General features: G+C 40.8%; 7 protein-coding genes across 23 annotated transcripts; 6 read left to right on the forward strand and 1 right to left on the reverse strand.

Moving 5' to 3' along the window:
• Positions 1-720: 720 nt before the first annotated feature.
• On the reverse strand, positions 721-7,326 carry LOC131134598 (high mobility group nucleosome-binding domain-containing protein 3-like). Its single transcript, XM_058080066.1, has 6 exons — positions 7,194-7,326; positions 6,375-6,410; positions 4,435-4,461; positions 4,305-4,343; positions 1,489-1,608; positions 721-1,407 (listed from the first exon to the last, which is right to left on the reverse strand). Exons 1-6 carry the CDS (start codon positions 7,206-7,208, stop codon positions 1,351-1,353), a joined length of 294 nt encoding a protein of 97 aa, XP_057936049.1. The 5' UTR covers positions 7,209-7,326; the 3' UTR covers positions 721-1,350.
• A 201-nt stretch (positions 7,327-7,527) lies between these two features.
• Positions 7,528-8,950, forward strand: get1 (guided entry of tail-anchored proteins factor 1). The gene is made up of 5 exons (XM_058080064.1): positions 7,528-7,858; positions 7,953-8,118; positions 8,215-8,282; positions 8,367-8,481; positions 8,675-8,950. Exons 1-5 carry the CDS (start codon positions 7,769-7,771, stop codon positions 8,746-8,748), a joined length of 513 nt encoding a protein of 170 aa, XP_057936047.1. The 5' UTR covers positions 7,528-7,768; the 3' UTR covers positions 8,749-8,950.
• An 800-nt stretch (positions 8,951-9,750) lies between these two features.
• LOC131134594 (uncharacterized) lies at positions 9,751-14,368 on the forward strand. Of its 2 annotated transcripts, none has more exons than XM_058080046.1 (9): positions 9,751-9,995; positions 10,316-10,496; positions 10,559-10,767; positions 11,082-11,327; positions 12,122-12,259; positions 12,334-12,403; positions 12,475-12,590; positions 12,738-12,810; positions 13,845-14,368. In XM_058080046.1, exons 1-9 carry the CDS (start codon positions 9,972-9,974, stop codon positions 14,294-14,296), a joined length of 1,509 nt encoding a protein of 502 aa, XP_057936029.1. In that variant the 5' UTR covers positions 9,751-9,971; the 3' UTR covers positions 14,297-14,368. The 2 variants fall into 2 exon arrangements, with proteins under 2 accessions (XP_057936029.1, XP_057936030.1); XM_058080047.1 differs by having other exon boundaries at positions 10,319-10,496; positions 13,845-14,367.
• Positions 14,369-15,766: 1,398 nt separating this feature from the next.
• Positions 15,767-21,433, forward strand: LOC131134882 (glutamic acid-rich protein-like). Its single transcript, XM_058080555.1, has 8 exons — positions 15,767-15,953; positions 16,018-16,226; positions 16,920-17,165; positions 17,684-17,821; positions 17,899-17,965; positions 18,027-18,154; positions 18,286-18,355; positions 19,763-21,433. Exons 1-8 carry the CDS (start codon positions 15,767-15,769, stop codon positions 20,944-20,946), a joined length of 2,229 nt encoding a protein of 742 aa, XP_057936538.1. The 3' UTR covers positions 20,947-21,433.
• A 1,593-nt stretch (positions 21,434-23,026) lies between these two features.
• On the forward strand, positions 23,027-28,797 carry LOC131134592 (arp2/3 complex-activating protein rickA-like). Its single transcript, XM_058080045.1, has 7 exons — positions 23,027-23,371; positions 24,486-24,697; positions 24,783-25,028; positions 26,768-26,905; positions 26,990-27,056; positions 27,146-27,367; positions 27,446-28,797. Exons 1-7 carry the CDS (start codon positions 23,182-23,184, stop codon positions 27,883-27,885), a joined length of 1,515 nt encoding a protein of 504 aa, XP_057936028.1. The 5' UTR covers positions 23,027-23,181; the 3' UTR covers positions 27,886-28,797.
• An 857-nt stretch (positions 28,798-29,654) lies between these two features.
• sh3bgr (SH3 domain binding glutamate-rich protein) lies at positions 29,655-39,872 on the forward strand. 15 transcript variants are annotated; one of them, XM_058080048.1, is made up of 12 exons: positions 29,655-29,782; positions 30,842-31,027; positions 31,117-31,197; positions 32,382-32,474; positions 33,150-33,284; positions 33,602-33,628; positions 34,616-34,639; positions 34,968-34,994; positions 36,785-36,814; positions 37,557-37,589; positions 37,706-37,757; positions 39,353-39,872. In XM_058080048.1, the coding sequence occupies exons 1-11, from the start codon at positions 29,738-29,740 to the stop codon at positions 37,721-37,723; spliced, it is 699 nt and encodes a 232-aa protein (XP_057936031.1). In that variant the 5' UTR covers positions 29,655-29,737; the 3' UTR covers positions 37,724-37,757; positions 39,353-39,872. The 15 variants fall into 15 exon arrangements, with proteins under 15 accessions (XP_057936031.1, XP_057936034.1, XP_057936033.1 ...); XM_058080051.1 differs by lacking the exon at positions 34,968-34,994; XM_058080050.1 differs by lacking the exon at positions 34,616-34,639.
• A 1,761-nt stretch (positions 39,873-41,633) lies between these two features.
• Positions 41,634-59,673, forward strand: igsf5b (immunoglobulin superfamily, member 5b). Of its 2 annotated transcripts, XM_058080876.1 has the most exons (10): positions 41,634-41,773; positions 42,196-42,289; positions 43,646-43,966; positions 46,889-47,016; positions 47,553-47,718; positions 49,347-49,478; positions 52,487-52,511; positions 54,050-54,138; positions 54,349-54,413; positions 55,912-59,670. In XM_058080876.1, exons 2-10 carry the CDS (start codon positions 42,241-42,243, stop codon positions 56,020-56,022), a joined length of 1,086 nt encoding a protein of 361 aa, XP_057936859.1. In that variant the 5' UTR covers positions 41,634-41,773; positions 42,196-42,240; the 3' UTR covers positions 56,023-59,670. The 2 variants fall into 2 exon arrangements, with proteins under 2 accessions (XP_057936859.1, XP_057936860.1); XM_058080877.1 differs by lacking the exon at positions 54,349-54,413 and having other exon boundaries at positions 55,912-59,673.
• Positions 59,674-70,184: the final 10,511 nt, after the last annotated feature.

Consider the following 70,184-nt stretch of genomic DNA (forward strand, 5'->3'; position numbering starts at 1 on the left):
TGTAACCAAGACCATGAAGTTGATTCATTTGCGCCATCTGGTGGGCTTAATTTGATATAGCACCCACAAAACCTACCCTATGTTGGATGCCCATAAAGGCTGATTATGCTACATTTAGCTCGTTCCTCCCCTTAGACAATTCTAACTTTGTGTCAACAAAAACGCGGACTTTCACCTTCAGCAAAACCACCAAAAGAACAGAAACAATGAAGCAAATATAGACACAATAAAAAGTGACTGATGTTTCAAAAAGAGCAGTTCCAGGTCTACAATGATCTGGACATCACACGTCACCATTGTTCACTACTACGAAGGAAGCTAATAAGAGTTGTGGTGGCTCACTTCCAAAAAAAACACTACTCAGAATTGCTGCAAAGATATATAAAAAAAGAGACACCAGGACCAAGGAATGCATTCGTTTGATTTACATGCACCAACGTGCAGTCACAGGGGATACTACACCAAAAGTGGGGTTCACTCAACTCGAAATGTTCTTAAACATGCGGCAACAGAACTCAGAGATGTTTTGACCAGTGATAACCCCACCTTCCTCATTCATTTTCAACTTCGAAACTTAAGATCCCTGTGTTGGGGGTCAGCAGTATAGAAAATTGGACGGCTGGTGTATCTCTACTGCAAAACATTTCGGGGGGATGCAGGTGGGGGTTTTGCTTCCATTTTCCACACGTATACCTCATCATTCCTTTAAAACATGAACCCTTATTAATGTAAAAGAATGTCTTTATTAACCGTGAAAAACAAAACAAGGAATAACAATGAGGGGGGGGGGGGGGGATGTCCCAAAGTGTATATCCACAAATGTGTAGTACATGATTATTGTCCACCACAGTGGCCATTTTGGGTTTGAGAATGATAAATGTACCATCACCAGATGCAAAAAGACTGCACCATTATATTTTCAAAAGTTTAAACAGCAGTCATAGTAAAGAAATTCTAGTATTAAATCAAGAGGAAACACAATACTCATCTTTGAATGATTCGGTTTAACAAGCATAGCGATAGTAAGGGGGTATGATTTTAAAAACTGTAGAGTTTATAAAAAAAAATCCCTTGAAGTTCCAAGCTAATTCAGAGTTTTACATCAGGTTTCTGATGAGGATTGAAAACCACAGCCTAAAAGCAACAGAAGTCTGCAAGGGAGGAACACAATGGGTGGAATAAAGCCCAACACAAAGGCCAGCGTATTCCCTTCATGGCAGCCATGAAATTAAATGGCATTTGAAGACAGAATTAAAATGCATTTCTGCATTTGTGTCCCTAAAAACGCTTCAGAAAATAGCAGTTGAAAATATGATGTGCACTTGGCATTCAAGAAGAATGGAGGCTGCACTACTCGGCTGCTTTCTCCTCTTCATCTTTCTCCTCCTTTCCATTTTCGGCACTGGCCTGCAAAAGGAGCAAGATGAACCATCTTGGTACTTTGCTTTTGGACGTTTCAGACGTTTCATCTGTTGAAAGATGACATACCTCTTCAGCTTGGGCCTCTCCGTCTTCAGCAGGGGCATCTTTTTTTTCATCCTGAGGTTCCTCTTTTGTCTCCTCTGATTTGTCCTTTGCCGGCCCCCTCACCTTTTTGGTCTTAACCACCTAAAAAAAAAAAAAAAGAAAGAAAACCCAAGAGGTATGTAACCCAGACACTATACCCTATTTATTCTGTTAGCCACAATTTGGGTAAATGGAATGGCAAACAGATCTTTTTAATAACACCACGTGTTGTGGTAAGCACAACACCAGCAAGAGCACCATGGGGGCTGGAAAGCTTATTTTTAACGGTGCTTTCATTTGGTTAAAACAAACTCTGGTGTGTTTGCTCTTTTAGTACCGTCCGGTTGGTCCAGTGTGAATGTGATAATTCTGGTTTGGAATACAGTCGTCCCTTGCCACTTAGCAATTCTTATTTTGCGGCATCACTCTCACAGTTTTCCCTAAAATATATTCATAAATTGTGCTGCCTTGTTCTTGAATATGAATATTATTTTGTCAAAAGAATGGCTTCTTGAAGCTTTAAATTAAACAAAATAGCTAAAGTGGTCTGAAAAACTTTGGGCATCCCAGATCATTTTCCTTTATAAATGACAGCCATTTCAGTTAAATATACCCTATAGCAGACGGATACACTGATAGATGAAGGTGGAAATTAAGTTTACAGCATTTACAGAAAGTGTGCAATAATTATTTTAAATAAAAGTAGGCAGGTACCTACATTTGGGCACCCCAACAGAAAAACAACATCAATATTTAGTAGATCCTCCTTTTGCAAAAATAAACACTTCCTAAAGCTTCCAATGAGGGTCTGGATTCTGGTTGAAGGTATTTTTAACCATTCCTATTCCCAAAACATCTCCACTTGAGTCAGGTTTGATGGTTTCTGATCATGGACAGCCCACTTTAAATCACACCACAGATTTTCAATAATATTTAGGTGTGGGGACTGAGATGGCCATTCCAGAACGTTGTACTTGTTCCTGTGCATGAATGCCTTAGTAGAATTGGAGCATTGTTTAGGGTCATTGTCTTGTTGGAAGTATCCAGCCAACTTCAACTTTGTCACTGATTCTTGAAGACTGTTGGCAAGAATCTGCACATACTGACTGGAATCCATGCCACCTTCAACTTGAAGAAGATGGCCCCACAGCATGATGGAACCACAACCAAATGTTACCGTGGGTAGCAAGTGTTTGTTCATCCGCAATGCATCCCGCCTCTTGTCCATATAACTGAATTTTAGCTTAATCAGTCCACAGCACCTTATTCCAAAATGAAGCTGGTTTGTCCAAATGTGTTTTTGCATATCTCAAAGGATTGTTTGTGGCATGTGCAAAGAAAAGGCTTCTTCCGCATGACTCTCCCATACAGCATCCCCTTGTACAAAGTGCACTGAATAGTTGAACGATGCACAGTGACATCATCTGGACCAAGATCATGCTGGGCATTGGAGCTGGTCTGTGGGTTGACTGACTATCCTCACAGTCCTTCACCTCTGCTTATCTGAGATTTTTCTTGGCCTGACACTCCTTTTCCACTTTTCTGACCTATAAATGTATTTAGAATATTGTATCCTCGTGTTAAACAATAAAGTTTATGTAAGTGTTTTGTAAATTTGAAGATATTTGGAAGTGAGCCCTGAAAGAAGAGTGGGATGGCTCAAAACGCTCTGTGGTAAAACTGCCCCCTTCGTGATGTCACAGAGGGGCAAACTTCCTTAAATGGTTCATAGTAAGGAAGCACTTTGGGCGTGGCAGGAAGCACAAATCAAAAGGAAATACAGGTGGAATAGATCTAAGATCTAAATAGTTTTCTCTGTGGGTTATTGTGTGTAGCTGCTCTACAGGAGACCACAACTCAATACAAATAGTTGGAAAATGTGCATAATAATAGGTCCCTTTAAATATATATACACACACACAACTAAAATTGCTGATCCAAACAACCAGTGATTTATACAGGAAAGTCTTGAAAATGATCAAGGGTGTCCAAACTTTTTCATACCACTTTAAATGAACTAAAATAGACATGAGGCTTTCAAAGATGGCGTGAATGTTCTATAGTATTCTACACTGGTCATGAGGTGTCAATGTTCAGTGAGATATGCAAACATCAGACTTGATCAACAAAATAAATAATATAATAAATATTCAATAATAATTATTATTATAATAATTCCTAATAAAAATCCCTAATATCACAGGTTACTGTTACGGCTGTACTTGACACCAAGCAAAAAATGCAACTCTGAACGCCCCCGGTCTACCCGCCACTCAACTCCCAAAGAGAACATATTTATGGCTTATTTACTCTTATTATGTCTACTACATTGGGTAATATGAGTGTGAAGGTGACTATAGGGGTGTTATTCCATGCCCATAGGGCTCTAATGTTTAAAAAATAATAATTTAGAGTGTTACTCCCCTATTATGAAAACATTCCATTTATAAATAAGGAATCCTACTTTGCACAAATTCACTTATGATCTGGTCTAAAATTATCTGCAATAAACAAGGGATTACTGCATTTGAGCTACATTGTGTAATATGGCGAGTCCTTACTGCACCATATATCTTTTCTAAGGTTTTGGTCTGGACCAAAGTACTGAACTACAGCTACAAATTCAACCTAAAGCATAATCAGAAGAATAATCTAAAAGTAGAATATTATTTTGAATACTCTCTCTGGAGTGCATGTATTCAAATAAAGGCTTACCAATTATACTGTATGTGTGTTACCTCTAATAAACACTTGCAGCCACTATGAGTCCATACAAATTTTGTACTTTGTGCACTTACCTTCTTTGTTGGTTCTGGTTTTGGCTGTTGCGACTCTTTCTGTGACACACAAAACAAGTTGTATTATTATGGGACACATTAAAACCAACAAAGATATCAAAGAGAAATATCAAGAATGGGTGAAACTTACATCCGACAACCGTCGAGACTTCCTCAGCTGTAGGAGAACATTGCTGGTTAATGAGAGAATTTAATATGTACAGTAATCCCACGTTCACCACTATAAATTGGTTCCAGACCCAACCGCAATAAGTTAATTACCACTAAGTAGAAATTGAATATTTTAGCAGTTATGGCATAGAAAACCTGTTTATGATCTTCTAAATAAGTTTTTCTTTAAACATTATTAGAGCCATCCATAGATGAAACAACACACCTACAGGTCACCTTCATAGTCGTACAGTCTACAAAATAAGCCATTTAAGACAGTTTACTTTGTAGGAGAGGAGAATCGGTGACGGAAAGGGTGACATCAGGGGTTCGGAGTTTGTTGCGAACAGTAACCCATGTTATTGTGACTATTCCGATAATTTAAACTTTTAATAAAAGCTTGTTGTTGCGGTGACAGAGTCTGGTGCCTGTCTCACTGAACATTACATGTAGACTACTACATTCTCAAGTTGCACAGCGTCTTTTTTTCCTCTCTCCAAGTAATAGGCCATAGTCAACCACCAAACAGCGATCATTTAATCATTTTTTAAAAACTACGATTGAGTGACTGACCCAAGTTTTGAACTGCAATGAGGGACGACTGTACAAACAACTCCAACTTAATTTGTGGGTCAACGTGTTCCAAGCAAATGCATTTTGTTCGTGCAACAAAAATAGCAACCTTTTTTGGAACCCTTGGAATACATGCTGAGAACTGGTCAACATCAAAATATTGCTGAAGTGAACCCTACCTTTGGCCTTACAGGTAGGGCTCATACAGGTGCACCCTTTGAAGTTAGAATATTTGAAAAGTTCAATTCGAAAAGTAGAAAACATGAAGTGCAAAAAATTCTGGAGCTTTCATTTGGTCTTTTATACCTCTATTCCACCATAGCTAAATTTGGTGTTAATGCCATGAATTAAGTCTACAGCAGCTTCACTTAGTCCAGTGGAGTCAGGTCATTAGGTCACAGGGGTGGCCAAACAGGAAATAGAAGGGAGCTCGGTGTGAGCACAGTTTATGCTAGAGCTTTTATTTTGAAGATTCCTAATCTATAGTCAGTTTTTAAAAAATTGTTGTGTACACTATTCAGGTAAAAAAAATAACATGTTAGACTACAGTATTTACTCATGAACATTACCATAAAGCAGTAACCAAACATGTAGCAACACAGGTCTGGTACAGAGATAACATACTGCAAAATAAAATACTTCACTCCAATACGTGATCGTGTGTGCATTTGTGTAATTGGTATGGTAAAAATCTGCCATTTGCCCATGAATCTGAACTAAAACAACTAAAGTAACTGAAATGTGGAACTAATAAAGGCATATCTTATCTTTTACCTAATGTAAAGTCTGCGCTGACCCTCATATTTACAACGAAAATCGAGTCATGTGGAAATGGAGTGTATTTACTTGAGGTCATGCCTCCCCCGCGTCATTATGCAAACGGTTCAGCACTCAGTCTAGCAAAGTGAGAACACCTCCAGTTCTGCACCTCTGTGGTACCTTGACAGTGGAAAGCTAAAGCACTGAAAACTGAGTCCGAACCCGCCACTGTGGAAGGGGGGGGATTTGAATTTAACTCCTAAAATAAAATATTTTTTGCATCACTAATTTATTGAAATGCACCTGTAGAACCACTTAAGAATTACACTAATCGTGACGTCAAATGGAGTGCACTACTTGGCTGCAACCAGCAGAGGCGCTGTTGAGTCAGTCACAACTACAGGTGTCCCAATAGTCTGGACACAGGCAAATATGCATTTTTTTCAAGAAATTGCCATTAATTTGGAATGTTAACAAATAACATTCAGTATGAACATTGCCTTTGTGTCCAGAGACAATGAGACACCCTGTAGTTTGTTTTAAATGGAAACAGGAGTCAAGAACATTCAGAAATTCTTCAATACTAACCACTGGGGTTTCATCTGCAGCAGCTTCTGTTGTAACCTATGAGGGACACAGAATAGGCAAAAAAAAATCCTTAAGACCAGAACAACAAACACTCCTAACCCTGAAGACATAACGATATTATGCAATAAGTGGGGGAGGGGTGCATTCTTGAGTGTGTTTGTTTAGCGCGATTGGTAGTTTTAAAAGAGGAAGAGTACGCGCCACCTCCAACATGCACCTCCTTCCACACACCCACACAGAGCAAGCAGATCAAAACCGTGCAGATGAAATTGTTAAAACAAAACGCGACGTGACTGCACAGGCTTTGTTCGTGGAAGAAAAAACAGGAGACGGTGGAGTGTCTTTTTATAGGCTGACATGGCGCTCCGACAGAAAAGGACAACAACGACGAAGCGCATTTGCATTTTTTCGCTCTAAATGTGTGGGAAAAGAAAATAATTTCATACAAAATATAAATCAACGTGGCACTCGTGGGTGCATTCAAGTGCAAGCAAGAAGGCCGAATGAGTAAATGAGACGTTCACTGACACTCTCACAAGACGGTTCCTCCATACGACAACCTGTGTCTCGACTGACGCGAGGTTACACCCCTTTGTCTCCTGAAAGACAAGACTATTTGTTTTGTTATTTTTTTTCTTAAGTCAACACTAAAATACTAACCAAAAACACACAACGTCGCACAAAATAAAAAGGCGCCACCAACATGTTCCTGTCTCGTCGACAAGGCGGAAGTATACATTAGACTAATCCGTTAAAATATGCCATGCAGACGAAAATAGACGATGTAAGTACTCCATGCCGCATTGGCAAGCAACATACCTTCTTTTTCCCCATTGTTGTTAGCTGGTAGAGAGCCTTTGACACTTAAATTTAAGTCAGCACACGCCACACCTTTCAGGCATTTACCTCCAAAACACTCTGCCTGCAACTTCAAATAAACGTCGGAGCAATACTAGATCGAGCTGAAACCCGATTGGCTCTTCCATTCCACGTGATTTGAGCCTAATCCTATGAAAATGGCAAGAAGAACGAAGTCCCACCTTCGTCTCAAAGTGATTGGCTTACAGGAGGAGGCAACATCTTTTTGAACCATAGCAACTTACCTGTGTGGACAAGCGCATATGCCAGTCACCATTTTGAATGCTTTCATCATGTCATTTTCGAACCCCGCTTTTCTCCAGATTGTGTGATTGATATTCACCATTTAAGATGAACAAGTGCAAAACAGCCACAAACCTTTCAAAACAGACTAAAGACTGTTTTCACCTATTGTTACTTATTAAAAGGGTCGTCAATTTATAACTAGTATGTCCAGTAGATGGCGGTATGTCTATTCGTTCTGAGTCAGATGAGGAAGAACCAACGAAGAAGAATATAACAGCGCCTCTGTAAGCATGGCGGCTTGCTATGCTTGGTTTCTCGTGCTTGGCTCTGTTTTTCTCTGCAATCTGATGAAAACACTCTTGCCGAGCATTTCCTCGTTTGTAAGTATATATGTCGCACATTATCTGACATCACACTGGGCTTGTCGGGGTTGCCTCGCCACCCGAGTTACTATGTTTGTTCCGTCTTTTAAAGCTCTGCAAGATGGTGCAAAAAGATGCCGAGCAGGAGAACGAAATGAGGGCTGAAATCCACGCGATGAAGAAGGAGCAATCGTCAATCAGCATGATGGATGAGTTTGCTCGATATGCCCGATTGGAGCGAAAAATCAACAAGATGACGAATAATCTGAAAACACACGGTACGAGGAAAGTAGCTGGGAATGACATTAGTTATCAAAACCAGCACGGCATGCAACGGGAACTGTTAATGGAATGATATTTCCTCATGTTAACAGTTAAATCCAGGACTGCACAGCAAGCAAAAATGAAATGGGTTGTCAACATTGTCTTCTACATACTGCAGGTAGGTCAGGAAGAACAAATGCACCTTCTTCTCTATGAATGCATGCAGAAAGTGTTTTTTTTTTTTTTTGTCAAATGTTTACAGGCTGCTTTGATGATCTCTTTAATATGGAAGTATTACTCTGACCCGGTGACTGTGGTTCCGAGTAAATGGATTGCCCCTGTGGAGCGTCTTGTTGCATTCCCAACTGGAGTCATAGGTAATTATTCATATTCGGAACTAGGGCTGCACAAAAATCCATCAATACCTTGATTGACACTAAAATCCCACCTAATTTGTAAATAATGACTTGTGTATTTATGAACAAACACTGCCATTATCCCTGAGAGTCGCCATCACAAATGTAAGCAACAAAATTGTAATTCAAATTTTTTGCTCCTATGTTCTTCCAGGTGGAGTCGGGATCACATGCTGGTTGGTAGTGTGCAACAAAGTGGTCACGCTTGGTCTGTACGCCTTCAGTTAAAAATGAAAAAAAACACGTTCACAACATGTTTTTGATCCACATTCCAGCGCATTTGGTTCTGGCTGTCTGGTTTTGTGCTACATTTCTTTCGTGGTGTGGAGGTGTTTAGGATAATTTAATTATATTTGTATTTATTTTTAAATTAATAAGAGTTGGGAATGTCTGAAATGTTTTTTTTTTAATAAAACATTTGGGAAAAACAGGTTGGCTTTGTTACAGATTAATTCCGGTTAATATTAAACATAACAGCTATTGTATATTTTAGCATATTATTGTCTACAAGTTTAAAATAACCAAACTTTATTTTGGCAGAGTGCTGTACAACAGTGCAAGAAAAACAGCGAAAGAATAAAATTATTTAGGTATGCACAATAAAGTTCACCATACTCCTATGTGTCAAATGCAGTTTGCAAACAACATTTGAATAGAAAAAGAGAGCGCACAGAAAGCTTTCTAGATCTTCCATAATCTGTACCTACTCCAGCTGTATTTCCTTGGCTTTCCAAAACTCCCGTTTTGATTTATTCAACTAAAGGCACACTTCCGGGCACTCTGCTGTGATTGGTCACACGCTGTGCTAATGAGGTGACATCTTCGCAACAGTGCAACACCTTGCATTTGGGAACGCCCACATAAGGATGTCAGTGTGACATCACACAGAGCCGGTGTTAGGAAAAAAACTCTGAAACCGAGCTTTAAGAGCCGTCCCAAACTTCTTTCAGGACTCACTTCCTAATGTGCAAAACTCATTATCTGAAACTTTGGCCTCGTTTAACACGATAATACAACACACAAACAACATTGCGGTCAAAAAAGTGGAACTACTAGAAGTGGAAAAGATTTTTAAACAATTACTCAGGAAATACCATTTTGTGTTTAATGTGTACACTAACTTGCACTTTTACTTGTGAACGCTCAAGTTTTTTCAAATACAAACTGATCAGATTCTAACGCTGGAAGTACTACAAGTCCCAGAATGCTCTGTAGTAGCTATCGGATTGGATAGCTGGCTGCCTCCCTGCCACCTGTTCGCGTTCACTTTCAGTGGTAGTTTGATGCCACAAACCATCGGTGCATTTTTTTTCCTTTTCAAACGTCCAGTTACATTGAGCACTTTATATTTTTAAATTATATTGTATACTCGCTATCTTACATGACTGAGTACGGCGGCATTTGCGTTGCTAACTTTGGTTAGCAGAAATTGTGAATTTGCGACCAACAATATGGAACGTGGACTAGCTTGTGAGGTAAGGAGCATCTTAAAACGGTATTATATGAAAGTGCTGTGATTATTGGTTTTCTTAAACATTGGGTATAGCTACTAGAGATGGCAGCCACGTGACACAGACATAAACCAACATCTCAGCATCGTCAACGGCGTAGCCACATGATATCAAACCACATGTTCCAACAACAGTGACATTTCGTTTCACTCTTTGTTGTGCACCAATGACACCATAAAGGCTCAAGTCTTGTTGGGAGGCTGGAATGGTATTAGAAGTTTAAGTCTGCCTGCTTTGGTGGCTGGTATGTTGCTTTGTTTTGTTTTGTTTTGCTGTACTGCGAGGAGGCGATGAGTGTAAACCAGCCGGACTCTGCAGTGAAGAGTGCGAGTGACGCCGATACTTCAAGGTGCAACAAAGAAGCATGTCAACCGTGCGCCCTCCCTAGAATCTTCCCTGGATCAGGCAGGTTCCATGCACACAAGACTTTGGAGGACAAAAGGCTGACTCCAAATAAAAGTGAAGGTACTTTGGCTTGATCATGCATGCTGTTTTGCATTCAAATTAAACACACAGTATCTTTTCAGACTCTAGGTTGAAACTGCCTCCAATCCGTGAGGTGAAGACCTGTCAACTGGCTGCTAGGCACAGCCTCAATGATCTCAAAAACAAAAACGGGGACCTGCAGCTGCAGCTGATTGTGGTCAAGACGGAGACCAGACTGCTGAAGAATGTTTTGCACCGCCACTCGGCTGCCCTGCAGCAATATCAACACTTGGAGGGCAGCATTTGTGAGGTGGGTGACATACGGTGGCCGATGGGGAATAATCCAAAACTACCAATGCAGCAGGAAAATTCCTTCGGATGAGAAACAAATATGAAAGAAAAATACAGCCAATGCCAAAAATCCACAAACCCGCAGAACTGCATGAGATAAGTGCTGCAAGTTCACAGGTTCCATTTTTCTTCCACAATGAGACACTTTTTGAGTCACTTTCACCCAATAACTACACAATTCTACAGTATGACATTTAATTTGAACACACTGATGGCTTTTAATAAAACATCAACCCCAAAACATGACATCACATCAGATCATGTCCTCCTCAGATACAAGATAATCACCTAAGTGAGGTCAAGGCCGTGCGGAAGATTCTGGGAGAGACGCGCACCAGCTGCGATGTTCTGGGAAAGAAGCTGCAGTTCGCTGAGAAAGAGCTGTTCGACTCTCGGGAAAAGATCCAGCAGCTTGAATCGCAGATCTTGCAGAACCCTTCTTTGCTGGAGAAGGAAGCACTAAGCCACCAGTTGGAAGAAGCCACCGAAGAGCTGAAGGAGAAGGACAAGAGGATATGGGTATGTGTAGGAGCACTGGGTAGAGCACCAGGCATCCACCAGCATTTGCATGCATGTTTTTAGATTCACTATCCACTGAAGTCGTGTCAGTATAGAGCCATTATTCTCAAAATAGCCGGCAACAACAGTGAGTAGCAAGATGATTATGAAATGCCTACGGTTCATTGAGGAAAAGATGAGTTCCGACATGATCCTGAGCATTACCAAAGTAATGATCCAAGTTTTCCAACATAAGGAGCCCACACACACCTCCAAGATGACAATAGCTGAAGGCATCTGTGATAGTGGACAGGTATCCTCCTGACCCAAACACAATTGAATGGGGCATCTTCAAGCAGATGGAAAAAAGGAAGGAAGTATGGTGGAGGAGCACAAGGTGTTTAACGTCCAACAGCTCAACCACTGATGTCAGTCATTACATGTCCACGAGGATTAAGGCAGTGCTTGATAACAATGTTTCTCACACGAATGGATGTGAGCGCTAAGGTGCACTCATCTGTAAATGTTTGGAATTCATGTTTCCTGCAATGATCCAGACCGCCCAGTTCCAGTCGCACTCATGCAGTTGCACCATGCTTGACTCGATTAGCCACAATTACAATATCTTGCTACTCACTAGTGTTGCCAGCTATTTAGACAATGATGGCTGTGTGTTGGCTCACCTTCAGTGGATGGTAAATCTATACCGCTATACAAGCTCGCTTTCTATAGTATATTCCCTTGAGAATACACACTGTCAGAAAATGATGGGTGTCCTCTTGTGACATGCTGTATTTCTGTCCCATTTAATGTAGTATTTGGAGAGGAGTAACAAGTTACTGCAGTGCACGCTCCACCGCCATGTAGCAGCAGAGCAGAGAAAGATATGCAGGAGCAATGAGCTTTTTTACTGTCTGCAAGCACAAGTGTATGATTTATCCCAAAAAATTGAAGTAAGTTTGTACTTGAATGTAATAATACCATAATTGAAATGATTGGTGTAAATAAACTCATTTTATTTAATCAGGAGCGAAAGAGGGAGGTGAGAAATCACAACCTTTCAGCTCTGAGATTCCAAATTGTCACGGACAAAAAAGGTACAGGAGAATCCTGCCACTTTGCCACAAGCGTTGCTTTGACAACTGAGCCTTTTTTTACTGACACACAGACACAAAAAATAAGATGATCCAGACTGATGAAATTGTCTCTGCATCCAATGAGGCTGACAGTTGGCTCAATTTCGGCCATTCTGAACCAGACGACGATCAGAGCTCATCCAGCACAGTATGTCATTCTGATAATTGGACATCAATATTTCATAATTACCGCATGTCGGTATCTATTGTATCAGTTATTGATCAGTCTTGCTCAATTAGTTTTATTGTAACATCTTGGAATTAATTGAATGGTCATGTCTCCCATTCCCCCCAGGATAACGTACCACAGAGGTCGTTACCAGTTAAATACTTTAAGAGGGATGCACCACGCACTCGGAAGCTTACAGGTGAGTGGCTAATACCAATTATACTTCATCAATACTGCATATATACTGCATTATACTGTATCAATGTGATCTATACACTAAACAAGGAGGCTGTTTACTGGCCCTTGACCCATTCAAAGAATACAATTAAAACAAAAAAAAACAACAACAAGTGGAAAACACAATGTAGCTTTTTTTGCCGACATGGTCATTTGTTAACAAGTATATTGCACAACACAGCAGCATCAGAACCGTTGTTGTAATAGTGCTGATGTAACACGCATGAACAGTTGAGTTGTGCACCTGAGTTTAAAGCATATGCAGAGGTAGATGAAACTGTGGGATGCTGACCACTAATGATACATGAAATGTATTTACTGTTATCTTATGCAGTTGATTTAAAAGAGGTCCCAGCTGTTGTGTTCTTTGACATGGAGCTAATTCCAGACCTCATGATTAATTCATTCATTCATTCATTTTCTGCCTCTTATCCTCACGGGGGTCACAGGTATGCTGGAACATATCCCAGCTGTCTTTGGACGAGATGCGGGGTACACCCTGGACTGGTGGCCAGCCAATCACAGGGCACATATAGACAAACAACCATTCACACTCACATTCATACGTATGGACAATTTGGAGTCGCTAATTAACCTAGCATGTTTTTGGAATGTGGGAGGAAACCGGAGAAAACCCACGCATGCACGGGGAGAACATGCAAACTCCACACAGAGATGTTCGAGGGTGGAATTGAACCCGTGTGTCCTACCTGTGAGGCATGGCCGCTAACCACTTGAACACCGTGCAGCCCAGACCTCATCAGTTATTTGATTTTGTAGTCCATGCACCCAGTGACTCAGCGATTAGTTGACAAGGCATATTAACGGTTAAACATTTTTTTAAAAGTCTCCCAACACTTAACATAAGTAAACAACTGTAGTGACGTAATGACATCATTTCCAGTTTGCAGACTTACTGCATGGCTGTAAGACCATGACCGACAGTTACTGTTCCTGTTGCCTTTCAGATATTCGTTAAAACTCAATCTCTTTCAGACTTGAAGGAACCCTGTGATCCTCCAATCGTGGGAGACTATTTTGATGGAAAGGACATATCAGATGCTTCACAGGGGTCCGAGGAAGCGGACGAAGAGGAGGACCGGACGAACCAACATAAATGCACAGGCTCCTGCAGATTTGCTCAGTCTGTCATTGCAACTCTGTCCAATGATGGGAAAAAAGTACACAAAAGCAGCCAGTTTAGACGGAAGTACGTATACTCTGCGGCAACTGAGAACCTGCATATGGGGAAGCCGGCCTACAGCAATTTGGACCAGCGGGGGTCTTCCAAAGATGCAGTAGAGACACTCGGTGGTCAGAGTCGCACACAACCACCAGCTGAAGAATTGGGACTAAATGCAGATGAGGAAGACGGCCATCCTACATTGTCAGATGACATTTCTAGTCATTTTAGCCATCATCCATACTTTAATGGATCCCACCTATAAGCTTAAACAGACCAATGTCTCGGTATGACTGAATAAAATGCTTTGACATGACAACGAAACACAATTATTTTTGACTCTCTGGGGCCACCGTAGCTCTTGCATATGTAGAGTACACATAATTTAATTTGACCAAACTTGTATTTATGGACTCTACCACAAGTGAGTTTTGCTTTTTCTTTGGCTTTTTGTGTGATTACACCCCAAGGGGAGAAAGACGACGTGTGATGATAACCATAGAACCAGAAATGGAGTAGGAATAGGTTAGAAGTAATATTACTTGTAGTATTGCTTAACTATCACATCCAAAACAATAATTTGAACAGTACCTATAAAACACTATGTAGCGGTTTCACTCTTGTATAGATTTATTATCCAATGCTTCGCTGCTCGTAACAGTTCACTTCAGTTACTGGGGCCCAAGTGGTAGAGCAGGTTGTCCAGTTACTGTTATTGTGCCCATGCATGGAAAAGACACCCACCTTACACCCATACTGGTTTATGAATGTGAATGAGGGTTTGGTGGTGGTGGGAGAGAATCCGCGGTCAAACTACAGTGCAGTTAACCACCAGCGTGTGACGGAAGGGTGAATTAATTGAGTTAACGTCATCATATATAAATCTAATACATCAGTATTGAAATTACTGACAACATTACCTGTACTTAAACATTTAATACAGGTTTTATAATGGGGACTATTTGACTTCGCAACAGGTTAATTCACTTTACATGATTTCTTATGTGGAAATTATGTTTTGGTTTAATTTCTGTTCTCAATTACTTTCTATCATTCCACCCCCCCCCCCCCCCCCCCCCCAAAAAAAAAAAATGTAGTTGGCCAATTGTAGAACCGTGACAATGGGTCACAGTGGAAAATGGGTATGATTAGAGCCGCTTGCTCTTTCACACCGAGAGGAGCTTGATGAGATGCACCTCCCTGCTGAGGTGTTCCAGGCAAGCCCAGCCGGGAGATGGCCCGCCGGAGGCAGACCTGGGACACGCCGGAGGGATTATGTCGCCTTGGTGTGCCCCCGGTGGAACCGGAAGAGGTGGCTGGAGACTTCCCGACTGATACTGCTGACCCCGCGACGTGGACAAAGTGAAGGAAACGGAAGGAGGTATAGATATAATTTCGAGTTGTGCAAAATGTAACACTTCCTCAACGGGAGGAGTGTCATTGCCACGCCTACCGAATAACCATTGACATCATAGCACCTGTATGACGACGCCTGCGTCGTCCACCTGTATAAGACCAGGCGTCTCTGTATCTGCTCTGATATTAAGTTTACATCTAATCACGTCATTAAAAGCGACACTGAAGTCCGATTTGGAGCTTCACAGCCATGCAATGTATGCGCGGGATTATGAATATTATTACAAATGTAACTTTCGCGCATGGCCGCCCCTCTCTCGCAGTGTGTGTGCAATTTGCAATGTGCCTTTAGGGGGGAGGAAAGAGCTGCAAGGGAGCGATGAATGTCAATCAGCGGGACTTTGCATTGAGGACTGCGGCTGAGGGGGATGCTGCAAAGTACAGCAGAGACCATTCCCTAATCTGCTCCCTCCCCAGACTTCAGCCAGGGCAACGCTTTTTGCAAACCAAGTCACATGCATGCAAAGCCCAAGAGGACAAACTGAACCCATATAGGCGAAGTGAAGGTATTGCATATCAACAATAATACACATATTTTTATCTATTCACACCGTCTTGTGCCTCTTCTAGCCTCCAAGGTCAAGTTACCTCCAATTCGGGATACTGGAAGGCCCAAGGACCAGTCTTCAAACTGCATTAAAGAGCTAAAAAACCAGAATTCTATACTGCTGCAACAACTAAAAGAGTCCAAGAGTGAGAACAAACTGTTGAAGAACGTTCTGCATCGACACACGGTGGCGCTGCAGCAGTTCCAAGATTTAGAAGGCAGTATTTCACAGGTATGTGCCATAAATACGTATACACATGCATGCACCATATTTATTGCCTATAATGTATGCAAACAGTATCAACAAATGTGTGTTAAAATTGTGCAGTTATGTCATAAAAGAATGCAAAATTGTGCGTAAAATAAAATGAAACGGAAACAAACAATTATACATACTAAACGAAGGAAAATATGAATGTGCAGATGTAAAAAGAAGCCTGTTTGTTTAAATAGTGCCGACAAATATTCAAGATAAGATAAATAAAATGGTGGACAATCTGAAAGTAAAAAACACATAAATGTAATGATAAAATTTTATAAAAGTACAAATCTAACAATGACAAATAAAAGTGCACTACAAATAAAATTAGGACAAAACAATACCATTTATGAATATAAAATTGCGATATGTGAACTGTTACAAAATAAGCATAACATGCAAAATAGTAACATGCCGTGTGAAGATCTAAATGTGCATATAAGTAAGTACACATGAAGCAAATTGAATAGATTAAATAATTCCAATAAAAAATAACATTGTATATTGAAATACCAATATTATACACAACAAATAAAGGGTAAATTCAAAGTAAATAAAGTAAAATAAATAAAGTAAGTAAACAATTTTTTAAGTGCAGTTCAGAAGATATTTGTGCATATGTATTACCCCCATATCTCAACACGTGGTCACGGATCCGCCCTGCAGATACAGGACCAGCACAGAAACGAGGTAAAAGCTCTGCGGAAGCTCCTGGGTGAGACGCGCTTGAGCCGTGACAGGCTGGCAAAGAAGCTGCAGGCCACTGAGAAGGAGTTGTTGGACGCCAAAGACAGGATCCAGACCCTCCAGTGGAGGGTCATCCAGAACCCCAACCTGCTGGAGAAAGAGGAACTCACCTACAGGCTGAATGAGATCACCCTCCAGCTCGAGGAGAAGGACAAGAGGATACAGGTAGGTTCGGGAACAAAATGCATACTCATTGGCCACCACATTAGGTACACATGCACAATGGAAAGAACACTGCAGGGTGTCTATTATACTTATACTAGTGTTGACATTACAGTTAACTACATATATAATTATGCCATTGTTATCTTTGTAAAGGTATACAGCTCTGGTAGTGGAAGTCTTTAGTTTGTTCAAGTGTACCTTTTGTGTACTGGTGAGTATGCCACAGAAAGTCTTTCAAAATGTCTTGACCCTGAACATGTTTTCTATTCCTCTTCAGCGGGCTGGCATCATGAATGTCAGCCTCCAGCATTGTCTGAATGTGTATAACTGGATGAATGAAACACCATAAAACTGCTCTTGAATATAGTAAATGCACCCCATTCATCATACCGTATTTGTGCTAATAGTGTCATAATAGGACGCCTGCATTAGTGGCATCCATGGTCAGTGTAAATACGATTTTCATGGAAAAAATGATTATTGTGATGATGTACATCTGTTTCGATGTTGTACTCTAGTTCCTGGAGAAGAGTAACATGCTGCTTCAAGGCTCACTCAATCGCCACGTAGCAATAGAACAGAGAAAACTGTACAAGACCAACGACATGTCTGTCGGCCTACAAGCACAAGTTAATGAATTAGCCAAGAAGACTCAAGTAAGTGGACTGTTTTTGACGCCGGATGCGACACTGATAGCCACATTAATGTGGTTTAATTATTTCTTCATTCCCAGGCCAGGATGAGAGAATCGCAGACAAGCATATCTGCAATCAGATCCCGGAAACAGCTGCACAAAAAAGGTACACTTGACCACCGGCTCATTCATCTTTGGCAAGTTTCACACTCATGTTTGATTGACAGGCAAGCAAAACAAGATGGTCCAGACAGACGAATTCATCTCTCCATGCAGCGATGCCGACAGTCGCCTCAAGTCAGACTTTTCGGAGTCTGACGACATGCTGCAACCGTGCCAGAGCCCAGTCACCCCGGTACATTATTCATTTATGGCTCATTGAGTCAGGATTACTGCATTCTGAAGTGGTTGATGTACTGTAGCTGTTTAAGTAGTGCTTTTTATGTTTATGACTCTGATCATGCTGATTAATGTTGCAATTTGCAGGAATATGTGCCAAAGGAGTCTCAAACGAGTAAACGTAGAAAGTACATCAACGACGCTACTAAGTATGAAGGTGAGTGACATAGTATAACATTTACACTGGACCAATTAAATACAACTACAGTAAATACACTGATATACAATTAAACGGCCGTGGCACTAACTAGCATCGAACCCCATCTCTCCATCGGATCATCCCTTTAGCTTCGTGCTAAAAGGAATGTCGTCGTCACTTGTTTTGTAGTCAGACATGTTTACTTTCACTATCCCTTTGGTGCTATGGTGTTAAAGTACGGCTGTGTTTCTACACACCAGAATGCATCCTTGTGTCATGTCACGTATTAAAAGTCAACATTCTGACTGAAAACATTTTTACTGTAGTAGTATACATAAAAAAGTAACCTTATTTCAGTTTCTGCAGCTTTAGTTTGTCTCCTTGTTGATGTAAACATTGCCCGCTCACTTTGGCTTTGTCTTCTACTCCTGTGAATTTAATATGGTTAGGATCGGTGCCTTGACACTATTAAAAAAAACAAACTTGCACTGATGATAGCTGGATCATAAATACCGATAAATGCACAGTACAACATATCATCTGCTGAGCGCACTTGTATAAGCTCCTGGTGTCCACTTTGTAACATGAGGTATTTATACAGAAAGACTATAAACCTTGCAATCCCACTTACACTCTTTGCTCCCAGCATCACTAGTTAGCTCGGACGAGTGAGATGTGAGACACTTTTATTTTAATTGAGTTCAACAGCTGTCGTGGCCCAAGCAGTGGAAGCAGAAGCTGTAGTAATTCTACATGTGATCAAACTTACTTAAGATTTATGAGATCAAAACATGATCGCGGCATAAGACTTCAAAATGTGATATTGGCGTCCACTTCACTACTTCCTGAATCTGGGTGGGAAGTCTAGTTCTTTTAGCCACAAATTAAGCGTGTCCTTGTTTAAGCCGCAGGGTTCAAAGCTTGAGAAAAAAAAGCTGCGACTTATGGGGGGGCAGATGGGGACAGTTATCTTTATGTGTGCCCTGGGCATGAGGAGAGATACTGTGACTAAAGTGGGGCAGGCAGCCATCTTGCCACCTTTGACTGGTACTGTATTTCCCCCAAAATTGTGGCAAAATGTTGCGTTTAATAAAATTATTTGACCACATTTACACCGGCACTGTTGTCCTGTTAATTTATTGTACTGATAGACACAATTGGCCGTGTGCATTATTTCCAAACTTTTGAGAGCCATATAAAAATACTATAGCTGGGCCATATCTGGCCCCCGGACCTCAAGCTCAACACCTGCGATAGATATAATGAGTGTGTTTTCATTGAAATACACAGATGTCCCAGTGTGCATTGTATCCAAGCTCTTGAGGGCCACATTGGACAATTGGACCTCAATATTGACAAAGGCGATAGATATGAGTGGTGACAGATTGCTATGAATGGCTAGCTCTAACAATACATCTCTATCAGTTTCAGCCTCTCAGGATGTCCCTCATCAAGCACCAAGAAGACAGGTCTTAGGAGAGGAGTCTGCGATGGAGGAGTGCAAGGACGAAGCAGAGGTGGAAGAGAAGCAGAAGGAGAGAAATAGGGGGCAGGGAGACCAGAATGAAGAGGAGGAGGAGGAGGTGGAAGTGAAGCAAAAGGAGAGGAATAGGGGGCAGGGAGACCAGAATGAAGAGGAGGATGACGAGGAAGTGACGCATGAGATGAATAGGGAGCAGGAAGACAAGAATGAAGAGGAGGAGGAAGACAAGCTGCAGGAAAGGAATAGGGAGCTGGAAGTCGAGAATGAAGAGGAGGAGGAGGAGGAGGAGGAGGAGGAGGAAGAAAATGTGGAGATGGAAGATGAGGAGGACGAGAGATCAGAAGAGCACGGTGGTGTGGCAAAAGGGGGAAAAGAGGAGACGGAGGAGCTAGAGGAGGAGAATGAGAAGCAGGAGGAGGAAAAGGATGAGGAAGAGGATGCAGATGAAAAAGAAGAGAGGTCTCTAGAAGAACGCTTATTGGAGCAGTTTAAGAAAATAAGAGAAGATGTTTATGATGATGAGGAAAATGACATTGATGAGTATGAGGAGGAGGAGGAAGAAGAAGAAGAGGACGATAAGGAGGAGAATGGAGCAGAGAAGGAGCAAGAGGAGGAGGAAGAAAAGGCTGAAGGAAAAGATATGGAGGAGTTGGAGGAGGATGACGACAATGACAAAAAGGTGGATGACGAAAGCGAAGATGAGGATGAAAATGAGAAGGAAGAGTATGATGAGGAGAATGAAGGGAAAGAGGAAGAGGAGCAGGATGAAGAGGTTTGGACATCCAGTCGACAAAGCTCTGTGTCCTGCATTGCCAACGAGCCCAAGTTGACACCGCGTGAGCCAAAGCGATGCTCGAAGCCTAAACTACGCCGCAAGTACAACTTCAACCCAGTAACCACGAACCTGCACTTGGGCAAGCCGGCCTACACCGGTGTGCAACTCAGGTACTACAAAGGTGCAAATGTGCCAGTGAGGGAGGAGACCCTTTACTGTCGCAACCGGAAACGTTCAATCGAGCTATTAGAGGACGCTTCGTTGAGCGACGAGCAGACCAGCCAACCGGATGCCACCAGTGATGGCTCGGATTTGGAATCAAAAAATAATGAATCATGTTCATGGACTTAAAGCTGCAGTCACAGACAATTTTTGGCTTGTTCTTCCCACCCCAACATGCAGTTCATTTGCTACGATTCACTTTGTGCCCAGGTTGGACATTTCTCTGCGGGCATGTGTAAAGACACTTGAGGACACAACCCGTTACGATGTATATACATAAACTATGGCTTCATTCATTACCTTTGCAAAGCACAAGCACATTGTTTTTTTGTTGGGTTTTTTTGTATCGTTTGGTCTGCAACTTCCTGGTTTGTTTGTAAGCAGGACTACACAAAAACAAATATGAAGGATGCGGTATGATGCACTAACAGTACCATTGGGAGTTGTCAGCCATACTGTGCAACACTGCCACCTACAGGACTGGAGGGCAAAGTAATAGTTGCTAAACCAGGGGTGTTCAGACTTTCTACACAAAACTTTTTGCACAAAAATATGTGGGCTAAGTACTTAAAACTAAATTGCAAAAAAATGGCCATCATCCACAAACCTTATGTGATACGGGGAGACATGTATTTCTCTTTTCTGTGTGTTGTAAAGATATACAACCAGATAAAAATAGCTAATTCCTGCACATTATGGGACACACCTATGCCCCTACAAAGACTGCTATGAAAACACCTCCAAAAACCAAGGTTTTATGGTTTTATATACATGCTGTAACCATGTAGTAACCGGTACTATCATGATAACAATGATAACCTAGCATTAACTTTTCAAACTCAAATAAAAACAGCAGCAATATATCCTTACCATTATGGTCGTGGTCTGAGGCACTGAGAGCGATGCTAACTAGCCAGTGTGGCATGCCGAAGAGTAAATACGCAAGTAACATAGTAGGATCAGCATAACAACCTTAAAAACAATGTAGCTGTATCTTGGTTATTATGCATGTCACATATGTACATGGATCTGTCTCATTTAATGTTTTAGAAAGTATAGTGTAAATGTGTTCATGTCACACATAAGGATTGTGGATGAAAATTAATTTTATTTATTTGAATATGCCGACAACTAAACTGGAGGGCACAAATGGCACCTGCACCACACATTGTACACCCCTCTGCTAGTCACCCTTTACAGCCCTGAACAATGGTGACAACGGTGTTCACACACTCAGGGTGTCCTGGCTGTCCACTACTTCAATATGTACGTATATACTTTCATACATTTTCACTGCCGTGTCATGCTTCAGTATTACTCAAATAAAATATATGCCTGTGTAAATAACTGAATACAACTTCCCATTGTGACTCTTTATAATAGTAAATAAAAGGCAATAACTATTTTCTATATTTTGGGGACAACATCCAATTAATATGTGGATGATGGAATCCTTTTATTCAGTGCATTATTTAAATACTAATTAAACAAAATCATCAACATTAATATTAACACTAATCACTTGATCGCTTGTCATGGTTATTTACAATTACAGTAAAATATATAATAAAATGTGTATTTTGTATGATAGAAATACTGTATTTGTCTGAAGAATAAAATAAAATAAAAGCATTATTTTCCAAAAAACGACATAATTTGAGGCAAAGACGCTAATTAATTAGAATAAGAGTGGAGGGAGACTTGGCTATGGCCACGCCCCCTTGCCGTCATGGGCAATACTGCACATTTTGTATCGATCTGATACCAAATAAATACCGGTTTCTTGAACATTTTCAAGGTCATTGAATAATTTTAAAAACATTTAATATACAAACACATAAAACATTTTAATATCAACAAAATTATTCCCATATTCCCTTTTATTACAATTGATTGAGAATAAAATAAACAGTACATATATGCAACACTATACACACAACTCGAACACAGATATTTGTGAAAATAAAAACAAGAGAAAACAAGAAACAAGCAAAGATATATACGTAGTGTCGATCCAATACGGATACCGATACCACCATCGTCTCGCTACTACCAACGCTTGGCTCGATGCGCTCACCTCCACCTGCCATCCTCTTACTGATTTGGTGAAGGCTGCATTCCCTAAATGCAACTGCGATGACGTCATGCGTGTCGTCCAGCTGTATGTCTGTAGGTGTCGTCTGCCTCTGTGCTCTGATATGAAGGTCATGACGTCATGGAATGCGACAATGAAAGCGCCACTCCAGTCTAATTGGGCCTGTCACAACCTTGACGTATACGCAGCTGGTAGCGATGCTGCTTTCGGGCCGCCCCTCTCGGCGTGGACGTGCTTTTTCTCGGTGAGAAGAGGTGTGCGGGAAGGCGATGAGGATGAGTCAGAGGGCCTTTTCGGTCAAGACGCGTGTGGACGCTGGGGGAATCCACGCCAGCGACACGCGGTCAGGCTCTCTGCCGAGGATGACCCCGCAGGCACGCAACGTGCTTTTCCAAACTAAAACACAATTGCACAAAACCATGGACGACAAGAAGTTCAATCCGTATAGAAAAACTGAAGGTATGCATGTAGCATGATGGGAGACATTTTCAGTGTGAATACTTGCAATGATGCCAACATGTTTATATACATTATACTGCCATTATACAGTGCTATGCAAACGTTTGGAGATACTTTCTCGTTCAGTAAGTTGCAAAAGTGTCTCAAATGTTCTGATTGGCGTTCAATGCTGTCACTGCAAAGATTTTGCATATCTACAACAGAGGTTTTCAATTTCCACTGTCCACTATCTCACTCATTCTTCTGTCACTTGCTTCTCTTCACAAATTTGGCTCCTGGAGTGCATGGATATGATTGGCTGAGTCGTGTCATGTGGGATGGCTTAACTCGCATGCAATTGGCCAATTCATCAACCAGTAAAAGCTATGCGGTCAATATAGAAGCCCCCATCAAAACTTAATACATTTACCTTATTGGATGCAGTCTGGATCCGGCTCGGACCCCGGCTCTGCCTGTGATCTAGAAGCTCCACAATGGACAAGTGGTTAGCATGTTGGCCACACCTGGGTTCGATTCTCTGCTCGGGCATCTCTATGTGGAGTTTGCATGTTCTACCTGTGCATGTGTGGGTTTCCTCCCACATTCCAAAAACATGCTAGGTTAATTGGCGACTCCAAATTGTCCGTAGGTATGAATGTGAGTGTGAATGGTTGTTTGTCTATATGTGCCCTGTGATTGGCTGGCCACCAGTCCAGGGTGTACCCCGCCTCTGGGATAGGCTCCAGTATACCCGCGACCCTAGTGAGGATAAGCGGCATAGAAAACGGACCTGTCGCCTACCGTATATAGGCACGTCTGCTTCCTGGTCCATGGAGGATGTAACTACGTAAACCAGGAAGTGCAGGTTCCGTTATGAGTCTGGGGTTTGAGACGCAGATGAGGAGCTTTTTATACACATTCACCATTTCTTTCATGGAACTCGGTTTTGCGATTTTTTTTTGTGCAAGCCTGCTAAGTGTACATATCTGTTGTACAGTTACTACATCAAAATCTCTACTAAAGACTTGCATTGTGAATAACAGCAAATGCAAATTAGAGCATATATTGTAAATAATAGTCTTGTATGCTGTAAGACAAATCATCTATATGAACTATTTTGAGTTTCTTATTACAGAAATAAAGCTGAAGTTGCCTCCAATCAACAATGTTAAGACCAGGATCCATTCCTCGTACTCCAACAGCATCAAGGATCTGAAGAACCAGAACTATGACCTGAAGCTGCAGCTGATTGAAGTGAAGACTGAGACCAAGTTGTTAAAGAAAGTCCAGCATCGCCACACGGTGGCACTACAGAATTACCAAGACACTGAAGAGAGCATTTCTGAGGTTGGAGAATCATCCATATCTATCGTCCACAAAAATAACAATTGCATCATAACATTAAAAGCAACTGCCCTTTCATTCTCCTCAGGTGCTGACACAGAACAACAACGAGGTCCGAGACTTGCAAAAGCTGCTGTGTGGGACGCGCACCTGTCGTAACAACCTGGCGTGGAAGCTGCAGGTGACAGAGAAAGAGCTGACTGACGTTAAAGATAAGATCCAACAGCTGCAGCGGCGGGTCGTCAAGGAACAAACCTTGCCGGCGAAGGACGAACTGTCTCGCAAGCTGACCGAGGTCTCTGTCCAACTTCAGGAGAAGGACAGGCGAATACAGGTATGTCCAGAAGCCTCAGGATGGACTAGAAACCCCAAGATGACAGATCTGTTTCATATTTTCTGATGTCCTTTCTTAATTTAGGGAGGAAAAGCAATGTCAAGGCAGGAACAAATGAAATGACTCCAAAAGCAGAACTGTTTACATCATAATAAGATTATTTTACACAAACAAAATACCTTGATAATGTGTTTTTTTAACTAAACACATTATCATAACATTTTAAAACGACCTATATTGTAAATAATCTGTCACCACAACATAGTGGGGGCCACTATGCCATAATGCAAAACCACCACTCTTAATTGTGCATCCTTGGGATGATGAATGGAGACAGATGATGCACCTTAAATGCTGTCATTATATCCAAGGTGTTTACGTAAACCGCCAAGAGGGCGGGTCATTAATTGGAAGCAAGCGATAATAGGGGAGGCTATTTACAAACACATTTTGTATAACAACTTCATTATTTGGCGGCACGGCGGCCGAGTGGTTAGTGTGCAGGCCTCACAGCTAGGAGTTGAATTCCTCCTTCGGCCATCTCTGTGTGGAGTTTGCATGTTCTTCCCGTGCATGCGTGGGTTTTCTCCGGGTACTCCGGTTTCCTCCAAATTGTCCATAGGTATGAATGTGAGTGTGAATGGCTGTTTGTCTATATGTGCCCTGTGATTGGCTGGTAAGTTTTACTTATGTCTTCAATGGCTTATTTTCTCTGATTATATCTAATATATTACAAATGGAAAGGTGACTATATGGTAAAATTCATATTTAGAAGATCGTAAACTGTTTTTTTATGGCATTCATTCATTTTCTACCGCTTATCCTCACGAGGGTCGCGGACTTGCTGGAGCCTATCGCAGCTGTCTTCGGGCGAGAGGCGCGGTACACCCTGGACTGGTGGCCAGCCAATCACAGGGCACATATAGACAAACAACCATTCACACTCACATTCATACCTATGGACAATTTGGAGTCGCCAATTAACCTAGCATGTTTTTGGAATGGAGGAGGAAACCGGAATACCCGTAGAAAATCCATGCACAGGGACAATATGCAAACTCCACACAGAGATGGCCGGGGGGGGGGTCTCCTAGCTGTGTTGCCTGCGCGATAACGTCCAGCCATTTTCTGTAACATAATTCTTCCATTTATGAAGAAGGAATTACGTCGAGCCTTGAATCAATTAAGCTTGATAAATGAGGAATTGCTGTATACAGGAATTACTGTATACTGCACAACACAGCAGCGACAGAACCAATGTTGTAACAGCAGTAAAGAGCTAACTGGTTCCGTCAGCATTAATACTGTTGATGAAGTCATTGTAAACAACAGTAGGGAAAGTGTAAAGCAAAAGTTTTGCACCAATGAGTAGCACAAGCAGAGATGGCTAAAAAAGCAGCATGCTGACCACTTATGATGCTTTCTTTAAATTAAACTACTGACATCTTGCGACCACCAAGAGACACAGCTATTAATACCAATGTTTTTGGATCTGGTGCTAATTGGAGACCCTGACGTGCTTCTGCCAACCATGCACCAGGTAACAATAGGAGCTGCTCATTGGAGCATTCACATTCAGGTTGGGTTGGCAGCTCATCCTATAAAAACTTGGCTGGTGGTTAAGAAGTGGCGACAAACCAGTACTTGGAGACACACTGGGTAGCCGTTAGCAAGCCACACTATGTTTACAGTTCCTGTCTAGTTCTTGTCATTTGTTGTTTTTTTTGTCTTTATTGTAGGATTTGGAGAAGTGCAACATACTTCTACGAGGCTCCCTCAATCGGCAAGCGGCAACGGAACACAAAAAGATCACAGCAGCCAGGAAGACGTCTTACTGTCTGCAGACGCAAGTTTATGAGTTAAAAAAAGAAAGTCGGGTAAGTCGAAAATGTTTCTTTTTTATGATTTGAATCCCGTGACACAAGTCAAAGAGTGAGGTAATCTTATGCCTCTTGAAACAGGACATCAAAAGAGAGCTGGAGATACACAACATTTATGCCTACAGGCTCAACCAAACGAAAAAGAAAGGTACAGTCATATGTTGACTCTGCATGACTGAACTTTATACTCGAAGTTGCCACTCTCATCAGGGAGACTTAATTTTCCTCATTTTCCAGGCAAACTGAACAAGATGGTCCAGACCGATGTTGTGTCTGCCCCGAACAGCAGGGGTGACAGTCTCAAAAAGTCGGAAGAGTCTGAACTTGAAGAGAAGCCACCTGTCGTCAGTCATCCAGTGATCCCTGAGAGACAGGTTTATCAAACGACTCGACCGCCGCCACCGCCGCCTGTTCCTGAGAAATGTCCGCCTGTGTCGGAGGATATTGATCAACATGCAGGTGAGACATTAGTACCCCATACTTGTACAGTACTTAGTAGCAATCACAGTCCTGACGTATCCATTCAATTACTTCCAGTGGTTGAAGAAATCCCCAGTCAGCCACCTGCGATAGAATACATTCCAGTAGTGACAGAAGAGAAGAAGTTAGACTTGGTGGTGCCGGAGCAGCCACAGAAGCGAGAAGATCAGGTGGTCTGGATCCCAACACCGCCTGAACACAAAGGACGCAACCCACGAGCCACAAGCAGACAAAAACATAAATACATATTCTCACCGGTCATTGAGAACTTGCATAAGGGGAGGCCGGCCTACAGTGGCGTGGACATGAACGAATACAGAGCCTTTCAGAGAAAGAAGGTGGTATCTGTGAGTCAAACATGTTCCGGAAGTTCACCAGCGTGGAAATCGGATTACATGGGTGACAGCTCCACATGCGGTGACGACACACCCCGACCTGAAGTGGTGTCTATTTTGGCACATGAGTCCAACCAGAGTGTCTCTGAAATAGGCGCTTAAGAACTTAGGTTTTAGTACTCGATGGATGAGTATTTTACTTTACATTGGCCTGCTAGGATATTACAGCAGCTGGTTTAACAGCATTTTATTTGGGAGGCTCTTTGCAAGGGCTCAGGTCTTTGATCGAATACTGAACTTGAACTGAACTCCCAATTAATACACCTACACTCTCTGAAAAGGCCAATAATAGCAAAAATATGTAGGTTGACGCTAATGGCCAGTCTGAGATGTAGCATATTGTCAATAGATACAGTACATAGATAATAGCCTTTGACACCAGCTACCTCCGTCCTCATGTTAAAGGTTATTCAATATTATTGCTTTGTTTTCGGCCGATGGTCTTTGTAGATCAGTTTGCGCCAACAGTGAACATATTCCTGACCTTTTCGCTTAAGCTACCTCAGCCATTTTGAGTCTCCAAAAGACTCCATTGGCATCAAACAATATTTCCTGAATATTTGGTTGTATGAATGACTTGATCTGCCTGTCTACCTCAGCTACCTTGTGTTGGATATTCAAAATAGGGTTTTCTCGCTCTGACAAAGAGCAGTGAATGTTTGAATATTGCTTCCAAACTATGGACTATATGGACTTTATGGCAGACTGTTGCGGTACTGTGTGGTCCCTCAGATGCAGACTGAGGACAAAAACAGACAAAAGACCAGCTACCGCAGAGAGGCCCTTCAGAAAGGCACTCCTTCACTCTTAAGTCTGCATATGTATTCAGGTATGTGTATGCATGTACAAAAACAGGAATTAAAGGGTTTATGTAAAAGATTGTTCTTTGTCTTGTATAATCCAAATACAGTTCACTTTGATTCACCATGGTAGAGCTGGCTTGCATTTCAACTGCAGTCTTGAAAAATAACCATACAAAACGGGAGTGTAAAACCTGCCATAAAAGGAGTTTGAATGTAATTTTGACATTTTACATTTTAATTTTGACGTTTAAAATTTTTTTAAAAAAATGGTTTTCCGCTTTAATACATCTGTGGTCAAATGCATGACTCAGCCTCATCCCTAAAACTACTGAATTCTCCCAGCTGTCTACCTTTGGTAGTTTTGATAAAATCTTTGTTTTCCTCTCAATTTCTCCGCTCTGCCCCACTGGGTTAACACCACCTAAATTTTCTCCAAACCGTGCCAACAAGTTTGTATTCTTCCTGTTTTCCGGAATCAATCTGTACATTTCCAGCAATATGGAAAAGTCCATTGCATGAGAAGGGATGGGGCAGTCAAAACGATCATGATATATTACACATTTCGATGTAATTTTAAGCATGTGAATGAAGACTAACACAATAATATGTACTGAAGAAGAAGAAAGAATTTGGGAGGCCTGTACTATTACGTTTCTGACAAAATAAACCACATAGTGGCACTATTGTTAAACCTCGAAGTTTGTCTTGAAATTTCTCGCACAGCTCAATGCACTCTATATAGACAGCCACTGTAACTTGAGGGTGAATTTGGTACAAAATACCAGGTTTAACAAAGCATATCAGTAAAGGGTGAGTCCTTGTCACTGGCAACACTCCAGTTGAACTAATGAATCCAAACAGTCCCTCACTTTCGGGTTTCTTAACTACTTAGGAAACTAAAGGCCGTTGCTATTTCCGTCCATGTATGCCTAGCAAGGAACTGTCCATTGGCTTACTGACAGCTGAAGCTGCCAATCACGGCTGCTCTTCCTCAGGCCAAGGCACCAATCCTGCACTGATGGAGCCTGGAGGCAAAAATAACCTCAGCAATGTGTGTGTGTGTGTATTCTAATAATAGAGGAGGGAGGCTGCCCTCTTCCTTTAAGAGCCTATATACTTGTTGCTTACGCAAATAAGAAAATAGCAACATAATGGTCATCAAAGTATTCCTCGCCTCCTCATCAGGATCCACTGCGGTAAGTTTAAATCTTAACTTTCCTTACCCCCTGAATGCAACACACACACGTTCCGCTCCACAGAGGAGGAATTGAAATGCCAGACAGCCGTCTTGCAACACTTTGGCATGGATCTATGTTTGGAAACAGAGTCTATTAAATCAAGACTCACTAGAACAAGTCACATCCCGGTCTAAACCTCGTACATGTTCACATTCTCTTAACAATCACAATAAGTCAGTATAATAATAAGTCGCATAAGTCAGACTAATGTGTGCATGAAAACGTACTCATTGATTGGTGCCCCTCGCTGGTGCTGGCTGTTTGTTTCCGGTCCGTGAGATGACTTGATAATGTGTAATTCCCTCAATGTTTTAATCAATAAAGCTAATTCAGACACCACAACATATAAATAATGCTATATTTAGATTTAAATTAATGGGTGGAAATTGGTAAACAAACATCATGTTTTAAATGTTTCTAACACATAAACACACTTAATGGACATTGACTTAATTTACCAAATAATATACTTTATTGTGTCCTTAAAACTAAATAAATATAAAATCCAAACAAACAAGAGCATTCCTAGAGATACCCTTGACACATGCATTTTTCGGTGACATTAATAAATGGTAATTTCTATCTTTTGATAACATTTTTCTGCTATGTTTGTATTATTGCCGCTGTAAATAAAGTTATGTACAAAAAGGGATGCTAGTACTAGCAAACTAGTTAGCTTGCTAGTGATACATTATTTATTCTTTAAAGACACATATACTTATTAATTCTGGCAGTGAAAATAAGTATACTATAATATTGTATAATATTTGTATTCAAAAATACAAATATATACATTTATACGGCTGTTTACTATTTAGACGGTGAAATTTAATATGTGTTTTATTTAACATGCAAGCAGAAATAATCATTAATTTATATTCACCTGCGATATTTCAGTAAGTTTAAGTCCTAAGGATAAAAAATGACAATAATCTTTGTCAGTGTGTTATGCTGTACCCGATTCAAGGTTCTTTTGGGTCAAACCCACGCATGCGTTGTTCCCTATGTGCTTCCTAGATCAAGAAGAAGCAACAAGATGTGGTGGCCTTCTTGGAAGCGCTGAAAGTGGACTATGCTCCGCTGGACATCGCCTGCAATGAGGAGAACCGCATGTGGATGAGGCAAAATGTTCCAGAGGAAAAGAAACCCTCCAATGGCATCCCTCTTCCCCCTCAGATCTTCAACGAGGAGAGCTACTGCGGGGTCAGTCAAGACAGATATCTACTTAGTAGATTATTTACTTATTTATTCATGGATTCAGTTTTAAAACATTTGCTTTTGTTTGCACACAGGACTATGAGACTTTCTTTGATGCCAAGGAAGACAACGCTGTATACTCCTTCTTGGGGCTGGCCCCTCCTCCAGGCTCCAAGGTCGATACTCTTTTTCTATCCTTATTCATGTTGTTGTCTTAGTACTTTTTGTACTTTTGTACCAGTTATAAACGGTAGAGTAAAGACTGGTTGATACCGACATTTTGGATTCATTTAAATTATGTGAGAAAAATAAATTATGTGATGTCGCCAAAGCAGTTCAAAATGGAATCTAGTGAGTTATGATCGTTTTGGAAAACTGGTAGCTAAGAAGAGTTGTAGGTCGTTGGCATAGAAATGAAAGAAAAGGTTGTGCTCGTCAATAACAATAACAAATATAGGAAAAGAAGTACTGGTCCAAGAATGGATCCCTGTGGCACACCACAGGATTTGAACCACTGAAAAATGATCTTACGAAGGGTCTGATTGAAAGTGGTGGTTATGTGAAGGGGGGGAGAGGCGTCTCACCTTTAGTACTTCGAATATATTGTAATATGTTTTGTTTATGCTGCTTTTATGCATGATGTGTTCTTTTGGTGGTGCTGGTGCCACATATAGCTTTCCAACCCAATATCCAATTACTTTGTCAACCTCATTCATTACATGATATATTTGTTGTAACTTTATTTAACGCAGACCTCACAGCTAGGAGGACCAGGGTTCGATTCCACCCTCGGCCATCTCTGTGTGGAGTTTGCATGTTCTCCCCGTGTATGCGTGGGTTTTCTCCGGGTACTCCGGTTTCCTCCCACATTCCAAAAACATGCTAGGTTAATTGGCGACTCCAAATTGTCAATAGGTATGAATGTGAGTGTGAATGGTTGTTTGTCTATATGTGCCCTGTGATTGGCTGGCCACCAGTCCAGGGTGTACCCCGCCTCTCGCCCAAAGACAGCTGGGATAGGCTCCAGCACCCCCGCGACCCTCGTGAGGATAAGCAGTAGAAAATGAATGAATTAACTTTATTTAGAATTATGAGTCGGTTTTTAACCTTTTCATGATTTTGGAACAAATTAATTAACTTTACCTTTGAAATTTGAAAAACTTAGAAGTCAACCAACATCACAGAACGGAATGCCTTCAACTTTTGAAGTTCCACTGTTTAAAGTAACATGATACATTTTTAATTCAGAGAAGTCTATTCAGGGCCGGCGGATATTAAAATGATTGAATGTTTCATTGCAGAGGCCCCCTAACTTTTTATGATGGCACTTCTGTTTACTTGCATCCTTTCCTCAACACAGGAAGCAATGCAGGCTGACGAGGAGCAAGACATTGTGGAGAATGGCACTCATGCTGAAGAAAACAATGATGAAGGAACCCATGATGACTCAATAGTAAATTCATGCAGCCTTCTTTGGCTTCCGTTTAGTGTGACTGAACACTCACCTTCAGCTCGATCACTTTCCTTTAGGCGCAGCTGTTCTGTCTTCACGTTAACTCACTTTTTGTTTCACTCAGTGGCTGGAGACAATTGACAAGCACTAAATACACCAGTTGTTCACCAAACAGTGTGTCTGATAAGAATGAAGCATTATTTTACTCACATGAACATGTTTTGCTTGCAATGGGACATGTTTTTGGGATATGAGTGACAGCCAACTATTAACAGACCCGTTGATTTACAGTTTGTGGACAGTTTCTTTTGGGGCAAACTTGTACATTCTAATGTAAAATACTTACATTAGAAGTTATTTTAATGTTTTAAAGGATTTTTTTAAGGACCAAGTCACATCAACAAGGCACTTTGCTCTTCTGAACCCCGCATGAGCAAGCAGTTTGGCGACAGAGGCGAGGAAAAGCTCCCCCAAACAGCACAAAAATGGCAACTAACCAACTTTTTATTTCTACTAGCCGACAACCTACTCATCTGTACTGCTTCTACTCTACTTTTTAGTCCTCTAGGGTCTACTAACACTAATGGTCTCCTTTCCACAATATCTCCAGTTGTGTTCCCATCACTTTGCTGATTGATTGATTGATTGATTGTTTTCACTTAAAAAAACAAAAAGGAGGTTCCTGAGGAGGATCGTAATGGCGATGCACACGAGGACGAGGAAGAGGCTGAGGAAGGCATAGAAGAGGACGAGGTAGCAGAGCCAGAAGGAAATGAAGCCACGGAAGGAGACGAGGAAGCTGAAGAGACAGTAAATGATGGCCACTAACTCCTTGTTTCTCTTTTCATCCAAGCATTCCCGCAATGCTCTGTTTCTGCCCTAAACCTCCCTTTAACATTGTTTTCTTCTTTACTAAGCTTTTCCGGTTCCTGTTATTCCTTGACTACATCTCCTCACCTCCTCTAGTTTGAATGAGCCTTACTAATCCACAAACATTGCTGTTGCTTGCTTTTCTAGTCACTTCAGCACCAGGATGTTTACCTTCATGACGTGTTTTCCTAAATGTGGCTGATGGTTCAGTTATGTTGTTGTTCATCTCTAAGTGCATCTTATCTTTCTGTTAACAGGGCCATGCCGAGGAGGATGAAGAGCAGGTATGTTTTCCACTAAAGATTTTTTTCCCCCCCGTATCTTCATTCTTTGACAGCAATTTGGTTTACATACAGTGCTTGCTGGTGTATATTTGTCTTTCTTTTTTCTCTTAACAAGCCAGACAAACATGTGGAGCTCACTTCTTCTTTTAGTATATGGAATATTGCACAAACGGTCCGTCGTTATGCACAAATGACTTTTTAACTCAAGTTAGTTGGTTTTCATGATGTCAATAATCACCTTATTCACAGACCTGACATGACCCACCCCTAGGTAAATGGACCCACACCTTGTATATGCCAACCAGTTCATGCAGCTTTCGATAAAACAAGAAAGAATCAGGCTTCACTACTCGTCGTAAAATAAAGCTCTGACAACTATGCCTCAAGCGCTTACAGGCATGGGAGCTGCAAACTTGATCATTTACTTTTTATACTGGGAATATGTTAGCATATGATATTGTTGTTAAAAATGTTAGCATTGTAGCCCACAAAGGCTAGTGTTGCATTTGTGTCCTCCTGTCCCACTCACCTGGGTTTGAATCGCCGCTTGGGAATTTCTGTGTGGAGTTCCAGCATCCTCCGCGACCCTCGTGAGGATAAGCGGTAGAAAATGAATGAATGAATGAGTTCTCCCCCGTACATGTGTGGGTTTTCTCCGGGGACTCCCACATTCCAAAAACATGCTAGGTTAATTGGCGACTCCAAATTGTCCATAGGTATGAATGTGAGTGTGAATGGTTGTTTGTCTATATGTGCCCTGTGATTGGCTGGCGACCAGTACAGGGTGTACCCCGCCTCAGCTGGGATAGGCTCCAGCATACCTGCGACCCTCGTGAGGATAAGCGGCATAGAAAATGGATGGATGGATGGATGGAAGGCACGTCTGTACATTTATCTTCAACTATCTCCTCTTCTTGCACGCTCTGTGTGGCCTTTGACCTCCTCTTTCTTTGCCCTTATGTCCATCTCTTGGTTTGCTTGCCCCAGGAGGAAGAGGATTTGCAGTCAGAGGTAACTGTGCATTGGCCATCATCCCCTTCTCCTCTCGCCTCCTCATTTAGTCATCCCAAGTGTGTGGGTTTGATACCACAGAGTCCTGGGCAGGCTACGGAGCGTTTATCCTATTCATCCTTATATTTGTCTTTACTCTTCTTTTTTGCACCTCATGTTTATCCTCTTTCCCCCCCTTTGGCTAACACCATCTTCTTCATTTCTTCCCCAGTCCCATTGGTGCCGCCTGACAGCAACTACCCCATAGATTTTATTCTATCATGTGTGCTGTGTTGCTCTTTTGCGCCCCACAGCCTCCTAACACCCAGTGTGTTATTATCCCTTATAGGAGGAGGAGGAGCTACGACAGCTTGAGGTAGATGGCTTATTGTTGTCTGACTTGATTTGGATTGTATTTCCTTTTCCATCACTTCATCCCTTTTTCAGTAGATCAGACGTTCCGCTAATTGTCAACACCACATCCCTCCTTCTAATACCAAAGTTGAAAATACATACATCATTTAGCAGGAAAAAGGTTCATAATAATTTAATAGAATAATAATATGAAAAGAAGAAAACCCTAATACTGGCCATCCTAAATAAGTGTCATAAATAAGTATCGTACATGATATATATTTTTTCTTGATGTTAATTCCTTCAATATAGATAATTTTTCACCTCATCCACAAAGTCAGATTTAAATATGAAACATGGTCCTTGAGCTCAAAGTTTGCCCACCCCTGGTAAATACATGGTAAATACCCATTTTTTTTATTTTAATCATCAACATTTTACAATCATGTTGATGATTGCTGCTTTGATGGGCCCTCTGGGAAAGTTTGCCAAGGGCTCCAACAGACTCTGTAGTTGTATAGTCAAGCCAAGCACCAAAAAAAGCACATGCAAAACGTCTCAATTTCTGTTTAGATTATTTAAGAACTTATGTCTAAAGTAAAAAAAAGATATAAATAAGGCAGCTTTATTGGACATTTGATTGGAACACCAACTTACTATACTATAACTATAATTCCTACATTTGGTATGATTTCCTATAAAATTCTCATGCACATCAGACACTCAGCAAGTACGTGTTGCTTGTTAAGATTGAAAATAAGATCAGCGCAGCCTTTTTTCCACACAGCAAGATTTCAGTGCAAGCTTCAACAAAAGTTTAGTGATGTGATCTCTTCTGAACACTGTGTGAAAAAAGGCTGTGTGCTTCTGTAGCATGTACGTTGCCTTATTAAAGTAGTTTTAGGTACTAAATAAGGATAATTGCAAGATCTGGTCTAGAATCAGAAAATCTAAATTTCGGCTATGGGAGTGAGAGTAAAGAGGCAAACACAAAAATGAAGCTGTGGCGGTACCTTATATTAGAATGTGCAACAAACATATTTAGATTCGAATGGCCATTCACAAACATTAATTCCCAATAACAATTCTAGTGAAATCAATATACAATGCAGTGCATTCATTAAATATACAAAAGAGTCCCAGGGCATACGACAACAGCTCAATGGCCAGCAATTGAGTGTCCAGAGGGTCAAGGGTGAAAAAAGGGACTGGAGTGTATATGGAAGGGCCAATGAGAATTGAGCAACAAGAGGAACGGAAGAAAAGGGACGGCTGCAAAGCCTCCTATCGGCCCGACCAGAGCAGGCGGATGCCAGCTCCTCATGTAAGAATCCGGGCTTCAAGTTTAGGCGGGTAGTGCAGAGTTACGAGGTCGCCATCTAAACCTGGCCTACATAAAAGTATATAATGTCATAATGTCAATATTGTACAATATATTTGATCACTTATAATAAATAATTGGCATGTGAAATTATTCATTATAATAACAAAAAGTGTTAAGTTAATCTTTCAATAAATAACAGTGTATGGCAGACAAAGTTGAGACAATCCAACATTCCTATACCTGATCTTTCCCTGATTTGCTTGGCTGCTTTCCTCTTTTCCTTGTTTCCTTTGTTGCAGGTTGCAGAGGAATGAGTCTTTAAAAAAAAACAAAACATATTTTTTCTTTGTCTCCTTTCCTCTTTTTTTCTCTTTCTTGGTATGTGCGCTGCATGACCTTCCTAAAAAAGTGATGGGGTGCAAGCATGATCCCAGTATTGTGTTACACCTTTTGAACATGTTTTAACACCTCATGGTTCACGTTCACAGAATGAAGAGGAGGCTGATGTAGAGGAAGAGGTATTGTCTTTTCTCATTCATTTGTGATGTTGGGTCCGTTACTTATTTTTCCCTGATTTCTAACAGTATGCATGTCTTCCCTTCCATAGAAGTACCAAACTAAACCTAGTTGTGAATGTTTTGAAGGTTACATCATTATTGTTACTGAAGTTTCTCTTTCTGTTTTGATGCCCTAAAGAACAGGTGGACTGCGTTTGTTGTTCATGAGCAGAGACATGTTTACTGCCTGATTTTGTAGAAATACAGAATGCACGTGTGAACTAGACAAGCGGAAATATGGCTTTCCTTTTATATTTAAGAAATTGTTTTAGTCCTAAGGGAACATATCGCTTTTTTTGGCTTTTGGCTATTCGTACCGTGACCATATTTTGCCAATTTAGCAAAAAGACAAATATTTTTTTTAAATGATCAACTAATTTCATTGTTTTGTCACATTTCATACTGTAGATTAAGTCACCAGGATTATTATTCTATAAGATGAGGGGGATATGGATAAGTTTTGAAATGTTATGTTATTTTTTAACACTCCTTATAGTCTTTTGTCACTTTTTTGTCATGACCAGCCATTAAATACACATTCAACAGATTCAATAATAACCCTTACCGATGAGTGTAATGCATTTAATGCATTTTATCTGACTTCCTGACAGAAATCATGAAGTTTATGTTTGTCTTAGTCTGACTTCAACCATTAATAATATACAAGAAAAATATCTCACTGGGTTTTCTACGTGTCAAACAGGGAGAAGAAGAAGAATATTTGGAAGAAACACAGGTAAGTAGTCATTTTTCAAAGAATGCAGTTCCACGTGTTACTAAAAAAAAAGACTACAAGTTTTAATGTACACAATTATATCCCAACTTAATGATAAATTGTGCTTCTTTTTACAGGAAGAGGAGACTGAGTAGGCGATTCAAACACCCTGACACCCTCCTACTTAAGGTAGATATTCTTCCCTGGGGGTACAGATGTTATGTGAGTGACTCCGACACTTGCAAGTCTGTGTCTGTTAATCAAACACACAATAACAAACATTACCTTATTTGTGCCGAATGTTTTATGTTTGTGTAAGGTTGGTTATTGTTTGAATTTCAACAATTCCGATTCCTTTTTTTGATTCCTTTCCCTTCCTAATGATTCTCAATTTCGATGCTTTTAAGACGAAGGGGTCAAAAAAGTTTGCATGGTTTAAATGAGGCCGCCAACAAGGGTTTTTTCAGGTCAAATGTCTGAAATTTCTCATGTATTTTTAAATGAAATGAAGTTTTTAGAGCCGCACAATGGACGAGTGGTTAGCATGTCAGTCACACAGTAAGGGAATCGAGAAGACCTGGGTTCGAATCTTCATTTTGGCATCTCTGTGTGGAGATTGCACGTTCTCCCCGTGCGCCGGTGGGTTTCCTCCCACATTCCAAAACCATTCTAGGTTAATTGGCTGTGAGTGTGAATGGTTGTTTGTCTATATGTGCCCTGTGATTGGCTGGCGACCAGTCCAGGGTGTACCCCGCTTCTTGTCCGAAGACACCTGGGATAGGCTCTAGCATGCCTGCGACCTCAAGAGGATAAGCGTTATAGAAAATGAATGGATGGATGACTGACTGACAGTGAAAGTGAGAGGCAAAACTTGTTTTATGAACATTTGGTAAAATAGGGGTCTGAACAATAGAAGTGAATTAAGTTAGTCATGTGTTTAGCAACCTTTTTATTCACTAATACAAGAGCTGGAAATCACTTGGGACACTATGACCTCTTCAACATGGATATCAACACTTGGGTCTTGCTACAATATTCTTTACCATTGGGTGGCAGTAGAGGGCCAAAACCTGTACTGTACAATGTACATAAAGGACATACGGATTTAAACACTTACTACAAGAGTGCTATTACAAAAACTGTATCGAAAATTGTGCTTAACAATGATCAGAGAGTTTGATTGTTGCAGCAGTGTACAACTTGCATTGTCTCATACTTTGGGTGGATTTCAAGCAAACTTGCCAAAAAAAAAATGAAACGGCCAGGCCAGGCCAGGGCAGGACAGGACGTGAATGTGGTGTTTTGGGAAATGAGAATGTTTGGGCGCTCTAATTAACTTAGTACATAGCATTCATGGACTGGCACACAAGCATGTAAAGGTTTGAGCAAGATTGGTTGAAAAACATGGCCTTGCACAATGTGCAGCTGCGGTGGAGCACATTGGTCAGTGACATTAATGATACCAAACAGTCTTACTCTGCGAAGTCTCCCTTGTTACTAGCCTTTGCATGCCGGGCCAGTTGTGACCCACTCATGAAAACATTCAGGTTCTGGAAGAGCGAGCTTTGCAGAAATTCCAATCCCTCCCCAGCCCTGCGAGCCCCCCCCCCCCCCCCCCCCCTCCTGTCACAGTGCGTTAGAGGAAGCTGCCAAGTGAGATTCAGATGCGCCCGCGGAGGAGTGGCCAGATTGGGTGGCACGCTGGCAGAGTGGTGGTGGCGGCTGCCTCCACCATCACATCCACTTGGGAAATGAATGACCTCATTTGTTGTTTGTTTGTTCAGCCTCCAGGAGACTCCTGTGACATGTGACCCTTGTGAACCCTGAACTCTGACCCCTGCGGCTCCTTTGGGAAGCATCTTGACTCCTCCCTAAAGCGGCACTGCACCCGCCGTCATGTGCTTCAAGATGCCACAAAACGTCCTCACCTGTTGTCTTCCATGTTGACCACAATGATGGATATTGCTCTTAGAGACTACTATAGGAAGACTACATGTACTGTACGTGCAGAGCTTAGTGGTGCCGCTATGTCTTTAATGTTATTTTAGTTTAATCACACAAATCAACCCTGGCCTCACCTGATGACCTCAAGTTCTGTTTTAAAGTGTCAGAATCTAACATCAAGAAAGAAAGATGCACGTGTACTACAAACTAGGACTTAAAATGAGGAAAATGTACTGTAAAACGACACTCTAGACTGCCTCTGGCAATACTGTTGTACAAATAATGCACTTTTCTGAAGGAATGATGTGACTAAGACTTGGAATGCAATGGAATAAAATGTAATAAATTGGTTTAAATTGTTTAAAAAAATTAAACATTTACAAAAATATATGCAGCATTTTTCATGAGATCTTAAACTTTTCAATGTACGGTCATCCCAGTCATTAGATATTAAGTAATAAATCCTGTTAATAAAAAAATGAATATAAATAAATGAATAAATAAAAAATAAATTGTTTTGCAGTTGAATACGGCCTCTTAGTAGTCAAAAAATATGCAAGTATAATGTTAGCTTTTTCAAGCGTGAAAATGGCTAAATGGGCATAACTACTAATAGAAGGCGTTTTGATGATATGTAGTATTCTACACTGGTCACTAGGTGTCAGTAATGTTACTGTAATGTTAGCTGAGACCCACAAGCACACCAGACTTGATTGCCGGAACAACAGACTTTCACTCAAACGGCCTACTGTTTTGGCTGGAACCCACGGCAAGCGAAAACTCTAAACCTCCAACATCACTTCCTGTCTCCCCGCATTCAGCTCCGCAAGCACCAGAACACATTCACAGTAACACACATGATCTTATGTATGTGTTGAATGGAGTTCATTCATTCATTCATTCATTTTCTACCGCTTTTCCTCACGAGGGGGTGCTGGAGCCTATCCCAGCTGTCTTGGGGCAAGAGGCGGGGTACACCCTGGACTGGTCGCCAGCCAATCATAGTGCACATATAGACAAACAACCATTCACACTCACATTCATACCTATGGACAATTTGGAGTCGCCAATTAACCTAGCATGTTTTTGGAATGTGGGAGGAAACCGGAGTACCCGGAGAAAATCCATGCATGCACGGGGAGAACATGCAAACTCCACACAGAGATGGCCAAGGGTGGAATTGGACCCTGGTCTCCTAGCTGGGAGGTCTGTGCGCTAACCACTTGACCGCCGTGCCACCCTGTTGAATGGAGTGTTTTCTCTTATTATGCCTACTGTATTGCATAATAGGAGTGTCAAAGTGACACACAATCTCTAATAATATTAAAAATCATATTTAGAAGGTGGTAAACAGGTTTTCTAGGCTATAAATATGAAAATGCTGATGTTGTAAAATTTTTATATTAATAAAGGCTGCAGAAATTCGCTCATCACGGTCAGGTCTGGAGCCAAATAACTGAGAAAAAGGGCCTATATTTCTCAAATATTGTTCATAAATCTGTCTAAATTTGCATTAGTGAGCAAGGTTTTCTGTGCTGAGATAATCCATTTGACTCACAGGTGTGGCATATTATGATGCTGATTATGATTACTGCTCAGGCTGGCTACAATTAAAGGCCACATACCCTTTCTCACAAGGTCTCACAAGGTTTTCCTGATGTCTCATGTAATAATTATTTGAACTTTTTATTTGATATTTGAGACAAATATGTGGTTAAAATCCAAACTGTACGACTTTTGGAAGTTCCATTGTCATTTTAAAAACTTGCTGCCACAATATACCACACAATATGCTGCTGAATAATATACCGTGTGTACTCTTGGACACCATAGTGTCAGTGTTTTCCTTACAGAACATGTATGTAAGAACAGTAGAAACATGTTTCTAAGACTCACACATTCTAATATGATCCAATGCAAAAACTGTATCAACAATGACAAGGCTAATCCGTTTAAAGACGTATGAATTGAACAAAATGTTAATTCTAATGGTTGCAGTTTGCCTTTCTGAATTGACTGTGAGGTTGCCAACTACATTTATATTTGTGCACCGTGGGAAGTGTGTCCGTTATTTGTACTCTGAGTCACAGTGTTTGCATCGGTTTTCAGTCAAGGGGCAAAGTTCCCTCTGCTAATGTTTAACAGGACCCTTTTTTTTCATTTTTTGGGGTAGGGTAGAGGGTGATGCAGGCAGAGCACCACAAATAAAGAAGCACCTGTATCACTGACATGTGATACCGCCCTTCCATACAGACAATGAGGTGAGTCTGACCAGTTATTTCGTTTCATACAAGAGATTAGAACAGGAATTTACGGTAGACATGCCAAAATGTAATACACCATGCCGCTCTGTTATTTATACTACAAGCATCAGTTGCAGGGTATATATGTGTTACATCTAGTGGGGATTTGTTATTATTATTTTCTAATAACAAAAGCCATTTACTCTAAATGCAGTGGGATCTAGCATTTCATTGCAATTCTTCCCAAAGGAAATAATATCCAGTTGCTTCCACTGCATTTTAAGCCTTATTGCTTTGTTTTATGGTCAGTTAGTTAATGTTGAGTAATTATTATTCTATGTTATGTTTAATGGTGCAATCGCTTCTGCATGAGAAGATATCCCTGCACTCAGCAGACACATGCCCAATCTAATGACATGTGTCTTTTTTTCCCCCCCGAGGTCCATGTCACACTGATTCATGGATTGCCACTGGGCAGCATAACGATGGCTGTTTTTGTCCTGTTCCTGCTTCTTCTTTCATGCACGACACAAGGTGAACGTTCAACATTGAAGCAAAGTGCCTCTTGTTTGATTGCGGCCAGTAGATGTATGCATACATCACCACATGCTTGTGTTGAAGAGCTTCCGCCCACAGACCATCTCGTTAGAGGAGGGCCTAATGATCTTGCTGCACTTTGTAATTAATTGTCTAAAAAAATGGCTTGAGAGTCACTGTTTCCATGTGGGAGAGTGCGGGCTCAAATGGTGCTTATTAGGCGTTGCCGTTCTCTGATTGCGATAAAAAGAAGAAACAGTTTTTCTGGCCTAGATTTTTTTCCCTTTCCCAGGCCTCATTTCTTAATGGATACATAATTTATGATTCCAAGTTATATATACATACATCACCCTGAGTATTGTGCCGTGATGCGTGTTAGTCTGAATATATGCATATTAATATGAGCTTGTTTTGTCCTTTTATGAGTTTGGCTGATGATTGAGGAGCAGAGCTGGATGATGGTTCAAAACGGCTTGAGAAGAATCGCATTTGGTTCATAATACTGTATAGGGGTCAGCCGCATGCCGCTCCTCATCCACTTTTTGGCCCTCCTGTTGTACACCGCAATGAAGGAAATGTGCATTTTTGAAAAGGTTCTGACTGCTCATTGGATGAGGCAATGATGCTGGCTTATGTGTGGCAAAAAATGCACAAATAACAAAAAAATGTTGACATTTTTAACACTAGCACTCAGTACCCACAAGAGAGCGATTTTGGAAGAATGAGTGGCTGCACATGAGAGGGTAAGGACGGGGAAGCATTCACAGATGGAGAATACATGAAAGAATTGATCTTAAAAGCATAATCTATTCTTTCAATTTTAAAAACTCCAGACTTTCCATCCATTTTCTATACCGCTTATCCTCACGAGGGTCGCAGGCATGCTGGAGTCTGTCCTAGCTGTCTTTGGGTGAGAGGCAGGGTACACCCTGGACTGGTGGCCAGCCAATCACAGGGCACATATAGACAAACAACCATTCACACTCACATTTATACCTATGGACAATTTGGAGTCTCCAATTAACCTAACAAACACAGAGATGCCCAAGCGGGGAATCAAACAGGGAGCTCCTCGCTTTGGGGCCTGCGTGCCACCTCGAGCAGACTATTTTACTATTTTACTTAAGAGAAGGCAAAATATGTATTGTATTTATGGTATATGTATTTATTGTATTGTGTTTTGCCATGATAGCGATTCAAACTTTCCGTTTTTCTGCAACCTCTGTAGTATAGTTTGCACAAAGATTTAGATCGAACATGAAATTGTACAACATGCCAGGGTGTTCCACTATCACAAAAATATGGTGGTCTAGCTTAATATTGCTTTTAACAATTATTTATGTTTTTTTTTAGCGGTTTCAGCTGTTTTAAGGCTGTTGCCCGTCAGCTTGACCGTCCTCATAGGTGACCAGGCCCGCTATACCTGCATGCCCACAAAAACCACAGCGTGGGACGTGATGCTGTGGGAGCTAAACAGCACAGTGGTGGTCTCCATCTCCAGGCGGTATGGCGTACTGTCTTCCTCTGTTCCCAATGTGACGGCGGAGGAAAGCCACGGCCCGAATGGAGACGGCTGGACGCTTGTTGTCCAAAGTGTTCAGAGGCACCATGAGGGAGAAATCACCTGTAACCTGCAGGGAATCGACAGAAAAACAGCAAGTCTCTATGTTCAAGGTCAGTAAAAAAACGTAGAGAGGTGAGCCTTTTTATGGGCGTATCAAGTCCTTGTATTTGTAATGGTAATGGTAATGGTAATGGTAATGGTAATGGTAATGGTAATGGTAATGGTAATGGTAATGGTAATGGTAATGGTAATGGTAATGGTTTTATTTCATTTGAACATGCATCAGTTTACAATTGAGTGCATCCCATAATCGGTTCACAGTTCCACATGTCCAAAAGGAGTATGAAGAAGCAAAGCTTATTAATCCTACCCCTCCATCTGGTACTTTTAGAATCAGTAACTGTTACATTTGTTCACTTCCTGCTTTCCTAATATAGTTTAAGGTTTAGTTTTTTTTTTTAATAATGCACCTCGTACCAAAGTACGAGGTGATATGACCATCCAATGACATAATGGGTACCATAGTAAGTGTCAATATAGTGATATATATAGCACATCATGACTGGTTCAAGACTCTTCATCCTTGTATTTAGCAAACATCAACTGCGTGTATTGTTTTGATTCCACATACTGAAATGCTATGGCTTTTTAACATAGTTAAGTATTTTTTCACCATTTGCTGGTCGTTCTGGAACAAAACCCCAGCCAAAAGCAGGGATCTGCTGCATTTGTAAGAAATGATTGATATATTGAGAGCTATTGACCATTGTGCTACTGACACAGCATTATTGCATCCTCATGGGAATGGCATGCCTCAGATGAAACGACCAGTCATTAAATGCTGCAAGATTCATATGAAGCCTTACTTCCAGTCACCTTATTTGCATCCTTGCCCCTAAATTGAGAAGTCAGCGAAATAAAACGTCAGTGAGGAAATACCTGACGCAAAAAAAGGACGCCAATGACCTGTCACTTTTTTCACTATCATAAAGAGAGGCCTTCATAAGTGCACACCCTTGCTGACCTGTTATAGTAGCGTAGGGTGAATCAGCCCCTCTGGCTGGAAACAGACGACAGCTCTGACCTGACACAGCCTTGGAATTAACTGTGCATCCTGGCATTTAACAGTCAGCATCTCTGTCTGTGATTTGTGCACTGCAGCCTCAAATAGAGTAGTTGGGCGAGAGCCACAAATGTGCTGCAGAGCTCCTCTGTGGGCTTTAATTGTTGTTTAATTGTTTTAAAAACCATAAAGAGCACACACGTGAACTAATCAGTAGGGTTCACTACTGAGTGCCCTTAAAGGCAACCTTAAGCCATTAACAAACCTCATGTATCTTTATTTAAGGATGGTTGGGATTGAAGCATAAGGAGAGCGGGCTGATGCTGATGCTGCTTCTTCCCCGTTTAGATGTATTAATCAGTCATGATGGCCTGAGCCGCTCATCAGTCACTGTGAACAAGGCTGCTGGTCGCTTGCCAGCGTTTATTCCCACCATTACACTCATATTCTGGAGTTGAAAACGTATTGTTTTACACTTAGAGAGTGTGATTTGTCGTGTAGCAAATTCAGCTATTGAACATCCTTCAGTCTTATCTACAATATTGATACAACAGGCTGTACTGACATCATCTACAGAGGCGTATTTGGCGGTGTGATGGAGAGGGGAAAAGATGACAAGCATTTGTTATGATTTTTGACAGGGCCCTATTGTGCACATTTCAGGGGCTAGTAAAATAACATCGGATTCTATTGGGGCATGAAGATTCTTTTCCTAAAATACTCCATAACCATGTGTACAGGGTGAATCTGCATCATTCTCCTATTGGCTGACATGCTCAGATTCTGCAGTCTCCCTCCCGGACCATGCCTAAACTGTATAACTGGAATCCAGTATCAAGCTGTGCTTTGTTTACAAAACAGCTGTCCATAAAGGGGTGATAGCAGAGGAAGCTGACCCCAAAACAAAAATATTTTCCATTGCTGCCTACTCCGTGTATTGATACATAATTTTTACCCACAAAAAACACTTTGTGGTGGCCATTTTCATGAAAAAGTGACTGAGCGGTGGTTGCCGACTACGTTGCCATAAATGGTAATAGTTATGGTAATGGTTTTATTTCATTTGAACATGCATCAGATTACAATTGAGTGCATCCCATAATCAGTTCACAGTTCCACATGTCCAAAAGGAGTAGGAAGAAGCAAAGCTTATTAAATCCTACCCCTCCATCTGGTACTTTTACAATCAGTAACTGTTACATTTGTTCACTTCCTGCTTTCCTAATATAGTTGAAGTTTTTTTTTTGTATTTTTATATATTTATTTATTTATTTTGTCACGTACCGAAGTAGGAGGTGATATGACCATCCAATGACATAATGGGTACCATAGTAAGTGTCAATATAGTGATATATATGGTTCAAGACTCTTCATCCTTGTATTTAGCAAACATCAACTGCTTGTATTGTTTCTTGAATTGGCTCATCGTTGTGCATTATTTGACTTCCTTACTCAATCCATTCCATAGTTTGATTCCACATACTGAAATGCTATGGCTTTTTAACGTAGTCCTAGCATAGAAGTGTTTCAAATGTAGTTCTTCCCTGAGATCATATTTCTCCTCTCTTGGAGAGAAGTATTGGATGACATTTTTAGGTAATTGGTTGTTTTTAGCCTCATGCATTATTTTAGCTGTTTGAAGATGGACTATATCAGCAAGTTGAAGTATTTGTGATTTTAGAAATAAGGAGTTAGTATGTTCTCTGTAGGCGGCATTATGAATTATCCTTACTGACCTTTTTTGCAGTACATTTAGCGAGTGAAGATTGCTTTTGTAGTTATTACCCCATATTTCCACACAGTAAGGAAGATATGGTAGAACCAGAGAGCAATAAAGAGTGTGGAGTGATACATCCTCAGACATAGGAATGAAAGCAGGTATAACGTACAAACACACCAACCTCATGATATCATAAGTCTGATCCTTATAAGCTAAACTAAAGGTGGCTGATTCTGATTGTGATTTCAGAAAAAGGCAGCGTGAAAGTCTCTGGAGGAAATGCAACAGCTTTAAAGGGGCAGTCGGTCCTATTTGAGTGCCAGGCAGCAGGATGGTACCCTCAACCTTTTTTGCAATGGGAAGTTAATGGAAAAAAGGTAAATAACAACATCTGACTTTACACTTCCAGTTCATTAACTGCAGTGTCATGCATTGTCTGCAAAAGCAAATCCCCCCCTTGTAAAAAAAAAAAAACATGGCATAATAGCTGTGGCTGGAGGCAACCGCCTCGTAGTTTGTTTTTGTTTCACGCAACACTGATATAAAGCCAACAAACATGTGGGTCCTACAGCCCCCCGAGAAGTAGCAAATAGTAACCGCAGGGGGTGGTTGCAGATGAGCCCCCGATGCCTTGCTGCTGTTGCAGCGTGTCAACATCTACTGGCCAGAAAATTAAGTCGATTAACGGCTAGATGGCAGATGAACCGATCCCAGAAGCATTGCCATTTGCTAGAGATCTAACTGAAGGATCATGGCAACTGTGGCTTGAGTGTGTTTGTCGCTGCATGGAAAGCGAGGGTCGGCATCTTCATGAATAGTCTAGTGACTGCAGAAATTGTTGCTGTAGCAACAATTTCTACATGTATTTTTGTCATATAATAATGCATGTATCTCTCTGGACAACTGTGTGTAGTTGAGTCAGCGTGACTACAACCTGAGAAGCGAAGAGACAGGGAAGAGCCTCTTCACGGTTAACAGCAATGTCAGCCTGATGGCAACAAAGAGCTCTGGCGTGGACTGCCTGGCCTCGGTGTCTGCTCTCTCCACGCCGCTCAAGAGCAGTGTCCGCCTGACAGTTGGTGAGTCAAATTAAGCTCCGCTGTCATCACTATGAGCGTGGGTATCAGGCATTTACAGTCATTTATATAATAATAATAATATAATAATAAGTTCTGGCGGCACGGCGGTCTAGTGGTTAGCGAGCAGACCTCACAGCTAGGAGACCAGGATTCAATTCCACTCTCGGCCATCTCTGTGTGGAGTTTGCATGTTCTCCCCGTGCATGCGTGGGTTTTCTCCGGGTACTCCGGTTTCCTCCCACATTCCAAAAACATGCTAGGTTAATTGGCCACTCCAAATTGTCCATAGGTATGAATGTGAGTGTGAATGGTTGTTTGTCTATATGTGCCCTGTGATTGGCTGGCCACCAGTCCAGGGTGTACCCCGCCTCTTGCCCGAAGACAGCTGGGATAGGCCCCAGCACCCCCGCGACCCTCGTGAGGAAAAAGCGGTAGAAGAGGAATGAATAATAAGTTCCACATGTATTATAATAATAATAATAATAATAAAAATACAGTCATTTATATTCAATACAGTTCAATCTGACTTCCTTGTCCTTCTGGTTCTTGATCCAATGTGTACCCTATGTACCAATGTGTTTTTACTGGCTAATGGGGCCGATACCTGAACCCTGTGAATTCTGCCTAGCAACAAGTAGCTATACAAGTATGTTAAGTACCAAAAAATGAAGTACCATACCTGTTTTTTACTGGGCTTTGGGGCAAAACACAATTTTTTTCATTCATCCATACAACGTCTACACCACTTCCCTTCACTAACCTTCACTGACTTCTACACCACTATGTACATCTCTGCAACCCTTTGTTTTTTATAATCAGTATAGTTACTCCAGACTCCATTCACTGTGCAATATCTGATCAAGCTCCACGTGCAATATTAAAGCTCTAAGTGCAATATATTAAGTTCTAAATTAAGTATTTCTATAATGCCTCATATTAACTCACTAGCAACATCTCATAGTGTATAGACTGGTCATATATTTCATCTCATTTCATATTATCTGCAAACTGTATTTGTATATAACTCCGGTTAAATTGTTGATTTGTTAATACTTGGGTTGCTTGTATTGTTTATATTTTTATATTGTGTATTTTGTACTGCTTAACTGATTCTGTACTCTTGCTGCTGTGCAATGCAAATTTCCCCACTGAAGGACGAATAAAGACATATCTTATCTTATCTCTTATCTTCATGTCATGGGGTATGCTGGAGCCTATCCCACATGACTTTTGGGTGAGAGGCGGGGTACAACATGAAGTGGTTGCCAGCCAATCACAGGTCACATATAGACAAGTAATCATTCATTAATGCTTACATTCATTGGTGTTTTCATATAAAAAAAGGTTGTTACCAACCATTAAGTTACAACAATACTCTTTCTTACTGACGAATGGGCTTGTTGCCAGGCAGAATTACCAACGTCATTATGCTTACAAACACAAAAATGCTATGGTATTTAACTGAAATGTAAACTGAAATAGTCAAGGCCATTACACTTAAACGAGTCATGTGACCAAAAAAAAAAAAGTTAGGAAAGCAATAGCTTTGCATAACATTCCTAAATTCTATGAACAACAAGGTGTTCACCTGCACAACTTTGATGTTGAATGTGACTCTCCCTCCTCAGTTGCAGAGGTGCTGCAGGACGAAGACAACTGCACGCTCCCGCTAGCGCTAACATCCTCCTTTGCTGCCCTCCTCCTGCTCCTCCTGCTTGCCGTCTGCACTGTCCTCTGCTACAGACAAAGGAGACAAGCAAGTATGCACTTTTCTTTCAGTTGCTTGGCTTGGGGTAAAAAATGAGAGAGTCACCTCATCCCATCTTATTTCTTTCCAGTGACTATGATTAAAGTATAATGAAGAAGCAAGGCGGTCACACACTGTGGCGTTGGCCTTCACCAAGGACATGCAATATTTTTTTCTGATCACAGAGAGAACATTAGCTGTCAGCAGAAAGGCTTACTTTTGTGCTGTAAAGTGCAGGATGAGTAACTTTTGGAATGAAAAGACCTGTAGGGCTGGTTGGATGTGGTCACATAGCATAAACAACAATAACATCCCAAATGGTAGTGTGAGGTGGATGTGTATTGGTGACCGAGGATGGATGGTTAGAAACTGTCTCTAGTTTTAAGTGAATGCCAATTTATTATCATTCAAATAATCAATCACAATAAATAATAGACCACACATACATGCATAATAAACACATTGTACATGAAGGCATCTGGTGGTCTCTGGTGAGAGGTGGGGTTCTGAGGAGGACTAGGGTGTGTTTGTGAGTCGGTGTTGGATTTGCAATGCTGTTAATGTGTTCAGGTCGGGCTAAAGTTCTAAAAGAGCGTCAGACTGTGTGAGGACACTACACTATGCTTCCAGAAAGAGATAAGTTTGGCTCGACATGATGTGCAGGCGTTAATTACGCCAACAATTTTTATGTAATTGCAATTTTTGACAGCCCTAATTAAAATATAGCATAGTAGTTATTAAACACATTTATTAAACAAATTGTAATTAATTTATAATACAGTAATCCAATCCAATCCAATCCACTTTATTTATATAGCACATTTTATAAACAGAGTTTCCAAAGTGCTGCACAGACGAGTAAAAATAAAAAGTAATAATCCAAAACTAAAAGAGCATTTAAGAAATAAAATAATAAAATAGATATTAAAATATTAAAAACAAGAAACAAAGCAATAAAAGTATAAAAAATAGAACCAATTACAATAAAAACAAAGAACTAAAAGACACAGGACCATACGACTCACTCTGAGTTAAAAGCCAGAGAATAAAAGTGGGTTTTAAGACGAGACTTAAAGCTTTCGATATTGGGGGCCTTTTTTACTTGGGAGGGCAGAGAGTTCCATAGTTTGGGGCCGACCACAGAAAAGGCTCGGTCCCCCCTGGTCTTAAGTCTCGTCTTGGGCACCACAAGTTGGAGCTGGCCCTCGGACCTCAGTGACCGAGCTGGAGAGTAAACTTGGATGAGGTCCGAGATGTATTTGGGGGCCAGCCCATTCAACGCCTTAAAAACAAACAATAAAATCTTAAAATCAATCCTAAAACGAACAGGCAACCAATGAAGGGAGTAAAAAAACAGGCAGAGTAGTATAGAGTATCCAGTAATATACTTAAAAAAACAGAGTTACACAGCATCACGTCTTGTCAAAACATCTACCCACTGCAAAATCTTGAGTGAATCTTGAACTAGAACAGCGACACACGATAACCTGTCGAGAAAGCTTTCTAGATCTTATCTGCACCGATTCCAGCTGCATTTCCTTTGATTTCCAAAACCTCCAAACATGTGATTGGTCACACTGAAAAGATAGATAGATAGATGGATGGATGGATGGATGGACAGACAGATACTTTATTCATCTCCAAGAGAAATTCACTGGAAAAAGCACTCCTGACAGCGGCCAAACCCACTTTTGAATTTTGTAGGTATAGGAGTTGATAATAAATGAATAAATACTAGGAGCTACTAGTAATTTTGCAGGATTCCCCATGTTTAAAAAACTTGACTGTTGATGGAAAAAAAAGCTATTAGCAACTCCAGACATCGGTGAGCTTGTAATTTGCACCCCATCCCCTGTATGCACACTCTATAATGCTACACAGACAACCACTTACTAAACACAGTTACGACAATGATAAATTGTTACAGCTTGCGTTGGAAGACACCAGACTTCAGCAGCAGTTTGGGGCATAGTCCAGTTTCGCCCATGTTTACAAAACAGTCCCATGTTTTTCTCTTGGCACTCTGTGACATCATAAAGAGCCCATGTTTGAAAAAAATTGTAAAACGCATTTATGAATTAATAAATCAATAAACTAACTTAAAAAACGTATACAGAATTGCATTAGTTGTTTAAGTCTGGTCATAAATTGATGGAAAGTAAAATGCCTAAAGTAAGACTCAATGAATGAAATATGTTTGTTGACATCCCTGTAGATGTTGCACATAGCACTAGGAATGCTACAAGGCCCATTAAAGTGGCTGCTGAGTGTGACACTTTTACTGCCACCCCTAATCTGATTTGTGGTGACTCCTGTCTTAACCAGAGAAGCCAATACTTAGGAAGCCTCTAATAAGGCTGGGGAGGTGAAGTAGTGTAGTATAAAGTGTGGCTCAGAAGAGCGATGTTGAGGACATCATCGCTGGAGGTTGCTGCCCTGAATCACACATTTAGAAGTTGTCGTAATCCCTGTGACGGATTGCGGTACCAGTGTAACTAACTAAACTCACGGCTGGGGGCTTATTCTGCTCCTTTTACCGTCGCTCTCATTCTTACGTCTTGAACTTGAGCTGGTGAAATGAACTGCAAGGGGCACGTTTTGCATGTCAATGAAGGTGCTTTGCCGCTCACTTTGATTGTGTGTGGGAAGTAATGTGTGCTTTTGCAATTATTGGAAAAATACAAGGATCTACTCTGGTCCACCCTTTGAGACTTAAACTACGGAGGGGGTATGTTGTAATGAAAAAGGCAACAGTTTTATAAGTCTCATGGGGGTAACATTGTCTCCACTCTTGTTATGCTGGGTTTGTACCATGACGGCTTGTTAGAAAACTCATTAGGCTCCAGCTAACTGGAGGCTGCTCCAGCTGAATTCACCACTAATAATCGTTGGTGTGTTTTATAGTGTTCATATTCTTAAGATGCACTGAGCTGACACAGTGATCCTGTAGTCAATGCACTAGAATAATAAAGTTTGTGCTACTGCCGGGCTATAAACCGCCCTCCCTTTTTTGTCTTTCAGAGGGAAGCACACCGGAGGCACTAAGGTGAGACCTCGCATTTACCTTGAGCTAACTTAAAAGTAATTGGCAATAAAAGCGTTTCTTACATGTGAGCGGTGGGGGTACTTTTATTGTTGCTCGAGAAAATAAATGATAAAACTGCTCCCAATAAATAGACATTAAATTTTGTAGCCACATAAGATGTCAGATGTATTTGGCTCCTTTAAGGGAAAAAATATAGTGGGCATTATATTTGTCAGCATTTTCCTCGATGGCAGTTTATTGTGTTTCCAAACAGCAGGCTTGGCCTAATAAAACTGTTTTTTTTTGTTTGTGGTAGTGCACTTCATAATAAAAACAAGCCCCCTAATAAAGTGCGTTTGTGAGAAAAGTGTCCCGATGGACCCTAACAGTTAGGAGTTTGAACCAGCTCTCCATTTTCTTGCATTTCGTTGGTTTCAGGTTGGAGTGCAGTGCAAATAAATTGTAGGGATGTCCGAGCTGGGATAGGCTCTAGCATACCCGCGACCCTAGTGAGAATAAGTAGTATAGAAATGGATGGACAGGCATGTCCGATATTTTTTGGAACCGATAATTGTCGGTCTGATATCAGCATAAAAATACGATATTGGTATTTTTTTACAAATCATGAAAAATATACATTTTTAAAAAAATGCTATCTACAGAGGCCAAGTGGTTAGAGTGGTTAGCGCGCAGACCTCACAGCTAGGGTTCAATTCCACCCTCGGCCATCTCTGTGTGGAGTTTGCATGTTCTCCCCGTGCATGCGTGGGTTTTCTCCGGGTACTCTGGTTTCCTCCCACATTCCAAAAAAAACATGCTAGGTTAATTGGCGACTCCAAATTGTCCATAGGTATGAATGTGAGGATGTGGGATAGGCTCCAGCAGCCCCGCGACCCTTGTGAGGAAAAAGCGGTAGAAAATGAATGAATGAATGCTATCTACAGCACGTGTGTTCATTCCACCATAGGAGCATCGGAGATATGTCGTGTTATACATATATATATATATATATAGATATATACATATTTCAAAATGTTTTGAACTCCTGTTTCCATGCCAGTACAGTGAAACCCCAATAGCATCATTAATCTGTTCCATAAGGTCTGACTCAAACCAAAACATATGCTAACCGAATACACTTTTTCCTTAAGAAATTATTCAAATCCAATGAATCCGTTCTGGACACCCAAAAATGTACATCAGGAAACCAATAAATGTTCGCAAATCAAGAGAAAATTTTGCATACATTTTTGAAAATACCAGGGTGTACACAGGTTCCATAGTATTAAATAATGCTGTCTATAGAACAGGTCTCCGTAAATGTAGCCTCAACTGACCTTAGATAGCTAATTACCTGAGACTGACTCAAAAGTGCCTCTGCTGGAGTATTGCACTCCATTTTGCTTCAATTGCTTCGACTTGCAATCATTTTTTTCCCTTCCTACTTTTGCTCGTTTGTGTTTCCCTGTTGGGAATTGAACCCATGTCTTGTGCATACCATTACACAAAGCGGCTACGACAAAAATTTAATTTTTACTCATGCATTTCTGTATTTACAGTTTTGAGGAATTGTACAATGGCCTAAGACTACGTGCAAATGCTCCAGGGGGCCAGGTCAACGTAGGGTATATAAATGATGGCGCCACAGGTGAGTCATTCTTGTCTTGTACTTACACAAATCCACAAGTATTGTAAATACACTGATGGGTATTTTATGGGCAATTTAAAGTCTAAGGGAGAACTTCACGCAGAGAGAGGTCAGAGTCCAGATACAAACCCAAAACGTCTGTGTAATGAAACCGACCACATGAGATTGCGATGTTAGATCAGGCTAAATGCCGTGTTTTTCACCCTGCAGATGCAGTTTACAAAGATGTAATCATGGGAATTCATAGCAAGAAGGATTTTGTCAGCATTGAAAAGGTAAGATGTCAGAGTAGGGAGCCATAGACAAGCCAGGTATTATAAGACACAGAAGCAGGTTCACGGTTTCTCTTATACTAATAACATATATCAAGAAGCCAATAAAGACTTTACTGTAAATGCTCTAATTATTGTCAAAGCATTTATTTACCTAAACTGCGAACAAGATGAGGATTAATTTTTATTTTCTATTTCCGAAACAACTTCATTTTTAAACTTAATAATGATTTAAGGGGCTGCACGGTGGACCAGTGGTTAGCACACATGCCTCACAGCTACAACACCTGAGTTCAATTTTTACCTCGGCCATCTCTGTGTGGAGTTTGCATGTTCTCCCCGTGCATGCGTGAGTTTTCTCCCACATTCCAAAAACATGCTAGGTTAATTGGCGACTCTAAACTGTCCATGTGAATGGTTGTTTGTCTATATGCGCCCTGTGATTGTACCCCGCCTCTCGCCCAAAGTCAGCTGGGATAGGCTCCAGCACCCTCGCAACCCTCGTGAGGATAAGCAGTAAAAAAAATGACTGAATGATTTAAGTGAGAAATTGGAAAGGACAACTTGCTTTCTTTGATTTATTAACAAGTACACTCCTGATCAAAATTTCTAGACCAGATTTTGCAACCTAAGGAGATTTTAAGTGAAATTTTCAAAAAGAAAAAATTAAACCAAATAGTACGAGAAAGCAATTTCTTGCAAACAAAATGAAATCGGCTGTTCATCAGCTGATTAAACTTTTCAGACCACAGCTAGAAAACCCAGAAACACACCCAAAATCAAAATAAAATGTTCAAAAAAGAACTCAATAATGAGCTGCACATTTTTGTCATTTTTGTAACCTTTTACTTTTGTAATCCAACAATCCCCAAGTGTTCTCCATCGGATTTAAATCAGGGGAAAAGAATGAGGTTATTTCTCTAAAAGATGTCCTTTGTCAGGCGGGCATTGTGAACTATAGCCTTGTCCTGTTAAAAAAACTCAGCTCCCTGCACAACCTGAAGCATCATTGTTCCATTGAACGAGACAACACCCCAGATCATGATATAATCCACTATGCCATCAGGACCATCAAGCTTCATTTCTTCAGCGAAAAAAACTTTCTTTCCCATTTCAATGCCCCATGTTTGGTGTTCTTACCTCTACTGAAAACCTCCTTCACAGAATTCTTGCTGTATTTCACCTGGCTTTAATATTTTGACCAGGAGTGTATTGCACAGCACAGCGCTAACAGAACCAATATTGTAATAGTTTCACACCAACATTTTAAAGTGAATGCAGAGGTAGATAAAGCTAATGGATGCTGAGCACTCATGATACTTCAAATACAGCTCCCGCCATTTTATGGAGTATTATCTGGAGGTTGCCTACGGCCATAGCTGTTAATGCCAGTTAACTTGGAGCTCATTAGAGACTCCGACTGAATGGCACTGATTGCCGCATTTACGTTCATTTTTTTCTCTACACTTCTTCACTAAATGTACATAAATTTGACCCTCAGGTTCCTGACCTGGTGACCTTCAGCAGCTTGTCTGTACACAGCGACAGTTGCACCGATGTGGACCTGTCAGAAGAAAATGGAAAAAACTTCAGGAGAGTTACCACAGTTTGAACAAATACAACACAAAAGCAAGATGAGATATCTGAAATCTAGGTCAAACATGTTTTTATAATGTCCGAAACCTCTCAAACCAGTTTGTTTATCTTAAGGAACCTAAAATGAGATATACAGTTTAGTAGTTAAAGGGGACCTATTATGCTCTTTGTATTGAGTTGTGGTTTCCTATAGAGCAGCTACACACAATAACCAGCACAGAAAACTTGCTCACACACCCAAAGTGCTTCCTAAATATGAACCATATAAGGAAGTCCAACCCTCTGCGATGTCACAAAGGGGGGATTTTACCACACCTTTTGAAACTGAGCGTTTTGAGCCATCCAAAACTTATTTCAGGGTTCACGAGAAAATGTGCAAACTCCATTATCTGAAATGTTGGCATCATTTAACACGAGACCACAACATTCTAACAACATATATAGGTCAGAAAAGTGGTGAAAACATAACAGGTCCCCTTTGAATGATGAAATGAAAACTAACAACAGAAAACCCAACAGAACTATAATATACTTGAATTTGATTTGCCAAACTGCCCAATTCAAGTAAAATGGTGATTTGGCAAGTCATATTATTTTGTATAGAAAACAGTAGCTAATACAAAGTATCTTGTTAGTCAAAAATAAGCATTCTAGACATTTAATCTTTATTTAATTTTCACCAGTCTTGGTAGCTATTTTTTGTCAATTCCAGTGCTGGCCCATTAAAAAAAAAACCTTCATCAACCAATAAAAAAATCATTGAGATTAAAGATCTGGGCCCATGGACCCAAGTCACTCTTTTGTATGGCTTGAACTATTTTTTGCAAATTTTTTTGGGGAGAAAATCATAAGACGTGAATTATTAAAACCCATTTACAAAACATTTTAGCAAAGCATGCTGGGAAGCAGCATGTGGTGATTCAAACATGAGCTTTTATGTTTTAGAATAAAATGTACTTGCATTTTTAGAATGCAATACAATATGGGAAAAACAGATTAATAGTACAATTGTAGTAATTTTTACAGTTACGATACCATTTTTTATTGTATATATTTTATTGTATTCAATTCAGAATCTTAAATAACAAGTTAGTAAACACTGAATCCTGATTTTACGAGATAGAAATGATAATGTTTTATAAAATAAAACCTTGTACTCCATAAAGAACAGTGAGAATTCTCATTGTATTTTTAGTAAATGAAAGTTCCTTATTAAGCTTGTATCGCATCTGTACTGAACAATTCCACAATGACAGACTGCTTTCATCTTATCAATTTGTCGCATTTGTCCATGTACTTATTTCACCATGCAAGTGTTCACAAACAGTAGAACTGAACGACAAAAAAAGTGTTTTTCATCACCGCTACTGATAATGCCAATGATGCAAACAGTAACAAGTCACGGCTAAGCGAGCCAATTCATGAAACAAGCTCAAGGCTGAAAATGAAGTCCTCTCTCCTGATTACACATCCACAATAATTGGCTTCTAAAAATATCAGCTGTATGTATTGATGGATGGCCTGATGGCGTTCAGGGTCTCTGGTTGGATTGATTGTTTGCATGTTGATACAGACAAAGCCACATTTGTCTTCCCGCTTGCAGTAATCTCAACAGGAAAAGTCTCATCATCTCTTCCATTGTTTGAGTGCACGTCCAGGACAACCACCATCAAATATGTGTTCCGCGACTCCATTTTCAAGCCATGCCATATCTGTCAGTAGAGTGTAAATGAACCCAATGTGAGCCTGTCAGTGGCAGTGTCTTCCGCGGTGAGATGTATCATCGCCTGGAGAGGGTGACTTAACATTTGCATTTCATAATGGCAAAGGACAAAGAGCGAGTGATGGAAGGTCTATGAATCTGCCAGGCCTTCTCCATAAAGTTTCATCAGGGGAAAGTGGCTATACCGCATTAACAGGCTGCATTTTTCACATTTGTGTTGTTGTTTATATGAGGAATTTGATCATTCTATGCGTATGATAATTTAAAAAATAAAGATAAAAATGAACCACGTCCTTTGAGGGAAAACGCTGTGACCTTTTGGAAAAGCCTTTATGTCATCTGTCACCCCGTTGAAGAGCTCGAAAGAAAAAAGCAATCAGCACCTCCGTGTTTTTCTTGAATGGAAAATACACTTCCATTTCATTGAAGGCCGATGCATATTCTGATTGCAGCGCCGCCTCATGTTTGAGTTATCTCTTTCTGGCAGCATTGATTAGCTGAATATGTGAGAGAGGCCCTCGGTCAGGATCAGGCGGGCTGCAGCCCAAAGCAGATACATAAATATTCAAGCATCAAGCCTCTTGGCTGGACTGGATACAAGTGTGCAGTCACATGCTTAACATGGCTCTTGGGAGAAATTGTAAATTGTGCTTGGAACGAGGAAAAATGTCACATGATCAGCAAATCCATTTGGATTTATCACCTTTATGTGCCGTAAGTCAATCCATTCAATAGCTGTTAAGATCTTCCAGTGAGGACGAAGGCAGGCTGCATACTTGCCAACTCGCCCAATTCCCTGGTGCTCTCTTATGGTTTGTTTGCATTCGAAGCGGCCCTAATTTGCAAAATTGACTTTTTAATCACATTCTAACAGTAATATATGTCTCTAGAACCTGTTTATGAATACCAAATGTGGGGAAAAAACATCTCTGACTTGGTTGCACCACTATTGACAGAAAATGATACAAACCAGATGGACAAACTAATCCGGAAAGCCAAACAAGCTCAGTTGGAGGCATTTGGAACAGTGAGAGAAACTGCTGTCCATCATGGACAAGTCCACCCACCCACTCCATCAAAGAAGAGACGGGCAGTGGAGCTCATTCTCTAAATGACTCCTGCAGTTCTGTTCACACAGTAAATGCTACATGACATGTTACATTCATTCCACATGCCAATACCTCACCTGTCTGTCAAAAATAATCCACACATTATTGCGCTGTGCTGTCTATCTTATTTTTTAATTTTTATTATATTCTATTCATATTGCATTGCATTTGTGTGCATTTTATAGCGTGTCTTATTTCCTCTGCAATTGAGCTACTGTAACCAAACAATTTCCCTTGTGGATCAATAAGGTCTGTCTAAGTCTAAGAGGCACTCAAATCCTCCCCTTTGAAGTTAAGGATATTCGGGAAACGCCATCGTCGTGGACACGATACTGCCTATGACCTGCCCCTCTCTGGAGAAGCCCACCCTGGAGGATAGCTTTGCAAAAAGAATAGACAAAAGTAGGTCTGTGAAAAAATACGGCAGTAAGGCAGTAAGTAAACATCAACAGTCTTGAACATTTGCAAGAGTCTTGAACCAGTCATGTTGTGCTATATATATCACTATATTGACACTTACTATGGTACCCATTATGTCATTGGATGGTCATATCACCGCTTACTTTGGTACGAGGTACATTATTTAAAAAAATAAAATAAAATAAAAAATAAAATAAAAAAAACCTTAAACTGTATTATGGAAAGCAGGAAGTGAACAAATGTAACAGTTACTGATTGTAAAAGGACCAGATGGAGGGGTAGAATTTAATAAGCTTTGCTTCTTCCTACTCCTTTTGGACATGTGGAACTGTGAACTGATTATGGGATGCACTCAATTGTAATCTGATGCATGTTCAAATGAAATAAAACCATTACCATTACCATTATACTGTATGTATATCCAACTCACCAAATGACTCACAAGAAAAAGGCTTAGCTACACATCTTAAAACAAAGCTGACAGCTCTGTTAAGAAGCCATCAGTCAGGTTACTTCAGCGAACATGCTTACCGAGCATGTGACGACCCAAAAGTTCTTGGGCGTCTACCATGATGAATTACCTTGGAACTAAATGTGGGCCATAGTTGCTGATTTTTTTCATCTCTGTATGTGCCCTATTATGACTTACTATTTTACTATGTCAAAGAAACAGCTGTAAAAAGGTTATTGCGTTGCCTTCTGCACGGTACTGTCTGTCATTCAACTGTAAATCAATGATGCGGTGCCATTTTGCTGTCTGCATATAGACAAGAACTAAGCGATGATGTTTATTGTGTGCAGTAATGCAGAGACAGCATGCACGCTTGCATTATTGAAAAGTGAAACGAGAATGCTGGCGTGGTCTTCGCTGTCACCAGATGGCTGACACAGATCTTGACTTTGGAAATCACAACTCATCAGTGAATGCGAGGCTCTCTCTTTCTCACTCTCTCGCCTTTTCTCTCCCGCCACGCTTTCATCTACGCTGCCTTCTGTTTCCTCGCACCCTAACGCTTGGCATGGAAGCGGCAGGCTATTAAACAAATTAGCTTTCCTCCAGTGGACCTGACAGAGATAGGAAGACGCCGGGATGCCTCTTATATGACCCGCTTGGGCAGAACATTAAACCCTCCCTAGGGCATACTTGGTGCACTCCATGAGTGTCGCTTACCATCATCAAAAAAGTAGTCAAGATGAAGTTTTGTGGTAGCAAGAAAGTCATAGTCATTTTGTCACTTTTGCAACAATAATAGTTTTTATTAACAGCCTCCCCGCGCCAGAATGCAAATGGTAGAGTCCCACCCATTTAAGGGTAACATCTTCCTCTGTGAACCAGAAAGCAGCTTGTTTAATGTAAGGAAACTGTCAAAGTCACCAATCAAAGATGTGGTGGGTGGGATTAATGATCTACCCCTAATGTATTAAAAGGTGCTAAACCCAACATCACCATGAGAGTAAATGAATGAGGACTACGTCATGACAACATCCCGCTAGCAATTATTAGCACCACATCAGTTGCGCCTTCCTTCTTACACATTTGAAAAGGAAAATTTGGCTAATGGCTCCCTGGAGACCAGCAAAGAAACATCTCCAGTGGCTTGTTATAGTCTCGCTTTCCACTTCTTCAGCTGCCCGTACCTTTGTTGCCCTTCATGTTGTGGGCCACTAAATACACTAGAATGTTGTAGCAGTAAAGCGTGTTTATTGCAAAGGTAGGGCGGTAGTATCGGAGCTATGTAAAATTGGTGGTGCAATGGTGACTCGGTTTTTGTTTGTAATTTGTTCCAAAAGGTAAACAATGTAAACAAATGAGTGGCACGGCGGTCAAGTGGTTAGCGCGCAGACCTCACGGCTAGGAGACCACGGTTCAATTCCACCCTCGGCCATCTCTGTGTGGAGTTTATATGTTCTCCCCGTGCATGCGTGGGTTTTCTCCGGGTACTCCGGTTTCCTCCCACATTCCAAAAACATGCTAGGTTAATTGGCCACTCCAAATTGTCCATAGGTATGAATGTGAGTGTGAATGGTTGTTTGTCTATATGTGCCCTGTGATTGGCAGGCCACCAGTCCAGGGTGTACCCCGCCTCTCGCCCAAAGACAGCTGGGATAGGATCCAGCAACCCCCGAAAAAGCGGTAGAAAATGAATGAATGAATGAATGTAAACAAATGAAGTAACAAATAAAGTAAATATCGCAAGATCCAAAAAAAACTGCGCGTATCGTCCGTTCACATTGTGCCAAAGGGTAAAAGACAACAGTTTGTTACCCACATTGTTACAAAGTATGAGAATTAAGGCAAAATGTTCAGCCCAAACCGAATCATACAAAAAACGTGGCGCTCAAAAGTTCAGCTGTACAGTCCTCTTTCGCTATATCGCACTTTTTCCACAAAATAATGAATGAATAAATGCTTGCTGTTTTGTGGTTGACTCTGGCCTATTATTGGGCAAACAAATATTGAAAGACAAGCGATATGTAGTATTCTGGTCACTAGGCATCAGTCATGTTATGAGACATGATGTTAGATTACATTACCTTTCACACTGCATGGAGGCTAGCTAACTACTGAGCCAGCAGAGTCTGAGCTGACATGCCACGGCTGAGATTGAATGAAAAAAACGTTCTTCTCTCTTTTTGTGCGGAAGTGGTAAGTTGGTGCAGTTGGTAAACCTCACTTTGTGACGCCTACGGATTCGCCTTAGATGTTGAGTTGACTGGGTGTTTAGGTCGATGGCGAGCACTCTTGACTCAAGAAAAGTGGACACTGGTTTAATCCTGGGCGGAAGAAGTCTGGCTACAACAGAGGGGTTCCACTTGGTGACTATTGCCACTTCTGCACAGTTTAAAAATAAAATGGATTGTTATGGATGAAAGATCTTGCACTGCTTTCTAAAGTATAGTGCCTAATAGTGCCAAAAGTTGTACTTCTATTGTGGACGACATTGATTCAAACAGGCCTCGGTCAGGGCCAATTAGGAGGTTGTTGCTTTGTTTGGGCTCTCAGGCTAGAATGACACAACTGATGAATAACTTAACACATCCTCTCAAGCATCAGCTTTCGCTCAGTGAATGTACAATAACCGCTGTGGTGTGACGTGTCCGAGCCCATTAACTCCAATTAACAGTGATCAGGGCTAAAAATCCTTGACACAGTCGCCACAGTGTACCATAAAAAACAGGAGGAATGTGTTTTTCCATCGGGCTGATTTAGTAGCTTTGGTGACAGTGCAGCGGGTATTGTCACTGACCAAATTCTGTCGCCTGGATGAGCGGAGTAAATTCTCCTGCCAAGACCCATTTCCCAAGCCTGTGTTGTCTCCGTTTGGGACTCACAGTGTTATGGCTGCTGACATTCACTCATTCAAAGAGATTGGTTTTGTTGGACCGAGCTTTGAAATAGAGTCCACACGTTTATTTGTTTATAGCTACTCTCACAGACCACTGTGTTATAAACACCAGCAAATGCTAATGAGGTTTAGTTCAAGAGCTGTTGAATGTATATACTGACGAGTGTCAAATATTTTCCCCCTGTCATGTAGCAAAATAATGACAACAAATGCATTCATACAAAAAAAATCTACAATGAGAATGGTATTGTTTATTCATCCAATTATTTATGCATGTCCCATCATAGGACATGTTTCTTGATGTTACTTGATGGTTATTAATTAGATTAGATTAGATAGATTAGATTCAACTTTATTGTTATTGCTCATGTCACTTGTACAGGGCAACAAAATGCAGTTAGCATCCAACCAGAAGTGCAAATGTATAAATCCCTTATTAGTAAATAAATGAAGAAATAGAATAGAGCTGTAAATGGACAGCTATATGTACAAACTATAACAGGCTATAACTATGATACAGTGTGGATATATACAGGGATATAAATGACTATCGTATGGCTATTGCAGATTATACAGATTATAAACAGTATGCACAGTATGAATGTGACAAGATATACTAACAGTAATATGTACAGTAGTGCAATGAAGTAGTGCAATGAAGTGACTATGATACAGTGTGGATATATACAGGGATATAAATTACTATAGTATGGCTATTGATAAATTGATAATTAATTAATTGATGGTTAGGGCATTAAAATGACCTTCAAAATACATCTTTTCACAATAATGAAGACATGAACTAACACTTCTATAGTCATCTCTACACTCCTATTATTGTTTGTTTACTCCACATTAATCAACACTGATGATCAGGCTACGGCATCACTGCAGGGATATACATCTGCCACTCATGGCATATAACACGCTACAAAGCTAACTAGTCAGCCTCCAATTTATTTATACGAAAGTTAAGAAATGGATTGAAATGTAGTAGGGAAGAAGAAAATGTACCACTTCCGCCCAGACTGGGAGGATAACTTTTTTTCACTCTATCATGTCTGACATGACATGCCTGACTCCATGCAGTGGTACGGTAATGTCTCATCAATGCAACATCCATCCATCCATCCATCCATCCATCCATCCAACTGATGTTTTTTTTTAAATGGCTCTGAATTACACCCAGGTCAAATGACAAGGCAGTCCAGAACAGAAGATGCAAACGGTTACTGCTGCTGCTTCTTTGTTGGTGTTATGCAGACATATGGTTGGGCATCAAAATGAGCAATCAAAAGTTTAAAAAAATTAACTATTGTTGGAGAATGGGAATGTTATTCCCGGTTCCCATCGAGTTGTAACCTTGTGCTTGTCCGTTCGCCGTCTCAGGACGTCCTTTGCTTTTTTCCCCCAAGATTTATGTGCGACAGAATAATAAGAATTAAAATGCACCTTAAAGCAATCTATTCAGAGTCGGTGTTCTAATTTGTCATGTGGAACTGGAGGGCGGACACCGAGGTCTCCCTGGCTTGTGCTCTAATCACGTATGACTCATCATATCTCACTCTTTACTGGAGACCCCCAGACCTGCATATGCCGTGCTCTTTGGAGGAACCGCATCATTATTCTGGTCATGGTTCAATCTATGACCTGGGGCAGTGCAAGAGCGTACTTGCATGTTGTCTGTGCACACTTTTGATTTCACACCTCTTCTGTCAGTGAGCATGTAAAGGATTCTCCACAACTGTGTTTGCCTTTTTTGGGAGCATTTTTTTTTTTTTTTGCGATACAACCCTTCTTGTTCTTTCTCTTTGGGCTTTTCCCTTCAGGGGTCGCCATAGCAAATCAATCTCCATCCAACCCTGTCTTCCGCATCTGTCTTTCTCACACCAACTACACCTCATGTCCTCCTTCACTACATCCATAAACCTCCTCTTTGGTCTTCATTTACACCTCCTACCTGGCAGCTCTAAACAAGTACATCAGAGGGACATACCAATATATTCACTATCTCTCCTCTGGACATGTCCCAACCATCTCAGTCTGGCCTCTCTGACTTTATCTCCAAGGCCTCTAACATGTAATGTCCCTCTGATGTACTCCTTCCTGATCCTATCCATCCTGGTCACTCCCAATGAGAACCTCAGCATCCTGATCTCAGCTACCTCCAGTTCTGCTTCCTGTCTTTTCCTCAGTGGCACTGTCTCTAGACCAAACAACATAGCTGGTCTCGCCACAGTTTTGTATACCTTTGGTGAGACCAGCCAGACCAGTTAAAACACTGCCTGTACAGTTTTAATGGTGACAGTTTGACACTGGAACAGATAATTTTAATTTCTACTCTTTCTTATAGGAGGTCCGCAAGTGACTTTAAGACAGATAGTCTTTAAAGTTCCACTGGTGTCCAAGATAAGAAGGATTGGTTTAAAATGGATTGAATTACTAGCATTCCCCCTTTTTTTTGCATGACTTGGCAACATTTGTAAGACAAGCGGCATTGATCAGGAGCTTTAGACAAGGCAAGAAGATTAAAGTGAATCCAGAGCTCCCCTGTAGGCAAAGAGCACTGACTTCACTCTCATTGAATTAGGCTGATGGACTCATTCATCGCTGTCTTCCCTCTTTGACTGAAAGACATTCAACTGGTGTAAGACATCACTCCCTTTTGACTGGCAACATTGCTGCAAACAATACTATTGTCTGTGTGTGTGTGTGTAGATGTGACGTCAAATCATGTTTGTATCTTACCATCATCTTCATTTTTGTCTCGCATATCAAGTGGTTGATAACAAAACAATTTCTAATCACTTCTTTGATTGGTCTGCTTAATAAGCCATTTTTTTCAACGGACTGTAGAGATATAAATAACTCTCTACAAATTATCCCCAGCTACACCAGCCCTGGTTTTAACTAGTATTTTACATTTTATTCTCCTCACTTCTACATTTTATAGTCTATCGTGATCAATCATGCACACAAGCTTTTGTTTTATTGCAATACGTCACTTTATTTTCATTTTAATCTTACCTTGACCATAAATGAGAAGCCTTGAAGGTTAACTTCTTGGAGCACTTAGCATTTTTATTTCCTTGCCCACGCTACATTCATCTGACTAAAAGCCAAAATGTTGATTTCAGAGTACTATGGATTTAACAACATGTATTATTTTGCCTGGTGGACAGAATCATTGATTTACTGTTTTTGCATGTCGTGCAGGTATACTTAATAAAGTGACCAGTGACTGTAAGTGGACTGTTTTTCCCCCCACAAGGATGCTGCAGAAAAAGGACACAAATGATGAGGTGAGTGACATCAACAGGACACGGTGTATTACTGGGGAGAAGGCGTAGGTGGAGGAGTGGTGGTTGAGGGGGTGGATGATGATGATGAAGATGATCACAGGCAGGCGGAGCCTTGTCTCACTGTGAGATTTCATTATGCTGCCGCCTCTCCAGTGGTGACTGTGTGCTGGAGAAGATTAAACGCTGAAAGTCTGCAAGATCTTTGACTTGGAGTTTGGTCTTCTTGGCGTAAAAGAGTGGAACATCAAGGCACTTTTTCATTTATTTTTACAAATGTTTCTAATGTACACTAATCTACACAATATACGTACCGTATATAAGTACCATTTAAACCTTTTTTTTGGTTTAATTACATTTCTCTAACTTGCCATGGGCCAATAAAAAATGAGCTGTGAGCCACAAATGTCCCCCCGGCTGCACTTTGGTGGAAACCCTTAGGGTGAAGCTGGACAAAAGATTTTCACTGCAGTGATACTGCTTTGATCTTAACGGTACAAGAAAAGAGTTCATCCATCTGATGCTCCTTGACCAAAGGTTTAATGAGATATGTGCTCATGCATGACGGCAGTTGGAATGGCCATGGTTTTGTGCATATTTTTCCAGAAAAGCACTCACTTTATAGGATAGAACAGAATAGAGTAGAGCTTTATTAAAAGCATTGTGGGAGCAGCAGAGCATATGACATTGATATAATACATGGTAATCATACACATGTCTTACATATGTAATACACAGTAGTAAATCGAGTAGGGTATGGTCATTTAATATCATATTATTTTTGTCTGCATGTAACAAAAATGCAACACAATATCTGTGGGTGTATGTGTGTGTACAGGCCAAAGCAGCACTTGTTTTTAGAATAACAGTGAATTTAAAAAGCTTTTCCTGTGGTGAGCGCTGCTGGCTTGTACGTTAATCAAACGTGTGAAGACGAGGAACGTTCCATTGAGCCATAAAACGCTGCAAGGCTTCCAAAATGAGCTACCTGATATGAGGTCAAAATGAGGCTGCCTCTCCTCTGAAGCTTGTTGCCTTACTATGTGGAAAGTCCATTATTGCAGTGATTAAAGCATACGTCAGTCTGGGAGTGATTATGCATTCTGATTGTATGATATTCTATCCGGGCGGCACGGCGGTCTGGTGGTTAGTGCGCAGACCTCACAGCTAGGAGACCAGGGTTCAATTCCCACCCTCGGCCATCTCTGTGTGGAGTTTGCATGTTCTCCCCGTGCATGCGTGGGTTTTCTCCGGGTACTCCGGTTTCCTCCCACATTCCAAAAACATGCTAGGTTAATTGGCCACTCCAAATTCTCCATAGGTATGAATGTGAGTGTGAATGGTTGTTTGTCTATATGTGCCCTGTGATTGGCTGGCGACCAGTCCAGGGTGTACCCCGCCTCTCGCCCGAAGACAGCTGGGATAGGCTCCAGCACCCCCCGCGACCCTCGTGAGGAAAAGCGGTAGAAAATGAATGAATGAATGAATGATATTTTATCCATCCATTTTCTATACTGCTTTTTTTAACATGCATGTTTTTGGGATGACTCGTGGTCTTCTCATCTGAACCTGGACAGCGACTTTCTTTGACCGTCTGGTGCAGACATTTTCAGGATCTTTCCCACGTACAATAGAAGCCATCGTGACTGGCATGTTGTCTCCCTTCTCTTTTTAATCGATTGTCATCAGGCTACCAACGAGGCTTTATAGAAGCAGTTTTTTTATTATGGTTCCAGCTGCTGGAAGACTCCTGGCTAGCAATTCATCCAGGAGGTTAATTGATTTGAAGTGCGGTCAAAGTAAAGGCGAGATCCTATGGGAACAGTTTCAACCAAGTGCAGGACTGCTGGTGCCCAAAGTCCCAATCAGCAAATGTATCCTTCCCTTGGTATGCTTCAGAGTCCAGCATCAGAACATCTGAAGAAGCAAGGATAAACACCTTTAAACCTGTCGGGAATGACTCGCCTGGAACAATTTGCCTGATGGGACAGAAGCTCATCAATGCAGACTCTTCCTGGTTTCAGCAGATTAAGGCAACCTTGTACTACTCTGTCCAAACAAAGTCTTTTGTCTTTGTTTCCTGTCTTATATCCAGGTCATTGACAATTTTCAGTGATCTCCTCAACTTGAAAAACCTATTCCTTGTCATATTTGGCACTTTGGTTTTGCTGGCCCAAAACATTTTGATTGTGGGAAGACCAAAGCTGGCCATGTGGAGGCTCATTTCTTCAGTGGTGTTGTTCAGGGAGTTGTCCCTCACCTGTAGCTCTCTTCAGAAACCTTGTCATCAATGTACTCTGACAAGTACTCCAAAGGGCTCCACTTTCAACGAATAGTGGAGTCCACTTGACAGTTGGGAGGCCTGGGTAGCACAGGTTGGATTGGAACCTACGATGAGTGAATCTCCTGCCTCTTCTTCTGAGCTTTCACACTCCTTTTCAGTCAGAGCAACAAACAACTAGATTAATTTGTCAACCGTATTGCCCAAAATGACAACATAAACCACAAACTAGCAGGCTAGTAGTTTGCTATTTCTAACCTCAGTCATCATCATGCCCATTACAGGTGACATTCATAAAAGAGCTATTATTTTCCCAACTTTTTAACTCTGACAAAAGAAAAAAAGAAATGTCTACTATAGAGGAAGCAAATGAATAGGCTTGTTCTCAGGAGGTTGTCGTGTAGGAAGCCCATTTTCATGCTTGGCTGCTGTGTATGAGAGCTGCTGGAAAACATCAAAAATAGGAGCACTGACTTCACAGTGATGCGATAATACTTTTAATGAGATACAAATTGAATTATTGAGAAAATTACTGAGAAAATTGCTGTATTACATCACAAGATTTTAATTAATTTTATTTTATTACTATTTTGAGGATTTTTAGTCATCATTACATTATTTGTAATCAGCAAATACTAGTATATTGTACTGTTTCAGAAGGTCCAGAAGCCACAGCGGACTCTAACCAAAGCAAATTTTCACATACTGAATCCAATTGATTTGTTCCAGACATCCTAAAATGATAACATTTTATAAACAATAATTGTAGTTTTACATGCAAAAAATAATTACAAATGACTAAAATGACATTTAACATCACTACTTAGTTTTGTTGGGGGGAAAAAACATAAACATCTAACAAAATAACACAAAATAAACACACAACCATAATTTGTGGTTGATTGCAGCATAAATAAACTTGAAAGTATTTTGGACAACTTCAACCAATGCCAAGGTAAACTTTTACCAAAAACACCAGGGTGGAAGTTCAGTTATACTACTGTACTACTTTTCTACTTAACCATTTAACAGACACTTACAATAAGTTTAAATGCAAATCAGTCAAACACAAGTTTTTACTGCCAATGTTATCGATCTATTTTTCACTGATTAGCTGGGAGAAATCACATGATGCATCAAAATACAAATCACAGTTTGTGTGTGGGTTTTCTCCAGGAACGTTAGGTTAATTGGCAATTCCAAATTGTCCATCTGTATGAATGTGAATGGTTGTTTGTCTATATGTGCCCTGTGATTCCAGGGTGTACCCCGCCTCTCACCCAAAGTCAGCTGGGATAGGCTCCAGCATACCCCCCGCGACCCTAATGAGGATAAGCAGTATAGAAAATGGATGGCTGGATAATGAAAGTCATAAGCACGCGCCTGCGATGTCATTCATTCCTTATTGGACCAATTGCTAAATAATCCTGCAGAGGCTCCCCTCAAAGAAGAATTTGTATTTTCATGTGTTTCATCCCAGATTAGTGTAAGTAATAAGACACTTCAGAGCCCCTTACATCACTTATTGCCATAATCACGCACTGATTTGCTGAGAATGATGCTGATTCCATGTCAGCATCCACAGTGTGGAGTTGAGTGTAAAGAATAATTTGCAGTCAGAGTGCAATGCAGGGGACAGGAGAACAAATCGATCTACACACACACATGAACTTGGCAGCACTATATACTATAGCGTTCCCGTAATGTTAATGCAGCTTCACACTGCGCTGAAGAGCACAATTAGAGCTGCATGTTTGTATCCATTAAGAACATGCTTTCAAACGTATACATATATACAGTAATGGGCCTCTCTGGCATGACCGACCATAAAGAAACAATAACTTCATCAATTATTTAAAACGCACTGTAAGATATTGTAAATAAAACATGGCTACTGCCACTGGTATGACACAAATACACATTGAGAATACGCACTCGATTCTCTACGTTAAATGTTGTATGTTGTTGAGCATAAATACTATAAGGTTAAACACAAACA

This window comes from Doryrhamphus excisus, chromosome 8 (assembly GCF_030265055.1).
Source record: "Doryrhamphus excisus isolate RoL2022-K1 chromosome 8, RoL_Dexc_1.0, whole genome shotgun sequence".
Classification (NCBI taxonomy): Eukaryota; Metazoa; Chordata; class Actinopteri; order Syngnathiformes; family Syngnathidae; genus Doryrhamphus; species Doryrhamphus excisus.

Coding starts and splice junctions, on each gene's coding strand:
- LOC131134598 (XM_058080066.1), bottom strand. Junction 4,462..6,374: donor CTGCAGATGAAACCCCAGTG/GTTAGTATTGAA, acceptor GTTCTCCTACAG/CTGAGGAAGTCTCGACGGTT. Junction 1,609..4,304: donor AACCAGAACCAACAAAGAAG/GTAAGTGCACAA, acceptor TTTTTTTTTTAG/GTGGTTAAGACCAAAAAGGT.
- get1 (XM_058080064.1), top strand. CDS start 7,769: ATGGCGGCTTGCTATGCTTGGTTTCTCGTGCTTGGCTCTGTTTTTCTC. Junction 8,283..8,366: donor TTGTCTTCTACATACTGCAG/GTAGGTCAGGAA, acceptor AAATGTTTACAG/GCTGCTTTGATGATCTCTTT. Junction 8,482..8,674: donor ATTCCCAACTGGAGTCATAG/GTAATTATTCAT, acceptor ATGTTCTTCCAG/GTGGAGTCGGGATCACATGC.
- LOC131134594 (XM_058080046.1), top strand. CDS start 9,972: ATGGAACGTGGACTAGCTTGTGAG. Junction 9,996..10,315: donor AACGTGGACTAGCTTGTGAG/GTAAGGAGCATC, acceptor CTGTACTGCGAG/GAGGCGATGAGTGTAAACCA. Junction 10,497..10,558: donor GACTCCAAATAAAAGTGAAG/GTACTTTGGCTT, acceptor GTATCTTTTCAG/ACTCTAGGTTGAAACTGCCT.
- LOC131134882 (XM_058080555.1), top strand. CDS start 15,767: ATGAATGTCAATCAGCGGGACTTTGCATTGAGGACTGCGGCTGAGGGG. Junction 17,822..17,898: donor AATTAGCCAAGAAGACTCAA/GTAAGTGGACTG, acceptor CTTCATTCCCAG/GCCAGGATGAGAGAATCGCA. Junction 18,356..19,762: donor CGACGCTACTAAGTATGAAG/GTGAGTGACATA, acceptor CATCTCTATCAG/TTTCAGCCTCTCAGGATGTC.
- LOC131134592 (XM_058080045.1), top strand. CDS start 23,182: ATGAGGATGAGTCAGAGGGCCTTTTCGGTCAAGACGCGTGTGGACGCT. Junction 27,057..27,145: donor CAACCAAACGAAAAAGAAAG/GTACAGTCATAT, acceptor CTCATTTTCCAG/GCAAACTGAACAAGATGGTC. Junction 27,368..27,445: donor GGATATTGATCAACATGCAG/GTGAGACATTAG, acceptor AATTACTTCCAG/TGGTTGAAGAAATCCCCAGT.
- sh3bgr (XM_058080048.1), top strand. CDS start 29,738: ATGGTCATCAAAGTATTCCTCGCCTCCTCATCAGGATCCACTGCG. Junction 31,028..31,116: donor ACGAGGAGAGCTACTGCGGG/GTCAGTCAAGAC, acceptor GTTTGCACACAG/GACTATGAGACTTTCTTTGA. Junction 32,475..33,149: donor GAACCCATGATGACTCAATA/GTAAATTCATGC, acceptor AAAAACAAAAAG/GAGGTTCCTGAGGAGGATCG.
- igsf5b (XM_058080876.1), top strand. CDS start 42,241: ATGGCTGTTTTTGTCCTGTTCCTGCTTCTTCTTTCATGCACGACACAA. Junction 49,479..52,486: donor CAGACAAAGGAGACAAGCAA/GTATGCACTTTT, acceptor TTTGTCTTTCAG/AGGGAAGCACACCGGAGGCA. Junction 54,139..54,348: donor TATAAATGATGGCGCCACAG/GTGAGTCATTCT, acceptor TTCACCCTGCAG/ATGCAGTTTACAAAGATGTA.